Source organism: Gossypium hirsutum, chromosome A02, assembly GCF_007990345.1.
Source record: "Gossypium hirsutum isolate 1008001.06 chromosome A02, Gossypium_hirsutum_v2.1, whole genome shotgun sequence".
Lineage (NCBI taxonomy): Eukaryota > Viridiplantae > Streptophyta > Magnoliopsida > Malvales > Malvaceae > Gossypium > Gossypium hirsutum.
Window position 1 is genome coordinate 99,099,272 of NC_053425.1, and position 72,089 is coordinate 99,171,360.

The 72,089-nt window shown below is 32.7% G+C and overlaps 3 protein-coding genes, 1 long non-coding RNA gene and 1 other non-coding gene across 5 annotated transcripts; 3 read left to right on the forward strand and 2 right to left on the reverse strand.

The window, feature by feature from the left end:
• The first annotated feature begins 5,560 nt into the window (after nt 1-5,560).
• Nucleotides 5,561-5,667, forward strand: LOC121217501 (small nucleolar RNA R71). Its single transcript, XR_005913584.1, has one exon. It is a non-coding gene; the product is annotated as a small nucleolar RNA R71 (small nucleolar RNA).
• A 15,692-nt stretch (nt 5,668-21,359) lies between these two features.
• On the reverse strand, nt 21,360-23,443 carry LOC107952594 (protein NEN4). The gene is made up of 4 exons (XM_041082120.1): nt 22,163-23,443; nt 21,972-22,082; nt 21,724-21,888; nt 21,360-21,639 (listed from the first exon to the last, which is right to left on the reverse strand). The coding sequence occupies exons 1-4, from the start codon at nt 22,610-22,612 to the stop codon at nt 21,547-21,549; spliced, it is 819 nt and encodes a 272-aa protein (XP_040938054.1). The 5' UTR covers nt 22,613-23,443; the 3' UTR covers nt 21,360-21,546.
• A 123-nt stretch (nt 23,444-23,566) lies between these two features.
• LOC107952593 (uncharacterized) lies at nt 23,567-25,801 on the forward strand. The gene has a single exon (XM_016887801.2). It carries the CDS (start codon nt 24,531-24,533, stop codon nt 25,587-25,589), a length of 1,059 nt encoding a protein of 352 aa, XP_016743290.1. The 5' UTR covers nt 23,567-24,530; the 3' UTR covers nt 25,590-25,801.
• A 13,482-nt stretch (nt 25,802-39,283) lies between these two features.
• On the forward strand, nt 39,284-41,484 carry LOC107951678 (L-ascorbate oxidase). Its single transcript, XM_016886802.2, has 3 exons — nt 39,284-39,718; nt 39,813-40,214; nt 40,291-41,484. The coding sequence occupies exons 1-3, from the start codon at nt 39,323-39,325 to the stop codon at nt 41,248-41,250; spliced, it is 1,758 nt and encodes a 585-aa protein (XP_016742291.1). The 5' UTR covers nt 39,284-39,322; the 3' UTR covers nt 41,251-41,484.
• Nucleotides 41,485-57,871: 16,387 nt separating this feature from the next.
• LOC121210046 (uncharacterized) lies at nt 57,872-58,898 on the reverse strand. Its single transcript, XR_005905228.1, has 2 exons — nt 58,498-58,898; nt 57,872-58,325 (listed from the first exon to the last, which is right to left on the reverse strand). It is a non-coding gene; the product is annotated as an uncharacterized lncRNA (long non-coding RNA).
• Between the last annotated feature and the right edge of the window lie 13,191 nt (nt 58,899-72,089).

Genomic DNA, 72,089 nt, shown 5'->3' on the forward strand with positions numbered 1-72,089 from the left:
CATGAAGAAAAATTCAGTGAACATGACATTCAAAGCAAAATATGTATTTGGTCCCTCTTTTTTTTTGAAAGGGCTTGCACTACAACACTTATAAAAACGGCATATAAACATGTTTTTCCACATTTTCAAAATTTAGATTCATAAAACAAAACTATTAGGCTAGTTTGCTCTCTACATTTATCCGCGTATAAAGAAAGGTGGCAGTTTTTAATCGTAAAGAGTCTATTTTCTTAGCACATAAAGAAAAACACAAAGCTACTAATAAATCGTAGGCCAACCTTATCCCTGAAGTGTAAAAAGAGTCAACGATAGAAAGCTTCATTGAAGGTACGTTAGATACTACTCTCCTATCAATAACAATAGAAAATTTCTTCAAAGCTTTTTATTAAGAAATAAAGTAAGATTCACTTAACAACTTAAAAAATTAACCAGTATAAAACCATGTGATCCATTCTCCTTTACATTATTTATAGGGTTTGTTGTCTCACTGTTGATATTATTCATAGCCAAATGATTAAACTATCACTACATATCAAAATGTGAGAAAGCAATAGACATTGAATATTGCATTAATTATTTTTTAATGAGAACTTGACACACATCTCATATCCTTCTTCAATTAATTTATAATTTATCTTTGTGTGAACCCTAAGCTATAAGCACTTAGAACATTCTAGATGGTATATGCTTGAAATTTCTTACTTCTATTATACATCCTTAATTATGGTGCTCTTTATTTACCTTCTAGATTTGTATATTGGGAACCCAATGTTTCTCTGTTTTTTGCTCCTCATTTTGTTTTGTAGGCTGTAATGGAACATAATAAAATCTCATCTTCTTACATTTCTCTAATAGGTTCAACTTTAGGATGAAAATATACCTTTTGATTCTGGTCTATCAACAATTCTATTAGGAAAGGAATCTCCTGTAGGACATCTTCTTTTAAACCTTCCAAGTACTGTAAATAGAGGAGTCAGAGTAATGAACTGAGGTTTTATTGCTTACTTTTACCCCCAAACTTTAAATATCACTTAGCTAAAACGTTTTCTTTAATAGCTTTAGGTACCATGTGGATGATTTCCTCTAAAAATTTACTTTCACTTATAGGTCACATCTTAAATCCCTTTGCTTATGTAATCTTTCCCCCTGATATTGTAAACCTGATTATAAACTGCCTATACATGGAGAGAGATGAAGTTTACAAACCTTCATGAAGTTAGCAATAATAATCTTTCCATCTTCACTCTATGCTTGAATCATTTGTTTGAAATGGTGATGACTTATCTGAACAACCTGGGAGAGCCTCTTCATTCTCACTGTAAAAGGTTGGGGAATATTGAAAATTACCCCAATTTCTCCTGCCATATCTGTAGCTCCTAGTTTAATTCATCATGTGCATTTTTTAGGCTATTAGTAAAAGATGCCGATAATTAACTTGCTTCATTTCTAGTTTCAGGTTGATATTAAAACAAAGCATCCTTCACTTTGTTCATCTTTCAACAATATCTTTGTTACATGTTGAAAATCATACTATGATAAAGCCTACCCCACTTCCGTAATGATGGTCGCTAAACTAACTAAAAATTTGACCAAGGCAAGCGCACCTATCGAACAGTAGTATAGTTATGGTGAGACCAGAAATATCGTATCCAAAAGGAGTAAAAGTACTAGTAATTACTATCTTTTTATTATCTAGCCTAATAATTAAAGGAATGTTTTAACTAAAACTAATTATCTAATTAACTAAGATTACAACAGAGATAAAAGTTGAAAAATACTGTTTAGAAAATCGATGGAGAAGACAATACCCAAGGAAGAATCCACCTAGACATCACTTATTATTTCTGAATTAGACGATTTATTCACTTGATTTAATCCGTAGAAATCCCTGATTTATGTTAATATCTCTCTCTAGACTAAAAACAACTGACTCTAGATTGATTAATCGAAATCTCTTTCTAATTAAAACCCTTATTGTCGCATTAACTCAATCTATGGATTCCCTTATTAGATTTGACTCTAATCTGGCAGATTTTTGTCCTCCTATCTCTAGGATTGCATGCAACTCTGCTTAATTATGGGAGATCTACTCTTAAATACGGAATTTTGCTCCAATGAATAAGCACATCAAAACCTGAATTAATATCCTGGAATATTAAAGCAAGGATTAAAAATCACAATTAAGAATAAGAACAAGTATTTATCATATAATGCAAACAGTAATAAGATCCGTCTTAAGTTTCATCTCCCTTAGGTGTTTAGGGAGTTTAGTTCATAATAAGGGAAAACATCTCAAAATTGGAAAAACAACAAAACATAAAGAAACCCAAAGAACTTCTAAGGAAATTGAATGGAGATCTTCAGTCTTGAAGTAGATCCTGCTTCCAAGCTACTTCCAATGGCTATCTTTGAGTATTTTCTATCTTCTACCCTCTATGTCCCTTTTAATCCTCTTCTAGGGTGTTTATATAGACTTTGGAATGCTTCAAAACCCTCCAAATTAGCCTTTTTTGAGTAAAATTAGACTTGGTTTCATAACAAATCTGCAAGAAAGCAATTGACGAAATTAAAATAGATATGAGCCCATAAGGAATCAAAATCTTAATTAAACCAAACAAGAGAAATATTAATGACATTGACCTATAAAAGAATCTAAAAAGTAAGTGATGCATAATAATGCACATAATGAAACCACTATCAAGAAATATTCAATAGCATCAAGATCCTAATATATATATAATAATAATAAGCTATGTGAATACATCTAAAAATAAATGCTAACTAATCTAGTTGTACCAAATTAATGTCCTCTAAAATAATAAGAGAAATTTAAACTAAAACTAAAATAGAAAAATAAAAAATAAGAAATAAATAAATAAACGAAACTGAAATAACATAAAAGTGCGGGTAAAAGGAGGAACCACGGACGGAGGTGGGGACGAGGTGGGTCAAGGAGGCTTGCGGTGGTGCGTGGAGGTTGGCGCGAAGGGTGGATGGCGAGGAAAGCGGCTGGTGGTCGTACAAGAAAGGGGGAAAGAAAAAAAAGTAGGGAGAAAGGAAAAAGTGAGGGGAAGAAGGGAAGAAAGGGAAAGGGGAGGTTGTGGCAGGTCTACGGCCGGGGAGAGGGAGGAAGGAGGTGGTTGGTAGTGAGGGGAAAGGGGGACTGCGGCGGTGGCGGTTGAGAGGGTTTAAGGAAGAAGACAAAATAAAAATTATGTTTTGGGGGGTTAAAATAGGGGCACGGTAGTGTTAAGGCCCCGTGTTAGCCGTGTTAATCTCAAATATTGAATGCCCATTCATCACACTGCTTGGGTCACGTCTGTGTGTCCAGGCCGTGTGGTTCCCACGGTCGTATCGCACGGTTGTGTGCTACGTTGTTCGCTTCTCCCACACCTGTGTATCTCTTTTAGCCCGTGTTTGTCGAGTTTGGGTAATTTTAAGCCCTATTTCTACACGGCCAAGGACGCACAAAAAATAGATAAAATAAACGGGTTAGTGGTGTTAATGCTCGGGTTACCTCTCGAGAAGCGCTTATTTATAGTCTAAGCTCGGCTCACCTCATATTTGCACGGTCATGGTGGTTCAAGGAGTTGAAACTCCTCATCCCTGCTATCAATTTTATCAAAATAAGGTTTTAAACGAGTACTATTTACCTTAAAAGTGTCGAATTTGGAATAAGTTACCTCGACTGTACCGTATGGGAAAACGTTGAGTACCATAAAATGGATTTCTCTATTAGGTTCAGAAGTGGCAACACGAGGGTCTGCTTCATCTAATAGTACTTTATCTCCAACCGTAAGTTGATTCTATTCACCTTTAAGTTTGTCATGGCACTACCTTGATTCATCGTGTATTCCCGGTTTCTCCTTAACCTGTGTTCGCCATTCATCTAGTTCCTCGATCTGTAGCCTTCGCTCTTTATGGATAGTCTTGTTATTACATGGATTGGAACGTGGCTCATTTGTACTTCTCAAAAGTTTTTCCTATAAAGAGGGTTGAACAACAAGGTTACTCACATTAAAAGAACTTGTGTAATCATCTCAATCACTAGTCTTTTTTACAGAATCACGAGCTTGGATTTTAATCATGTCGTCGCCTACCCGAAGTATTAACTCACCTGTACTGACATTCATAATAGTCCTAACAGTTGCTAATAAGGGTCGTCCTAAAATTAAAGGAATGTCACTATCCTCATCCATGTCTAAAACAACAAAGTCTACTGGAAATATAAATTTGTCGATTTTAACGAGCACATCCTTAATTATACCCCTAGGAAATCTAATGGTTTTATCAGCCAATTGAACACCAATCCTAGTTTGTTTGGATTTCCCAAGACCTAGTTGTTTAAACATTTTATAAGACATAACATTAATACTTGCCCCTAAATCAGCTAAAGCATTGTTAACATTCAAACTACCAATTAAACAAGGAATTGTAAAACTCCTTAGATCTTTCAGTTTGTTGGGTAGCTTATTTTGTAGAATAATTGAGCAGACTGCATTTAACTCCACATGTGATGACTCATCTAACTTTTGTTTTTGATAAGAGCTCCTTTAAAAATTTAACCAAGTTGGGCATTTGAGAAAGAGCTTCAATAAACGGTAAGTTAATATGTAACTTTTTAAGTAGTTTAAGAAATTTACCGAATTGTTAGTCTGTGCGGTCTTTCCTTTTTGCATTGGGATATGGTATACGAGGTTTATACTCTTTGCTTATCGGCTTCTGTGTACCATGATTCATCTCATCCTTACCATTACTTACCACAGCTTCGTGCCTTGTTTCAAATTTAGATTCAACTACCTCTTCTTCGTCGTGTACAGTGATGGCATGAAGTTGCTGCCTTGGGTTAGTTTCTGTGTTACTGGGCAAGCTACCTTGTGGTCTTTCAAAGATCAACTTATCCAACTGTCCTATTTGATTCTCGAGTCCTTGAATCGATGCTTGTTGATTTTTAATTACAGTTTCAGTGTTTTGAAAATGGGTTTCCTCCACTGAAATTAACTTCGTCATCATCTCTTCAAGGTTCAAATTTTTCTCTTGCTGGTAAGGTTGTTGTTGGAATCCTGGAGGTGGTGGTGGTCTCTGATTTCCTTGACCACCCTAAGAGAAGTTGGGATGGTTTCTCCAACCTGCATTGTAAGTATTACTATATGGATTATTCTGTGGTCTAGAATTGTTACCCACATAGTTGGCTTGTTCGTTAGTAGTACTATGGTTGTAGGCTAGCCATTCTGGCTTTTTTATCCCTCCTCCATTTGTATCACACTACATCACCGGATGTACCTGAGTAGAAATACATAAGCCATCAATCTTTTTATTTAAGAGCTCTACCTGGTTTGATAACATGGTGACTGCGTTGAGGTTGAAAACACCGGCTTCTATATTAGGCTTTGTCCTCATGAGTTGCCACTGATAATTATTCAGTGACATCTCTTCAATAAACTCATAAGCTTCCTCAGGTGTTTTATTATTTAAGGTTCCACCGGTCGCTGCATCGACCATCTGTCTCGTTGAGGGGTTCAAACCATTGTGGAAAGTTTGAACCTGTAGCCATAAAGGTAATCCATAGTGAGGGCGCATTATCAATAAATCATTGTATCTCTCCTATGCATCATATAGTGTTTCTAAATCCATTTGCACAAAAGAAGAGATATCATTCTTCAATTTAGTCGTTTTAGCCGGCAGAAAATATTTGAGTAAAAAGTTTTCGATTATTTGCTCCCAAGTAGTGATTGATCTCCATGGTAACGAGTTCAACCACTGTTTAGCCTTATTCCTTAATGAAAAGGGAAACAACCGAAGGGGAATGGCATCATCCGAAATGTCATTGATCTTAAAGGTGTCACAGAATTCTAGAAAATTTGCTAAATGAGTGTTTGGATCCTCGTCCTGCAAACCATCAAACTGAACAAACTGTTGTATCATTTGAATAGTGTTAGGTTTCAGTTCAAAATTATTTGTAGCAACAGCAGGTCTAACTATACTTGATTCAGTTCCTATTAAAGTAGGTTTAGCATAATCATACATAGTACGAGGAGTAGGATTCTGATTTACTGGATTTTCAGCAACCACAGGAGGTAACGGATTATTCTGATTATCAGCCATCTCCTCGGTTGTAGTATGGATATCGTTCTATCACTCTTCCTCTATGTATTGTAGACTTCGCCTAATTTCTCTTCGGTTTCTACGAGATGTGCTCTCGATATCACTGTCAAAAGGCAAAAGTCCTAACGGGTTCCTCTTAGTCATAAACTAAAGAAACCTTCCAGAAGCATTTAAAAAGAAAAATTTAGAAAAGAAAAATTAAACTAAAAACAAAGAGTAAATTGCAATAAAAGTAAAAATGGCTAAAGTAATAAAAATCAAGCGTTCCTAATATCTTAGTCCTCGTCAACGGCGCCAAAAAATTTGATGGTCGTTAAACTAACTAAAAATTCGACTAAGTCAAGTGCATCTATCGAACAGTAGTATAGTTATGGTGAGACCGGAAATATCGTATCCACAAGGATTAAAAGTACTAGTAATTACTATCTTTTTATTATCTAGCCTAACAATTAAAGGAATGTTTTAACTAAGACTAATTATCTAATTAACTAAGATTACAACAGAGATAAAAGTTGAAAAATACTGTTTAGAAAACTGATGGAGAAGGCAATACCCAAGGAAGAATCCACCTAGACTTCACTTATTATTTCTGAATTAGACGATTTATTCACTTGACTTAATTTGTAGAAATCCATGATTTATGTTAATATCTCTCTCGAGACTAAAAACAACTGACTCTAAGTTGATTAATTGAAATCTCTTTCTAATTAAAACCCCTATTGCCGCATTAATTCGATCTATATATTCCCTTATTAGATTTGACTCTAATCCGGCAAATTTATGTTGTCCTATATCTAGGATTGCATGTAACTCCACTTAATTATGGGAGATCTACTCTTAAACAGAGTCTTTCGCTCCACTGAATAAGCACATCAAAACCTTAATTAATATCCTGGAATATTAAAACAAGAATTAAAACTCACAATTAAGAATAAGAACAAGTATTTATCATATAATGCAAAAAATAATAAGATCCGTCTTAGGTTTCATCTCCCTTAGGTATTTAGGGAGTTTGATTCATAATAAGGGAAAACATCTCAAAATTGGGAAAACAACAAAACATAAAGAAACCCAAAGAACTTCTAAGGAAATTGAATGGAGATCTTCAGTCTTGAAGTAGATCCTGCTTCCAAGCTGCTTCCAATGGCTATACTTGAGTATTTTCTGCCTTCTACTCTCTGTGTCCCTTTTAATCCTCTTCTAGGGTGTTTAAATAGACTTTCGAATGCTTTAAAACACTCCAAATTAGCCTTTTTCGAGTAGAATTAGACTTGCGCTCGATAGGGACACGGCCGTATGCCACGCCCGTGTGAAGGTGCTCAAATCGTGTATAATTCTGAGTTGGTTTTTAGTTGACACGGCCATGACACACAGGCGTGTGGCCTGCCCGTGTGCCTTACACGGGCTTGTGGCTTACTCGTGTAGAAGTGCCTACGCCGTGTGAAATACTGAGATAAGCCCATTTTGTCTGTTTTTGGTCCGTTTCTTGCTCTTTTCACCTTCCTATGCTCACCTAAGTATAACACATGAATTTAAATGATTAAGAGCATCAAATTCACTAAATCTTATGACAAATCATCCAAAAATATGCCAAGCATGGGACAAAAATATGTATATATTATGGTTTACCAAGAAACATTATGAACACCAAAAGTAAAAAGAAAATCTGTAATAGAGTTCCTTTCACATTTTTTCTAAGTCAATAGGAATGTTATTTATTTTTCTGACTCTCCTCTTTTTGGAAGTATTCATGTTTTACATCTTAAACATAATACAGGAATATAACTATTAACCCTCCAATGACCTTCTAAATGTACGGAAAAACTTCAAAAAGAATTGAACATACTCGCATTAGTAACATTCTTGTATTATCATTTATACTCGAGTATGAGTAATATAGAGAATATTATGCTCCAAGTCTATAAATGCAATCCTTCTGAATTTATACACTTAGTAGAAGACATACTTGTTCCGTTCCATTCTTGTATGTGAGCAAATCCTGCAGTTTCAAAAAGTTTAGGTTTTGCATCTTAGGTTAAATAGTAGGCATAAACATTCAAAAAATAATGATAACATACCACTGCTCCTGAGACTAGAATGTAGAAATCTGTAGGTATTTCATTTTGTAATATAATTTCCACCTTTGGAGGAAAGTATTCTACTTTCATGTCAGACAACTGAAAGAAGAAAATGCCACGAAAACATTCAGCACACCCCTTGCAATTGCCTATTCCTAGAAATAAAACAGTGTGTAAGAATGGTACAGGAACTAAGTTCTTTAATATATGTAAGACTGCACCTATCCCTACCTCAAAAAATGAATTAAAATTCATTCGCAAAAGGAAAGTCTAAGAAATGGAGCTCGCTGACTCCCAACAATCCTGCTACTGCGCAATATAGTATATAAGGAGTTTGATTTCTTGTTAAATTTCTAGAAAAAATGGTTCGGATCAATATCCTTTAAATACACAACCATGCAAATAGTAACTTGAATAATAAATTCCTAACAACAAGTTAATCAAACAACTTATATCTGTCATTTCCTTTATAGAAATTTGATCTATCTCAAACGTTAAAAAATTAGGCAAATTGTCAAAACCACCTAATGCCAAGTTGTAAATGATGTTAGAAATTCAAGGCACATGTCCATAATATTCACTAAGTCAAAATACTTATTTTTGCCATGTCAACTACATAAGCAAAAAAAAAGATTCCAGATATGGGTACCTTAGTTATATGTTTTAGTTCAGATGTATTTTGACTACTTTCTGGGTTCTCAATGTTCCAGCAAAACTGTAGGCAAAGATTCACTCTCCTGTCCCTAACAGTTTATTTTTGTTATACTTTGGTCCGGTGGTGCCCAACGTTCATTGTTATCAACCCTCCTTGGTAAGTTATTTTTTACAACTAACCATTCCTCTAAATTTTTCCTTAAAAAACAAACAGTTTTTGTGGTTGATTGTTGTATATTTTCATGCAACTCTATTTTGTCCCATCCACATTGCCCATATGGTGGCAAACAATAGTTGTTTCTGTTGGTCGCTACTTCTGGTAAGATGTTCCCTTATCCATTCCTGTATAGTATCATTTGATATTGTTCCCTGTTTCCCAAAGTTGAGTTCTGACCATACCTCTTGTATTGCAGGACAGTCCCTAATTTTGCATGCTCCAAAGTCTCTAAACCCTCATTGCATCTTGGGCACGTCGCTGAGTTACTAATTCTTTTGTTGCATAAATTTCTAAATGTTGGGATATAGTTGTTGTATACCCGCCAGTTTGTAATTCTAATTTTATTTGGGAGATATATATGCCAAAGGTTATTGTAAAATTCTTTACCTGTAATGTTATTGTTAGCCATTTCTGGGTTTGAAGTTTTCATCAATAAGTTTCTATAGCTGCTCCTTATAGTAGATTCCCCCTGTAAGTTCGCCACTCCAAACACTTTTGTCCTTCTGCAGGTGTTTCACCAACGGAATCTCCATGATAGCCTCTGCCTTTTTTATTACTAAAAAGTCTAGTAATTAATTCCTGTTTACACTGTCTTAAATTTAAATCAATCAAGTTTGCCACTTTTGTTACACTATAATCACTAGCTAACTTTTGAATTCTTTGGTTTTCTAGTTCAGGAACCCAGGCATCTTGCCAAACTGAGATGTTATCACCATTACCAACTCTCCAAGCCATACCTTATTGCAAGACTTTCCTTTTGCCCAAATGTTTCGCCAGGTATAAAAAAGGAAGTTTCCTAACTCTACTTACATAAAGTCTGTTTGAGGATAATATTTAACCTTTAATGTCAGTGCAAGTAACGAATCAGGATACTCTAATAATTGCCAGCCATGTTTTGCGAGAAGGACCATATTAAACTCAAGCAAACTATGAAAACCCATCCCACCATCTAATTTTAACGCACATAACTTCAATTGCACCAATGCATTCACCGCTTCCCCTTCTATTTTTGCCATCAAAACTTGTAAATAATCTGCTCCATTTCATGGCATAAAGAATTTGGTAAAAGAAAACACAACATAGCATAGGTTGGGTTTGCTTGTAACACACTTTTAATAAAAACCTCTTTCCCACCTTGTGATAATGCCTTAATGCACCAATTATTAACACATTCTGCCATTCAATCCCTTAAGCCCTGAAAACTCCTCCTCTTCTATTTTTCAACCATATTCGACAAACCTAGATACTTTTCTAGTTCCTCCAAAAATCTTACTTGCAAAGTTCACGAAATCAAATCTCTATCTTATATCGGACTATTAGCACTAAAAAATAAAGCTTTTTTGTTGACTCCAGATCTTGCAGATCATCAATCTTCTCTTGCAACTCATCATTCATCTCTTCCATCTTCTTCTGTACAGCTGTATCATCTTGTCGTCCTGCAGGTGTTTCACCAACAGAATCTTCATGATCGCCTCTGCCTTTTCATTACTAAAAAGTCAAGTAATTACTTCCTCCTTATACTGTCTTGAATTTAAATCAATCAAGTTTGCCACTTTTGTTACATTGTAATCACTAGCTGACTCTTGAATTATTTGGTTTTCTAGTTCAGGAACCCAGGCATCTTGCCAAACTGAGATGTTATCACCATTACCAACTCTCCAAGCCATACCATATTGCAAGACTTTCCTTTTGCCCAAATGTTTCGCCAGGTATAAAAAGGGAAGTTTCCTAACTCTGCTTACATAAAGTCTGTTTGAGGATAATATTTAACCTTTAATGTCAGTGCAAGTAATGAATCGGGATACTCTAATAATTTCCAGCCATGTTTTGCGAGAAGGGCCATATTAAACTCAGGCAAACTATGAAAACCCATCCCACCATCTAATTTTAACGCACATAACTTCAATTGCACCAATGCATTCACCGCTTCCCCTTCTATTTTTGCCATCAAAACTTGTAAATAATCTGCTCCATTTCATGGCAAAAAGAATTTGGTAAAAGAAAACACAACATAGCATAGGTTGGGTTTGCTTGTAACACACTTTTAATAAAAACCTCTTTCCCACCTTGTGATAATACCTTAATGCACCAATTATTAACACATTCTGCCATTCAATCCCTTAAGCCCTGAAAACTCCTCCTCTTCTATTTTTCAACCATATTCGGCAAACCTAGATACTTTTCTAATTCCTCCAAAAATCTTACTTGCAAAGTTCACGAAATCAAATCTCTGTCTTATATCGGACTATTAGCACTAAAAAATAAAGCTTTTTTGTTGACTCCAGATCTTGCAGATCATCAATCTTCTCTTGCAACTCATCATTCATCTCTTCCATCTTCTTCTGTACAGCTGTATCATCTTGTCGTCCTGCAGGTGTTTCACCAACAGAATCTTCATGATCGCCTCTGCCTTTTTATTACTAAAAAGTCAAGTAATTACTTCGTCCTTATACTGTCTTGAATTTAAATCAATCAAGATTGCCACTTTTGTTACACTGTAATCACTAGCTGACTCTTGAATTCTTTGGTTTTCTAGTTCAGGAACACAAGCATCTTGCCAAACTGAGATGTTATTACCATTACCAACTCTCCAAGCCATACCATATTGCAAGACTTTCCTTTTGCCCAAATGTTTCACCAAGTATAAAAAGGGAAGTTTCCTAACTCTGCTTACATAAAGTCTGTTTGAGGATAATATTTAACCTTTAATGTCAGTGCAAGTAACGAATCGGGATACTCTAATAATTGCTAGCCATGTTTTACGAGAAGGGCCATATTAAACTCAGGCAAACTATGAAAACCCATCCCACCATCTAATTTTAACGCACATAACTTCAATTGCACCAATGCATTCACCGCTTCCCCTTCTATTTTTGCCATCAAAACTTGTAAATAATCTGCTCCATTTCATGGCATAAAGAATTTGGTAACGGAAAACACAACATAGCATAAGTTTTGGATTGTTTGTAACACACTTTGAATAAAAACCTCTTTCCCACCTTGTGATAGTGCCTTAACACACCAATTATTAACACATTTTGTCATTCTATCCCTTAAGCCTTGAAAACTCCCCCTCTTCTGTTTTTTGACCACATTCGGCAAACCTAGATACTTTTCTAGTTCTTTCAAACATCTTCCCTGCAAAGTTCACGAAATCAAATCTCTGTCTTATCTCGGACTATTATAACTAAAAAATAAAGCTTTTTTTGTTGACTTCAGATCTTGCAGATCATCAATCTTCTATTGCAACTCAATATTCATCTCTTCCATCTTCTTCTGTACAGTTGCATCATCTTGTCCAAGATATTATTTAGATATCTACTGGATAAAGTATATTAATAAATATGAAGAATTACTATCTGATTAGAAGAAGAAATTATTTGGATCTCACACTTTCTTCTATGGATTAAGCTTTCAAAGCAAACAGCTTTTTCTTACAAGAAAAATTACAGGATCCCTCAACATGAAGAAAAATTCAATGAACACGACTCTCAAAGCAAAATATGTATTTGGTCCCTCTTTTGTTTTGAAAAGGCTTGCACTACAGCATTTATAAAAATGGCATATAAACATGTTTTTTCCATATTTTTAAAATTTAGATTCATAAAAAAACAAAACTATTAGGCTAGTTTGCTCTCTACATTTATTCGCGTATAAAGAAAGGTCGCAATTTTTAATCGTAAAGAGCCTATTTTCTTACCACATAAAGAAAAACACAAAGCTACTAATTAATCGTAGGCTAACCTTATCCCTGAAGCATAAAATTAATCGTAGGCTAACCTTATCCCTGAAGCGTAAAAAGAGTCAACGATAGAACACTTTGTTGAAGGCATGTTAGATACTACTCTCCTGTCAATAACAATAGAAAACTTCTTCAAAGCTTTCTATTAAGAAATAGAGTAAGATTCACTTAACAGCTTAAAAATTAACCAGTATTAAAACATATGATCCATTCTCTTTTACATTATTCATAGGGTTTGTTGTCTCACTGTTGATATTATTCATAGCCAAGTGATGAAACTATCACTACATAATAAAATGTGAGAAAGCAATAAACATTGGATATTGCATTAATTGTTTTTTAATGAGAACTTGACATGCGTCCCATATCCTTCTTCAATTAATTTATAATTTATCGTTGTGTGAACCCTAAGCTATAAGCACTTAGAACATTCTAGATGGTATATGCTTGAAATTTTTTATTTCTATTATACATCCTTAATGATGGTGCTCTTTATTTACCTTCTCGATTTGCATATTGGGAATCTAATATTTCTCTGTTTTGTTGCTCCTCATTTTGTTTGTAGGCTACAAAGGAACATAATAAAATCTGATATTCTAACATTTCTCTAATAGGTTCAACATTAGGATAAAAATATACCTTTTGATTCTGGTCTACCAGTAATTCTGTTAGGAAAGGAATCTCCTATAGGAAATCTTCTTTTAAACCTTGCAAGTACTATGAATAGAGAAGTCAGAGTAAAGAACTGACGTTTCAATGCTTACTTTTACCCCCAAACTAATCATAGAACCATTTATTCAAATTTAAATATCTCTTAGCTAAAACGTTTTCTTTAACAGCTTTAGGTACTATGTGGCTGATTTCCTCTAAAAATTTACTTTCACTTATAGGTCACATCTTAAATCCCTTTTGCTTTTATAGTTTTTTTCCCCTGATACTGTAAACCTGATTATAAACTACCTATATATGGAGAGAGATGAAGTTTACAAACCTTCATGAAGTTAGCAATAATAATCTTTCCATCTTTACTCTGTGCTTGAATCATTTGTTTGAAATGGTGATGACTTATCCGAACAACCAGGGAGAGCCTCTTCATTCTCTCTGTAAAAGGTTAGGGAATATTGAAAATTACCCCAATTTCTCCTGCCATATCTACAGCTCCTAGTTTAATTCATCATGTGCATTTTTTAGGCTATTAGTAAAAGGTGTCGATAATTAACTTGCTTCGTTTCTAATTTCAGGTTGATATTAAAACAAAGCACCGTTCACTTTGTTCAACTTTCAACAATATCTCTGTTACAAGCTGAAAATCATACATTGATAGAGCCTACCCCACTTCCGTCTCTAGAAACATTAGGAAGACCAAAAGCAAAAGGAAAATATGTAATTGTAGTTCATTTAACATTTTTCCTAAGTCAATAGGAATACTATTCGTTTTTCTGACTCTTCTTTTTTCTAGAAGTATTCATGTTTTACATCTTAAACAGGATAAAGGAATATAACCATTAACCCTCCAATGACCTTCCAAATGTATGGAAAAACTTCAAAAATAATTAAACATACTCGCATTAGTTACATTCTTGTATTATCATTTACACCCGAGTATGAGTAATATAGAGAATATTATGCTCCAAGTCTATAAATGCAATCCTTTTGAATTTATACACTTAGCAAAAGACATACTTGTTCCATTCCGTTTTTGTATGTCAGCAAATCCTACAATTTCAGAAAGTTTAGGTTTTGCATCTCAGGTTAAATAATACACATAAACATTCAAAAAATAATGATAACTTACCACTGCTCCTGAGACTAGAATGTGGAAATCTGTAGGTATTTCATTTTGTAATATAATTTCCACCTTTGGAGGAAAGTATTCTACTTTTATGTCAGACAGTTGAAAGAAGAAAATGCCAGAAAACATTCAGCACACCCCTTGCAGTTGCCTATTCATAGAAATAAAACTGCGTGTAAGAATGGTACATGAACTAAATTCTTTAATATATGTAAGACTGCATTTATCCCTACCTCAAAGAATGAATTAAAATTCATTCGCAAAAGGAAATGTCTAAGAAATGGAGCTTACTGACTCCCAACAATCCTGCTACTGCACAATATAGTGTATAAAGAGTTTGATTTCTTGTTAAATTTCTAGAAAAAAATGGTTCGGATCAATAACCTTTAAATACACAACCATGCAAATAGTAACATGAATAATAAAGTCCTAACAACAAGTTAATCAAACAACAGATATTTGTCATTTCCTTTGTGGAAATTTTATCTATCTCAAGCGTTAAAAAAATTAGGCAAATTGTCAGAACCAACTAATGCCAAGTTGTAAATGATGTTGGAAATTCAAGGCACATGCCCATAATATTCACTAACTCAAAATACTTATTCTTGCCATGTTAACTGCATAAGCAAAAAAAGATTCCAGATATGGGTACCTCAGTTATACGTTTTAGTTCAGATGTATTTTGACTACTTTTTTGGTTTTCAATGTTCCAGCTAAACTGTAGGCAAAAATTCAATCTCTTGTCCCTAACAGTTTATTTTTGTTATACTTTGGTCCGGTGGTGTCCAACGTTTATTGTTATCAACCCTCCTTGGTAAGTTGTTTTTTTACAACTAACCATTATTCTAAATATTTCCTTATAAAACAAACAGTTTTTGTGATTGATTGCTGTATTTTTTTCATGCAACTCTATTTTGTCCCATCCACATTGCCCATATGGTGGCAAACAATAGTTGTTTTTGTTAGCTGCTACTTCTCGTAAGATGTTCCCTTATCTGTTCTTGTAAAATATCATTTGATATTGTTCCAGGTTTCCCGAAGTTGAGTTCTGACCATACCTCTTGTATTGCAGGACAATCCCTAATTGCATGCTCCAAAGTCTTTAAACCCCACTTGCATCTTGGGCACATCGTTGAGTTACTAATTCTTTTGTTGTATAAATTTCTAAATGTAGAGATATAATTGTTTTAAATTCGCCAGTTTGTAATTCTAATTTTATTTGGGAGATTTATATGCCAAAGTTTGTTGTAAAATTCTCTACATGTGATGTTATTGTTAGTCATTTCTGGGTTTGAATTTTTCATCAATAAGTTTCTGTAGCTGCTCCTTACAGTGGATTCCCCTTGTAAGTTCGCCACTCCAAACACTTTTGTCCTCCTGTAGGTGTTTCACCAACGGAATCTCCATGATCGCCTCTGCCTTTTTATCACTAAAACGTCTAGTAATTACTTCCTCCTTACACTGTCTTGAATTTAAATCAATCAAGTTTGCCACTTTTGTTACACTGTAATCATTAGCTAACTCTGAAATTCTCTGGTTTTCTAGTTCAAGAACCCAGGTATCTTGCCAAACTGAGATGTTATCACCATTATCAACTCTCTAGGTCATACCATATTGCAAGACTTTCCTTTTGCCCAAATGTTTCGCCAGGTATAAGAAGGGAAGTTTCCTAACTCTGCTTGCATAAAGTCTGTATGAGGATCATATTTAGCCTTTAATGTCAGTACAAGTAACTAATCAGGCTACTCTAATAATTTCCAGCCATGTTTTGAGAGAAGGGCCACATTAGACTTAGGCAAACTACAAAAACCCATCCCACCATCTACTTTTAACGCACATAACTTCAATTGCACCAATATATTCCCCGCTTCCCCTTCTATGTTTGGCATCAAAACTTGTAAATAATCTTCTCCATTTCGTGGCATAAAGAATTTGGTAAAAGAAAACACAACATAGCATAGGTTGGGTTTGCTTGTAACACACTTTTAATAAAAACCTCTTTCCCACCTTGTGATAATGCCTTAACGCACCAATTATTAACACATCCTGCCATTCTATCCCTTAAGCCCTAAAAACTCCTCATCTTCTGTTTTTCGACCACACTCAACAAACCTAGATACTTTTCTAGTTCCTCTAAACATCTTACCTGCAAAGTTCACGAAATCAAATATCTGTCTTATCTCGGACTATTAGAACTAAAAACTAAAATGGATTTATCCAAATTAACTTTCTGCCCTGACATGCACTCATAGTTCTTCAAAATGTCTTTCAACTCGTTTACCCCTTGCGTTGTAGCCTCCCTAAACAAAACGCAATCATTTGTAAAAAACATATGGGTAATCTACAGGCCCCTTCTACTTACCTTCACTCCTTTTATTTTTCTTTCCTTTCTCGCCATTCCCATTAACGCTGCCGATCCACACATATTAAAATAAACAAGGGCTAAGAGGGTCGCCTTATCTTAGTCCTTTAGTCGGTTGAAATTTCTTTCCTCTTTCTCTATTTAAACGAACTGAATAAGAAACAAAATTTATACATCTCATTACGAAATTAATCCATCTTCTATCAAAGCCTATTTTACCATCATCTCTTGTAAAAATCCCCATACCATTATGTCATATGCTTTGCTTATATCGAGTTTATGCTTAAATGAGCCTATTTTTCCCACTCTCTTTTACTTTAGTATATGCAGAATCTCATAAGCAAAGAGTACATTATCGGTAATCATTCTACCTGGTACAAACGCACTTTTTGCTTTATCAATGCTAACATCAAGCATTTTTTGAAAACAATTAGCCATTATTTTTTAGATGATTTTGTATAAAACAGAACAAAGGCTAATTGGTCGAAAGTCTCTTAAATTACCTGGTTTGGAAGTTTTCGATATTAGCACAATGAGTGTAAAGTTAATCTCTTACAGAGGCTTTCCTGCGTTGAGAATGTTAAGACAAAACTCCCTCACTTTTTTACCTATGATATGCCAAAATTTCTAAAAAAAAATAGAGCAGGGAACCTATCCTTCCTTACTGCCTTCATCGGGTTCATCTCCTTTAATGCTAATATGATTTCGTCTGTAGAATGTCTGTTGTTAGCATCATATTCAAGTTCTTTGTTATGCACTTCTCAACTCCTTCAAGGCCCCACATCACTTCTCCTTTTCCCAACTAATATGAAAAGATCTGTGAAATATTCCTTCGTTATTCCAGCCATCTCCTCCATATTGGTTGCATGTATACCATTCTCTCTTTCAAGTTCCTTTAAATTATCTTTTCTTCGTTTCTGAGAGGCAAACCTGTGAAAAAAATTTGTATTTCAATCTTTATTTTTTAGCCAATTCACCTTTGCCCTTTGTTCCTAATATAATTCTGTCTTTTCAATTTCCATGTTAAAGTTCTAATTTTGTGTCAATAAGATCACCAAGAATAGTGTTCGTTCGTTCCTCTTCCCTAAGCTCCTCCATTCTTTCCTCAAGGTCCTTTATCTTTCCAACTTTCATCTTGCTGAATTTACCCACCCACTTCATTAAACCTTTTTCCTCCATCTCAAGACGCTTTGGAACATTCAAATTACACCCCTCTTATAGCTCTCTTATCTCCTTTTCACATGATTCCTCTAGTAACTATTATTGTTCAAATCGAAAATAATGCACTCAAGATCTCTGATTATCAAGCTCTATTTCCAATAACAAAGGACAGTGATCCGAAATAGAGTGTCCCAAATGTTTGACCCTGTACTTAGGAAATAACTCTCACCATTCCATATTTGCCACAAAGCGATTAAGCCTTTCCCTTATATTGTTGTTCTCGAAGTTACCCCTTTCCCAGGAATACCAAGGACCGATAAACCCTATATCCTCCCATTGACATTGATCTAACGCTTCCCTGAATACTCTCATTCGCTTCTCATCTCTTACCACGCATTCTTTCTTCTCAAAATAATATAATATTTCATTAAAATCCGCCTCAAATTTTGCGGTAATGACTTTAATAGATTCTAAGTTGATTCCTTAAATCAAGTATCAAGAGACCCATAAAAACCTGTAAATCTCCATTGCCTTTCAATGGTCTCATCTTCCACTTCCACATTAATGTGATTTTTCGAAAAACTTTTTAAACTAACTTTGCTTCCTTCCATCCATCCTAAACTCAACCCTCCTCTCGTACCCTCTGTCGGGACGTCAATCCCATTGTGATAATCACATCTTTGCCTAACTCGCTCTATTCTTTTGCTATCAAGTTTGGTCTCTATCAAATAGACCATGTGGGGACGCCAACAGTAACAATTTAAATTTGAATTCAATTGATTAATCCAAATGAATGTTACAAATAATAAATGAATAATCCATAAAAAAATGTGTCTTCCAAATTATTATATTAAATTATGAGATAAATTAATCAAGTCAATTCAATAAGCTAGGGAAAGACCCTTTTATTCTTCATGCTATATTCTCACCTTAAAGTTAGAAAGGATAATCGTCCTTTAATTTTTGTTCTTCCATATCAACAATAATGTAAATTTTGGCCTTTTGTCTTTTGATTCATCCAAGCACGAGAATGCTTGAGCAAGTTATTAATAAGCTAAATTCGACTAATGAATGTTTGATGTGCATGCTTTAATTAAGGAAAGTTCATGAATGTTTGATGTACTTAATTGGAACACAAAAAAGTTCATGAATCAAATTGATCATTAAAGTCAAACTCAATCACTTAATTGAGATAAAAAAAAACCTCAAGTATCAAATTAAAAAACCTTCAGGTACCAAAGTGAACATTAAAGCCAAACTTAGATACCAAATTGAGGAAAAAAATATTCAGGTATCAAATTGAATATTGAAAATAGACACAGGTATCAAATAATATATCAACCCTAAAAACTTTATCATTATTTTTCTTTGGCATAATAATAAATTTAGCTCTCAATGTTTATATTTTTTTTTGTAAATTTAGCTCTTATTATTTTTTAGCTAAATTTGACCCTTATCTTTCCAAAAAGAGTCAAATTACTTTTTTTTTAAAACGAAAATGCTATCTAAAACATTAATTTTTTTACAATGTTAGTGTGACAACCCACGTGACAATCTACATGTACTTTATATTGACATGTCATTATTTGTCTTATATGCCACGTAGATGATCGTTTTATGAACCACTAAACTAGACTACGATCACGACTAAGACAAGCGCACCTATCGAATGGTAATATAGTTATGGGGATTCCAGAATATCGTATTCACAAGGACTAAAAATACTAGTATTAACTTTCTTTCTATTATTCAGCCTAAAGTAAAAGGGGTTTGTTTTAATTTGAAATTAACTAACTAATTAACTACTACAAGCGATAGAGAGTGACGAAAATAATCGAATAAACCAATAATAAAGACAATACCTAAGGAAGAATCCACCTAGACTTCACTTACTATTCTGACTCTGAATCAAACGATTTATTCACTTGTCTTGATCCGTAGAAATCCCTAAATTATGTTAATATCTCTTTTGAGACTAAGAACAACTGACTCTAGGTTGATTAATCGAAATCTCTTTCTAATTAAAACATCTATCGTTGCATTAACTCAATCTATGGATTCCCTTATTAGTTTGACTCTAATCCGGCAGATTTATGTCACCCTATTTCTAGGGTTGCATGCAACTCCACTTAATTATATGAGATCTACTCTTAAATAAGGACTTTTGCTCCACTGAATAAACACATCAAACTTGGAATAATATCTTGAAAATATTAAAGCAAGAATTAATAACACATAATTAAGAATAATATCATTAAATTCAGAATATTAAATAATAAGATCCATTTTAGGTTTCATCCTCCCTGGGTATTTAAGAAGTTTAGTTCATAATGTAGTAGGAAAACATCTCAAAAATAGGAAAATAACTTCGAGAGAAATTGAAGGGAGATCTTCAGTCTTGAAGGAGATCCTACTTCCGAGCTGAATCCGCTGGTGTTCTTTGAGTAATTCCTGTGTTCTCCTCTACATCCCCCCTTAGGTCCTCTTCTAGTGTGTTTATATAGACTTTAGAATGCTCAAAAACCCTAAAATTTTGCTTTTTTCGCGTATTTGGGAAACAGGGAGCGATATCGACACGGGCCACCACATGCGCATGTGGCCAGCCCATGTGGATCACACGAGTGTGTGCTCAGCCCATGTGGAATTCGTCTTGGCCTTATGGACTTTCAATTAGCCCGTTTTGTCCGTTTTTGGCCCATTTTATGCTCCTTTTGTTCCCCTATGCTCTCTTGAGTGTAAAACATGAAATTAAGGTATTAGTAACATCTAATTCACTAAATTATATGATAAACTATCCAACAATATGCTAAGTATGGGATTAAAATGTGTTACTTTTATGGTTTATCACACATCAACAAATAAATTAAAAATTATAAAATCTTCAAAAAAATAAATAAATAATATATAAATAGTTCATAAAAATTCAAAAAATTAGCACGAAGTACACGTACATTACCATGCAAGCTAACATGTTTAAAAATTTAATGCTTTAGTTAGTATTTCCATTAGATAAACAACAATACGACTCTTTTTGAAAAATTGATAGTCAAAAAAGACTCTTTAAAATGATTGAAAGTGAAATTTAGTTCAAACAAGGAATAGAGGGATAGTTTATGATATATATGGCCTGGTTTAAACGTGTTAATTGAATTCAAAAAATTCATTTAATAAAACTCAACTTGATTTTAAAAATTAACAATTTAAATCTGAATTCAATTGATTAATTGAAATGAATGTTACAAATAATAAATGAATAACCCCCAAAAAAGGGTGTCCCCCAAATTCTCATATTGAATTATGAGATAAATTCATGAAATCAGTAAGCTAGGGAAAGACCCTTTTATGCTTCATGCTAATATTCCCTCATTGAAGATGGAAGGGATATCATCATTTAATCTTTGTTCTTCCAGATCAGCAATAATGTGAAATTTTGATTCATCTGAGCACTGAATGAGAATGCTTGAGCAAGTTGTTGATAGGCTGGCTTCCTTGTGCTTTACACAATAGATTCTTCACTCTTTCTGTCATCTGTTTCATTAAAATTCACTTCTCTTTGTCATTAATCAAAATTAAGAAACCATGTTACATAGCTAATTATTGACACATACAAACCTTTCCCAAACTTTCCCTTGTGTAGGGAACTGTTCTTTGATAAGTTGGTGATTTTCTGCTGGTTTCTTCCTTGCATGTCAATTTCCCTGCACTGCTTCTACTTCTTGTCGTTATTGTTGAGGGACTGTGCCAACTCCCATTCAATATGCTTGGGAGGCTTGACTCCTATACAAACTCAAAACCCTTTAAACATTTCTTCTTTCAAAACTGGGTGTTGAATTGAAATTCAGTAATGTTTGAGAACATACCAAAAATAGCACAGTTGCACAATGTTTTAGAACCTCTAAATTCATACGAACATCATCCAGGCTCCTGTGTTTTTGTTGCCCAAGCCCAAAGTAAGTAGCTAAGCTTGCCATCTGCATGAACATATGACAGGTTTATGATCATGTCTTAAAATTGCATGAATTTCAAGCTTGGATATATGAATGCTTTTTACCTTCATGTTACCAGCTCTTTTGCCAAACTTCTCAGTGAGGACACCTAAAGAATCAATGATCCCAACAGGTACAGGAGGTGGTCTACCAATGTCAGCAAAGGCCTCCCTAATACGAACACAATCGAATCTCTGAATGTTATGACCCCCCCAAACCCTACCATTCAAAAGGTTGAATATTTTGTCAGCAACTTCTTCAAATCCAGGTGCGTTTGCAACAGCATCTCTAGTTATCCCATCAGACCTGCCAGACCTCAATGCAACAACAGACAAGTCCTTGGGCTTTATCAAGGTACTATAACTCTCTAGCTCAACCAGGTTCCTTGGACATACTACAATGGCACCAAACTCCAATACACAGAACCTTTGTCCGGTTCTGTTGGGTACTGTAGTTTCTATGTCGAAAAACACAATTTCTGCTGACCCTTCTTGGCATGGAATAATACCCTCCATTTTTCTGCAAGTTTACTGGTTTTTGGTTTCAAGTTTTTTTTGGGTGATGTGGATTGAGATTGTGAATCCTGGTATAAATGGGGGATGGAAGATGGGAAAGAAAAGGAGATAATACAAGGGTGGAAGAAGAGAATTCTTGGCATTAGAGATTTGATTGTCTTGTAGTTCAAGTCTATAGTTTTTAGGCTTTGGAGGATTGCCTTATGCAAAGGGCTTTGGGTTGGTTTTCCTTCATTGTTATGTTACCATGTTGTTAGCCATTTCTGTTTGGAGCAGCAACCTTTTGGACAAGTTGACGCTTTTCTCTCCATTAAAATAATAAAGATGTAGAGAACATGATATTTACGTTGGAAGATATGAAGCAAGCTTGTTTGGAAAGGGAATTGATTCCTTAGAATTCTACATCTGCTTACCCTACAAACAAATATTCCTTCGGAACATTCACATCTCAGGGCTGGGAGAATTTTAGGATGAACATATACTATATTGACGTCATTGGAGGAAAATGGAAACTTTGGGATAAAGGCTCTCTTTTTCCATAATCCTAACCATACATGCATAAATGAAACAAAAATAAGGAAAATGAATATAAATTCTCTATTCTTTTGTATTGCAAGTTGCAGCACACCTATTATGTGTTTGGTTGAAGACAGGAGCGGCCCAAGAAGCCCAAGGCAATTATATCAATTGGGCCAAAAAGTTCTCACTTCTACTTTATTCTGTAGATTTGTCCATAGTTGGATTGAATCCAGTCATTATCTAATTTATTTGGTAAAATACCCTTCTTAATGAGGAAATTCACCACTTTTAACGGTGTTAATATTTTCTGTTAATTATACATAATTTTGATTAGTTTGAAAATAATTTTAGTCCTCAATCTTTACATATTTTATATAAATGTTGCGGGTTAAATTTGTTAAATCAAAATTAAATTAACAAAATATTTAGATATTGCAAAAAAAAATTATTAAAACAAGACCAAATTAATAAAATGAATAAACATTTGAGTTAAATTTATTTTAAAAAAAAAACTCAATAACAGTGAGCTAAAATGAACAAAAATGAAAAGGTAGCAAAGCAAATATTGTGGAGATAAAACTCTATTATTTAATCAACTTAACGAGGAAACTATAGCTCCTAGCCATTTATAGCAGACTGTAGCAGCATACACATCACCATAGTGACCGTGCAACTGATTAATAACAGTTGTAACAGCTACAACAACTCATAACAAACTTACAACAAACTCAACCAGTCTAACAGACTATTAACAGCTTAAAAGAGACATTTAACATGTGCAATTGGCAACAAATTATTAGATAGTGATTAATTGTTTTTAGTTATTTATTTTTAAAGTTGACAATAATTAAATTAGTATGATTTTTTAGAGATATCAATTTACTCAATATTAAATTAAGAGATACCAGAGAAATTTTTATTTATTTTTAAAAAACTTGTAGACTGTTGAAGGTAATATTGATGTTAATATATTTATTTTTAAAACTAAAATTAAATAAAATATTTATAATTATAATAAACATGATTCCAAGAGTCAATTTTAAACAATGAAAACAAACCGACTAAAGTGTTAACAAAAACCAAATGGTTTGATCTGTTTTAAAAATGATTTAAGATTGTGTAGTTTGAGAGAAAATGAACGTGCAAGCATTTAGAAGCACAAATAAATTTTTAATTATTTTTGTATTTTGACAAAGTTAACAAAGTGAGTGGTGTTAGAGTGGTTGTGGCACGCATCAACTGTTAATTATTGTAAAGATAAGTGAATTTTGTAATGATCAGCCTTTAATCATGCGACATGCAAATCACTTACAGAGCTGCTCTACCAATATATGGTCCTGGCTGTTAGACGATCTCATCGTTTCATTTCATCCTCACAGTTTTGTTTCTTTTCAATTCAATGGCACTTTCTACTTCGAAAATAGTTCCCACCACCAACAAAATTGCTCGAGAACTCGATGAAATTTACAAGGACCTTCATGAGCTTGACTTTGCTATTCAAGTGCCTAAGATCCTAGCCAAGAAGAATAGCCTGCAAAGGGAAAAACAAATATCCGTTGATCCAATTTCATTTCGAGAATCATCCATGGGAGAAATAAGTTTCAACATGATGTTACCACCTCAAGCTGAAACTGATTACCCTCTTCCACCCCCTTTGCTCCCCGCAAAGCACAAGTTCTTAAGTTGCAGCCTTCCAAACTCCGCGACTTCTTCCCCTCGATTCGGCTCCAGGAAGGACTTGAAAAACGAAAGCCAAGCGTTGCCTCAACAGGTTGACAAGTTGGTCAATAAGAACCCATCACTTCAAAACACGACGTTTTGGAGAAGCAAGTCATGTGGAGATGGAAGAACATATGGACCACCAGATGAACTTGATGATCTATGGATGTACAAGCATCATAGGCATGGAGGTTTAATCTCCAAACCCAATGTTAACAATGAGGAAATGGATGGTAGTAATGAAGTTGACTTCAAATGCGGTGCCCTTTGCCTGTTGCTACCAGGATTTACCAAGGCAAAGCAAGTAAGGCCAAGAAAAAGAGAACCTATGGTGAAGGAGAATAATGTGAACGTGATATCCAGAACAGTTTCCCTTGAAAAGTTTGAATGTGGATCATGGGCTTCATCAACAATAATACCAGACCATGATGTTGGTGATCTATACTTTGATCTTCCATTGGAGTTGATCAATAACCTTGGGAATGATGCACATTTACCGGTTTCAACTGCTTTTGTGTTCGATAATAAAGATGTAAAAGGGGTATTGAAGAATGGTTCAAATCAAACAAGATCAACAACAACAGGAGGCAGGAAATCCCATGAATCATCATCTCGGCATGTTAGGTTTTCGACGTCATCCCCAACATCGTACCCTGCTTCACCGGCTTCTTGCATTACGCCTCGTTTACGTAAAGCTAGGGACGATTTTAATGCTTTCTTAGAGGCACAAAGTGCATGAAATTTTTCTATACTCGAATTTTGTTCTTTGACACTGTGTATGAATTTTTTTTTTCGGTCCCTCTTTTGTTTGCCGTTGAGGCATTGCCCCCCAAGAAAATAAAACTTTATGCAATAGGAGCCCAATGATTTTAGAAGACGAGACCTACGCGATTGACGCAAATTTTTTTTCCTAGCTATAATATATACTGGTGTACTTTTCTTGCCTAATTAATATGTTGGATTTGCTTGATATAAAATGCAGAAAGCAAAATGGTGGAGTCCGTCAAGAAATCAAACACATTAGCACCTCCAAATAAATATCTAGCGTATTATGTGTCTAAAGAGCATTATTAATGGTATTAGAGTATCATTAGTCTCCCACGAGAATTCATCTTAATCTGCACATTTCTTTTTCTTTTTCTCTATTCTCGATCTACACAATCACATTCCATCTTTCTTACCACATCCACAATCAACACTCCCATTATCACAAATCTCAAATAATTTTATCGTCTCGAATTTGAATATTATGAATAAAAAATTAATATATCTTATTTTCAGCTCTGATTACAATTTTAATAAAGTCCCAATGTGCGCAATTTTAATAAAAATGCATTAAAAACAAAAAATAAAACATGTAACTAAGCCTATTCATAGGTTGGGTTAGTCATTTAAGTCCAAAAGCTTATTTAAACTTTAGGAGAGTTTGGGTAGAAATATTAAACTCTTTAAAATTTAGATCAAGCTCAAGTTCAAACATTCGAGACACAAGCCCGATCCATTTTATTGGTCTATAATATAATATATTATGTAATCTATAATGTAAACATTTAAAAAAAAGTTCATTGTTTATATTTTTTAATAAATGCAAAATATATATAATTTTTAAATAAAAATAATATAATATAAATATTTTTAAAAAAATAAAAATATAGTTGGACCTAAAATGAATTTAATTTAGTCATTTACAAATATGAACAAACTTAAGCTAAATTTTACACTCATATTTCAAATCAAGTCGAGTTTAGACAAGAATAAAATGTGTTAGTATCATGATTAAACTGAACCTGATCTATAAGTACACCTTATGTAACTGAAAATTACTTGCATTAGAAACAAACTCTTAAAATCGCCTATTATTTTTATAAATATTTTGGAAGTTAGTTTCAATAATTTTTTAGAATAATATCATAATAAATACAATAATTGATATTTTTGTGATTATATATAACATTGTAGAATGTTGTTAGAACATTTGGCAGCAAAACCGAAAAGGAATTTTGGTTAGAACAAGTCAAGAATTAGGGGCCATTGGCTCATTTTAAAGAGCAAAATAAAAAATCTTTTTGATATTAAAATTTGTTGTGGTTGTACCAATTATGCAAGTGTTCACACATAAAAGAAAACAGTGCTTTAATACCATCGAGATTTTTGCTTAAAAAAAAGTGTTTGGAAGGTGGGAAAAAGTTGTAAAGGTTTTGAATTCAATATGAGAAAATGGGAGCGAATTATGGAGGATGGTGTGCTACAAATGCCACCACAGTTTCTTTTTGGGGGGCCAAAGATAAAAACCAACAGTTGACTCCTTTTTTAAGGTGACTTTGCAGTCAACTTTTTTTAGGAAAAAAATTTGTATTTAAAGGATATTATTAGTGAGAAGATAGACAATTACGCACAATGATACCCAAGTGAAGTTGAATTAACATATATATATATATCCAATGATCCTATCAACCTATATTGCTCTCCAGGTCATTGTTACAAGAAATTAGCTAGCTACTTAACAACTAAAGGACGTGATCATTGAAAATATGACCATCTTTCTACGTAAGGTTGTTATTTTTGCTCCTTTTGATTTGGGTATTATGTAAAGACCCAAAACAAAAGGCCAGCATTGTTAATTCCCCCTCTCATTTTTCTAAAATTGTTGAAAAGGATCAAGTTTATGAAACTATAAAGTATGAGTTGATGGAAGAGAGGGACAAAAACTCAATCGCAACTTAATCAACATCTGCCAGACCTTCTCAGGCTACTCGACAAGTCACTGCCTTAGGCACTTCTTTGAATAGAAAAGGGGAGGAAGATGGTGCGGTGTAGGGTTGATTGACGATGAGGGTGAAGTTTTGTTTTGCTTTGCTTTCGATTTATTTTTAATATGATAAAGTTTATGCCTCGTATTTAATTGTTAATGTGTATATTTCTTCGTATTAATGGTTGAAATCATGGTTTAATTGTATGGATTTAGGGAGTATTGAGTTAACTAATTCTGAAGGTGTTACTTGTCAGCTTCAATGCTAATTGTAACTTGAAAGGAAAATTGATAAAATGCTTTTATCCAAATCTGCTTAGACCTTGAAATTGGTAGTAAATGTTGTAAGATTAATTTAAGCAAGGATGGAATTAAAATTTTTCAATACAATTAAAGTGGAGTTTGATGACTAGAAGATCTTTGCTATTATGTCTATTATTGAAGATCATTTTACATGACTATTTTAAATGAATATGTGGTTGTAATTCAATAAGCCGTTTAATTTTATGTGTATATTGACATCTTATTTAAGTTGAAAGGATAATTTATTGTTCAATTAATTAAGAACTATTTTATCTGAGTGCAAATATTGTAAGAAAATTAAATTTAGTCTACCCATTTTCATTTATGCTATTAATATAACAAAGATGTGTCTATTATTGTGCTTAGGATTTTGTAAGATTCTTAAGAAGAAAAGTCATTGTTGAAACATGAGTTAGTGAAGTGTTTAAAAGTATGGATTTGGCATTGGTATTGGTTAGGTTGGAATCTCTCTTTTTCTTTTACCCAAGACACAGAGTTTAATTAGTAAGTCCAAAATAGCAGAATTTAACTTGTTTCAAGAAACACGGTTTAAGCAACCACATACGTGGTCAAAAAAAAAAAAAAAAAAGAGAACAAATCATTGGGGGAAATTAAAATATCAAAAAGCAAAAGGAAACATATCAAGCCACGCGTTATTACAACCTGTTCTCACGTTTTTTGTCTTAAAAAAAAAAACTGCTTATTCCCTAAAACCAATTCTGCATGTTATTTATGTTTTAGATACAGCGTTACGTAGTTTTTAATAGAAAATGAGACTCCAATTACTTGTAATTTGCCATTACAAACAGATTCTTCATTTAGCTTAGAATTGGATTTTTATTAATCACAACATTTTTTTAATTTCTATTTCATTTAATTAAATTCAATTGTTTTATTTTGAGTATTATTGTCCTGTTTCACATTCAACAAAATCAAAATATTTATTTATTTTTTACTTCATGATTTTCCTTTTTTTTGCTTTACCAAGTTAATTTAAGACTAAAAAGCTTAATTTTCATAATAATTTATTTGGCTCTCTACTCTTTCATTTTATTTTTTGTTTTTTAGTCTTTAAATTCATGTTTTTTGTCAAATCATCTTAAAATAAATGAAAAAGTTAATATTTTTTAACTTTGTTAACATTGCATGCACGTGAATTGCTACATGAATGAAATGTCAACATTTAATTGATTTTTAAAATTTTAAAAAATTCAAAAAATATGAAACTATTTTTTTAAAAATTAAAAATCATTAAAATTATTAAAAATTAAAAAAATAGTTAAATGTTGACATGTCATTTAGATGACAAGTATATCATATCAGTAAAGCTAACAAATATTAATTTTTGTATCTATTTTAAGATAATTTGACAAAAAAATAAATTTAAAAGTTAAAAGAAGTAAAAATTAAATGAATAATTAAAATGATATTTTCTTTATAAAATTTGAAGGCAAAAAATTCATTATACTTTTTGAAAATATAACTTTTTTTTTCAAGGTATATAAATTTATTTATTTTTATCTTTTTTTATATGCCAATATATATTTTTTAATATAGTAAAAAAAATTAAAAAGAAAAGTAAAAGCACGTGGACCTCCAAATTGAAACAACTTGTAAAGATACTTGCTTTATGTGGACCGTTGTTTTGTGGAAAATAAAGTTTTGTTTTACTTTGCTTTAACATGGAAAAAAGGTTGACTGACAAATCAAAAATTAGACGCGGTTTTCTTAAAAAATTTCTCTTAATTTGCAAATTAGTATTTAAATAATGCTTTTTTTATTTTGGTATTTAAATTTTTTTTAGTGACAAAAGTATCTAAATTATTTTTCCGTAATTTGGTATATTGGTTAGTTAATCGTTAAATCTTTTTTTATAAAAATATTCAATCCATAAATTAGTATCTAAATTATACCCTTTTTTTCTCAAATTGGTACCTAAATTTTTTGGGGTTACAAGTGATACCTGAATTATTTTGTTACCCATTTTACACCAAAATGTTTAATCCATTAAAAGAATCCTAACCAATAATAAATTTTCACATCATATAAAATTTTAAAAATTAATTATTATATTTTATACATTATTTTTCTCTTTGTTTTTTTTATATTTTTTTCTTATTTTTATTTGTTCTTCTTTTATAATATCAGACAATGCCAACAATACTTAAAATTGGCTCTCCTAAGGTCGAGATACTAGCAATTAATTTATTTTTGAACCTTACCACGTTCTTTCATTGATTAAAACTAATGTTTTTAGAACTGGACCAAACTTTCGATAGGAACTGGAATTGGTCAGGGTACTGATCTTGAGTTAGGGGTTAAATCAATTGACCTGCTAACTAATACAAATCAAATGAACTGAGCTTAAAAAATCGGTTGAACCAATTGAATCGGTATTTTGTATTTTTAAATTTTTTATGTTTTATTTTTATGAATTTTAATAATTTTTTAAATATATAAAGAAAATATTTTTTTGTTTTTTTACTACACGGTTATTTTTAATTTAATATCATTTTTTTCAAAATAAATACAACATTTTGACTAACTATTAAACTAAGATGGATATAAGCTTACGGAAAAAAAATGTAGTTTAAGTACCACTTATGAAAAAAAAATATTTAGATACCAAAATGAGAAAAATGACATAATTTAGTTATCAATTTGTGGGATAAGACTTCTTTTAAAATAGACTTAATAATTTAACTAGCGGGAATACTTGAAAAAAAAAGACAATTTTACATGTTATAATTTAAAATTTTCATTTACCTTTTTTATTACTTACCTTGAGATTTAACAAAAAAATACACTAAGTGTTGTAAAGTCCAATTATTAAATGAATTTTAAATTAAAAAATAACTTTACCATTTATTAATTATTATTCTATTTATATTTCTTACTATATATCTATCTTTATATTAATGATTTTTAATTCAAAATCTAATTAATTATAGCTTTTTAATCGTTGTTAAATTAAACTATACATTGCTTTATATTCTAATATAATAACATGTATAATATGTTTTGTGATTAATATATAATTTTTTAAGTTACAAGTATGGTAATTGCAAAAATAAGCCCAAATAACTATAAATAAAAATAATTACTATGAAACATGACTGGATTAATAATTATAATATATTTAGACTTAGATCAAAATAAATCTATAAAAAAGTACACATGATAAGACAAAAATCATAATAAATATGAATTAAGAATTCAGGTATAGTTTACACAAAATGAGATCTAAAAGTTCTTGGGCCTTAAATTTGCAATTAAGCCAAGTCTAATTGGATGTATTTTTTAAAAAAATTATTATCAATAATAATTATATTTTATTTTTGTCTTGTCTTAGTTTTTTATTTTTTAGATAAATTTTATGCAAATACATGTTAAATATTTAAAAGACATAATGATAAATTTAGCTCTTAATGTTCACATCTTTTTTCAAGTCATTTTTTCTAATGAAAATGTTAATTAAAACATTTTTTTAACAATGTTAGTGTGGTAACCCCTATAATAGTTCACATATACTTCATGTTAACATAACATAAACCTAAATGTACTAAATGTATAAACCCAAACCCTAAAAATAAAACCTAACTCTCTTAAAGTTCTCTCAAAAGGGGTACAAAATTCTTCTCATAGTTACCACAAAAACTCTCACTAAAACTCATCTGCGACTACATTTTGTCGTCTCCAAAAGAAAAGCTCTATTGTACTGCATTTTTAATTGCCTTATTGAAACAAGGATACAAGGCCCCTTTAAATAGGTTAAGTTTAAAAGGCTAAAACGACTAAATATCCTTAAAGTAATTATAATTAGACTAGGAAAAGAGGTACGTCGAAAAAATTCTCCGATGAAGAGGATAAAAAATCACGAACAAAGAAAACTTCACTAAGCAGCAAACAAACATAAAATACAAGATGGAGAAAAATAAAAACAAACCCAAACCCCAAAAACAGAACCCTAACTCTCATAGAGTTATCTCAAAAGGGGTATAAAATTCTCTCTATAGATATAAAGAAAACTCTTACCAAAACTCATTTGTGACTACATCTTACCGCCCCCAAAAGAAAGGCCCTATAGTACTACATCTTTAATTGACTTATCGAAACAGGGATACAAGGCCCTTTAAATAAACTAAGTTTAAAGAGCTAAAATGACTAAAATATCTTTGAAGTAATCAGAGTTCAACTGAGAGAAGAAATCTTGTTTGACTGTCAAAATGTTGTATTACTTGAGGAATACATCGTGTCGTTGTGACGTCCCATGCATGCTCGTCACGACTTCACCCTCTCCGTCAATTGGAGAACTCGTTGCATTGTCATGATATCCCTCGTCGTGACGTCTCTCCTCGTCACGACGTTGGTGTCTTCCACGTCATGATGTCGTGCCTATTTCGCCTCTGTCTTTTTTAAGTGCCTGCAAACTGTTCGATAAATGTGAGGCACACCCCACAAATAGTCTTTTTTTTTTCAAATTCAGTTTATTTAAGTTTTTATAATTAAAGTTAAAGGCTATTTGGAATGTGAACCCATATATTATAAGGCTAATGCTAATAATATAAATAGAAAAGATTTTCTTAGATCATGTCGTAAGGTATGATACCATTAAGAGAATGGTGACCATACACAACTTGCAAACTTTTTAATCTGAAACATTTAAGGCTTCAAAATGTAGTTAAGAAGACATTTATTATTCTAAAAAAATATTTCTTATATTAACAAGATCATGTTAGTATAACATAAGAAAAATGTAAGATCGTACTAACATGTTGTTGAAAAAACGAGTTTGAAAAACACAATGGAAAATAAGTTTAAGGAAAAAGTCAAAGTTTTAATTTTTTTTCAAAAAATAAAAACTTGGTTGTGATATCTAAAGTAATAAACACTTAATCAAAATTGTACTTTTTCAATTCGTCTAGAATGAATGCTTCGACCAAGTAGTCTTTTTTGCTATCTCAAGCTCACGTTTGCCGAGTATGAGCTCACTTCAAATAAAAAAAAATTCACAAAATTACAAGTGGGGTAATTTCACAATTTCTCTAAATAGCTAGGTTAAATTATAAATAAAAAAATATCTCTAAAAATCTTCTAAAATAATTTCTTCAAATAATTTTCTCTCTATAACTTTCTCTTGAAATCAAATGTGTGAAAAATAAGTATTCATGGCTCTCTTTATATAGGGAGAGCTTAGAAAGTTCAATTATGATTAAACTTAATCACTTTAATATTAAATTAATATAATACTTATCAAGATAAATAGTAGATTAAATTTAATAATAAATCTATTAAATTAATAGAATATTTATCTATAAAATAAATATTAAATTTAATATTAATATAATAATTTTAATAATATATTATCAAGTATTAAATTAAATTTATTAAAATAATATTATTTTTGAAATATTTAATCCGAAATCAAATTATCCGATTGAGTCTCAGTGGGAGTGTAATTCTTCTACTGCTTAACTAGCGAAGAACCATTACTCACCACCGTAATGCTGCCATTTCCGCTGCTGACACCGTCGTGTCCAGTTGTGCCATCATAAGTATAACACCCTCACGGCACCCCAAGCTGGCTCAGTCCAGGCCAGTGACGGCTCGACCGGTCCAATCCAGCCACCGGTTGGACCGTCAACCCAGTTTTACATATATGGTTTGATTCAACCAATTTTTGAGTCTCAATCTCGGTTTTGGGTTCTCGGGCCCAATCTTCGATCTCAGGTCCAATTTTCAAGTTCAATTACCCATTGGGTCAATTTTCTAACTTGAAAATTAATTTCCAAAAAGTATCATATTTATTTTAATTAATTTAATTTTAGTTGATCAAAATTAATTTTCCCACAAATCACTAATATTTTCCAAAATTAATTTTTCAAGAAAATTCTTTAATCAAATTCTCTAGCTGAAAAATTCTTACGACAACCCAATTTAATTCCACATCGAATAAACCGACTTAATTAAATTATTTCTAAAGTCGTAGAATTTTCTTACTTATTCAAATGCAGTGCGATCGAGCTTTTGTTGAGCTAGTGGAGGGACCAAATTGGACATATACAATTAGGCTCGAGTAATTGTAATTATATCCAAAAGCATTGTTCCAATAATTTACAATTTACTTAATCATGGGGTCAATCCACAAGAAGTACTATGATTGAATGCTCCTTATTGTATACTCTTTACAAAAGTAATTCATCCAACTGCTTTGTCCAATGATCTCATCATGTGTGTGTTACCCTCATATGATATCCTTGATTCCTTTGAGTTAAATCTGCTCACTCAATATAATTCCATTTTATCTCATTTTCACCACTGTGTCTTTTTAATGATTAATACGATCATTGCCAACAAATGAATGTGATAAATTGGTTGCTCAAGAACGAGTAACTCGTTGCGACGTTCCATATTTATCAATCCACACAATGTCAATGAGAGGATATCATTAACTCTTTAATCGAGCTATGAATTCCATTATTGCTAGTAAAGCCATGTTATATACAAGTCATGTACCCAATATATCGGCTATGAGCTCGATCATCTTTAAAGTATAAGCCTCCACTTATATCAAAGCACACGAGTTACATACGCATGGTTAGTGACTAACTTAGGATTTAGATAAATCACGCCATGAATGTCACAAGTGAATTAGTTCATAAACAGATCCAGAATTAATTCAACTTGGGTCTCGTCCAATGTATCATTCTTCCAATGAATACATCTATACCTCTACCTATGGAGTCAACTACTCCGGTAGCCAAGACTAGCCATCTCCTCAATTTGAATTATAGACGACATAATAATCCTTTTAAGTATTTGAATCAAATGCTCACTTTGGTTCTTTTCCGGGATTACAGACTCGTTTAGATTATCTACCGAAGTAAGTTGGCTTTCTCGCAATGTAAATGTTCTTATAGTGCCATTTAACATCAGTTTGAACTTAGACAATCAAATGAACTAATATTTGTCTGTCACAATTTCTCTATGCATGCAAAACATGAAAAACGGAAACACAAAAGACACAATAGTGAAATGTGGAATTAACTTTATTTATTTATCATTCAAATGCATAGAAAACAATTACATGTTTACTGCAATATAGGCATGTAACACCCTAAAAATCATAGGATTAGAATTAATAAAACCATCAAGAAAGAAGCCCTAGTTTAGGTGGTAGAGAGCTTAATAAACTCCCTAAAGAGCTAACGTTCAAGTCCCCACTCTTTTCATTTTTCCTCTTTTATTTTTCAACATTTATGAAACAAACACAATCTAGTACATATATTAAATGTGGTAAAAAATGACTAAGTATGGTCAACAGACCAAGTGGTAAGGTTTCCAATCCCTTATTGTGTCCAAGTTTGATTCACGTCAAAACCACTCCCTTATTTCTTTTTCTTTTTTTCAATTTGGCAAAAAAAGGTCTTTTACCATTCAACTTTTTAAAATTTTGAAACCCTAACTATTTAATCATTTTCCTAATTACATGTGGATTTCTACTTCTTTTCAACCCTAATTAGAATTTATTTCTCTCTTCTTTAAATACATCTTTTTCTTTTATTCACTCATTTTCTTTTCATAAAAATCTTCATATTCTTTTGCAGGAAATTTTAATTTGATCCTGAGTTTGAAACCGAGTCCCATTCAATCTGTTCTTCGTATAAATTTAGAGTAACACTATCGACCTCGTTTCTAACATGCCAAGATCGATAAGCATTCTTGTTTCTAATTTCGTAGAACCTTAGAATATTTGAATAACACCATTCTTGATAATCTTTCAAACCGATTTTGAATCTTTTACAAGTTTTCCCGAAAATCTTGATAATTTCAATAAATCTTGAACATTGATATTAATTCTTGCGTATTTTTCAATTGAAAGTCCTATTGTAGGTGTCCTGAGCCAGACTTGGATGTGAGGATCATCATGCGAAACCCTAAAATTAAAGGGGTGTGTGTGTGTTCTTTTATGAAAAATTGAGTCAAAATCAAACCTAGCCCAGACCACACGGTTTACTGGACGGGTATGTGGACTATACGTCCTCATACAAGGTCATGTCACCCTTAAAACACTAGAATGTTCAACTTTCACACAGCCTGTCGCACGGTCGTGTTTCTCTTGTAGGTTGAATTTTTGAATTACCACACAGCTGTGTACCCTTTCCACACAGCCCAAGGCTTCCCACACAGTCTAGTCAAACAGCCATGTGTCCCCTGTAACTTAGAAACTACAGTTTTATTCTAGAATTTTATGTTTTGAGCAGACTAGTCCTTAAATAGGTTTCAAACTATTTTTAGTGAATTAAATTATACAAATAGGTCTCTGATGAGATGAGATATGCTAGAATTCATGATTGATCGATTTAATGTGATATTTATTTATATTTATGAATAATTGCATGAATTATGAATAGTATATGTTACTTTTGTATATATATACTTGTGATCTTATGAATGACATGTCTATATTATTATTCATATTGAATACATGAAAAGCTTGAATTGCTACTAATTGGCCATAAGTTAGATTATTTAATATGCTTTAATGCATTACATGGGTTGGGTTGATATGAACGGAGGAAGATCAATCAATATATTTGCAAGAAAAATGACAAGTGCAGAGCATAACCATGCGACTGTTCTTATTTGCAAATTTCTGTGTATTCACAGTTAAATGGAAAATTCCATCTGTAGGTACTGTTGTGAATCTACAGCCAAAGGCCGATTCCAACGACGAGTTTATGTTGTAGAATCTATAGCCAAAAAGTTGGTTTTATCTGTAGAACTTTTATTGTGAACCCACAACCAAAAACAGATTCCAATTGCGATGACTTGTTGTGTGTCCACAACCAATATGACATTGTTATCTGTGAACCAGTAGTGGTTTATCCACAATGTGGCACAAAAGTAAAGGAGTTCTAGGAAGAAATCCTACTGTGGTGTGTAACAGTGGGGTAGGAATTATTCTATTTAAAACCTGAAACTGTATGGCATCATTTAAATCATGTGCATACAAATCTAAAAATTATGTTATGATACATATGCGTAAAACTATGTACATATGTCTATACATGCATGGAATATGATTATTGTGGCAATTCTGATGATTTGATTATTTTGAAAACTATTATTTGATTTCTGATATATTAGTGATGGTTGCATTTGAAAACTGATATTATGAACTGAATTGCTATCTTGATTATTCTATGCAATGTTAACAAATGTGTCCTAATGAGTGTCGCATTGGTTTTGTTGTAAATGGATTCACACTCACTCCTCCTTTAATTTCATCATTACAGATAACCCACTAGGTTAGAATGTAGCCAAGGCATTCGGAAGGTCTTGGCACAATCCAACTTATTTTCAATTTATTAAGACATATTATTTTGATTTATTTTATTATTTGAGGTTTATAATATTTTATTTGAACTGTGGCATGGGATTTAGGACTTAGGATGTTTTTATTATCGCATGACATTTAATTGTGATTTTAATTAGAACATTAAATTTTTACTATTAATTGATGATGTATGAACCCCGATTTTTATTAAAAACTTAAGTAAAGACCGTCTTTTCCACTGCTAGAAGATAATTTAAACGTTAAGAAAATCATAATTGATATCATCCAAATTTCGAAGAGTATATGGAAGAATGAGATATAGATTATCTTAATGATGCAGATTCAAATGCAAATGATGATGAACTTGATTAAGGACCAACAGATGATGATAAGGAGAGTATGTTCAATATTAAAAAGAGAATATAACCCAATATATATGCACTAGATTAATTAGATAAAATTGCGTATGATATTTATTTTTTCTTATATTTATTACTAATACAATACATATGATGATTTGATTTTAAATTTTTTTATAGAAATTATTATTATACTAATATTTTTATAATTTTTAAAATTTTTTAAAATATAAATTATATAACTGTGTAATTACAGTTTGTACTACTAAACATGCACATGAAATTACAATATAATTACTCTATCAACCAAATACATTAAGGGAATTACAATTTTTTATAATGACAAGATTGTAATTACACTTTCATTCAATTAATCTGTATTGTCTAAACAAATCCTATTATAATTATAAAATAGTAATAATTATACTTTTATTTAATTAGTGTTGACGAAATTTATGATTAATTTTTTAAATTACCTTTTTTAACATAATCTATTTATTCTTTTGGCATGCTAACATGTGCACTTGTCAACAAACTTGGAAGAAAATCCACGTTAATACTCGGCTTCTTCGTTTGAGGATACATATGCTTCTGTTCAACTTGTCTGACTGGTTTATTCCGCTGCCAAAAGTGGACTTTCTTAATTTCTTTATCTACTGGCATATATTTTGCCTTCATTTTTATTAAAATTTAAAATTTTTTATTTTTTAAAATTTAAAATTTAAAATTTAAGTCTAATTATTAACACTTTAAATTTTTTTGGTGACATTTTCAAATAATTATGTAACTAAAAAATTAATGTCGTAATGAATCTAAATTAAACAAAATAAATTTTAAAAATTTTAATAATGAAACTAAAATTTGAAATCTAAAAAGGTAGAAGGACTAAATTCTTAAAAATAAAAGTATAAGGACTAAATTTTAAATCTAAGAAGAATACATAAACTTATAATATATCTGAACCTTATATTTATTAAAAATAATTTATAAGTAATTAATTAAATTTAAATAAATTCAACTCAAATTAATTAACTAAAATAAATATAGAAAAGAAATCATATATTTATGCTTGATGAAACTTAAATATGAACTCTTAGTTTTCAAAATTTCAAACATGCTATTAAGCCAAAAATTCATTTGCCATAATCATACTTTTCTAATTTACTAAATATAAAAATATATTTCAGTTTTCACGCATTTATTATAATGATATTGTTGTTTTGACTAATAAATAAATAATTTATTATTTAATTTCTAAAAAATCTTAGAAAAGGCAAGAAAATTCTAAAAGGGAAAGAAAAAGACGTGTTGATCTTCCCAACTAATTGACCACGTATGAAAGGCATAGATGCTAGTAAAATTATTATTGAAACTTTTATTAAAATAATAAGTATACATTAAAGTGTAAGTTAATTCTTTCTTTTAACAGTTTCATTTTTTTTTATATTTTTAAAAATTAGTATGATTGATAGAATAATCTAACGATGACATGTAACATATTATATGTACTACGTAATTGATGAATTTTTAATAAAATAATTAATTATATAATTGACTAATTTATCTAATTTTTAATTATAAAAAATACAATACAATTTAACTGTTAATACAAAATTCCATTATACTTTTACCCTCTATCCCTCGACATACTATATATACTTTGCACGCCAAGGGTGTAACCACTCAAAATTTTTTTGTTGACTGAGTGGAAAGCTGAAAGCATGATCTTTAGCAATATGGTTTTGATACCAAAATGCAAAAGCAGAGTAATCTTATTTCTATGGTTATTAGGGATTATAGCTTTGTTAAATGGTTCGGCCGTTGAAGCTCGGATTCGTCGGTATAAATGGGAAGTGAAGTACGAATACAAGTCCCCTGATTGTTTAAAGAAACTGGTAATAACCATCAATGGCCGAACACCTGGTCCTACAATCACCGCACAGCAAAATGATACTATCATCGTTGAGCTCACCAACAGTTTGTTAACAGAGAATGTTGCAATTCACTGGCATGGAATTCGACAGATCGGAACACCCTGGTTCGATGGAACTGAAGGAGTGACTCAATGTCCGATTTTACCCGGAACCACTTTCAAGTATCAGTTTGTTGTCGACAGAGTAAGTTTGTGTTTCAAGTTTCAAGGCTTTTTTTTCTTTCTTCTAATTTGAGATTTATAAACTGAAATTCCAAAAAAATTTGTATTGGATTTAGGCTGGAACATACTTGTATCATGCACATTATGGGATGCAAAGAGAAGCTGGGTTATATGGATCAATCATTGTTGGACTTCCTGATGGAAAATCCGAACCTTTTACCTACGATTATGATCGGAATATTATACTCAATGATTGGTACCATAAAAGCACTTATGAACAAGCTGCTGGCTTGTCTGCTATTCCCTTCCAATGGGTTGGAGAGCCTGAGTCACTTTTGATCCATGGAAGAGGAAAGTTCAACTGCTCTACTTTAATTACTCCAAGTTTAGACGCTGGTATTTGCAATGCTACAAATCCAGATTGTGAGCCTTTCAGATTAATAGCAGTCCCTGGAAAAACTTATCGATTGAGAATCTCTAGTTTAACTGCTCTATCAGCCCTCAGCTTCCAAATTGAGGTATTTCTTAAGACTGTAAAATGGGTTCAAATTTTGCCTGTTTTTAAATCTGGAAGCTAATTTGTTTCTGTTTCAGGGTCATAATATGACAGTGGTTGAAGCTGATGGGCATTACGTTGAGCCATTTGTAGTACAAAACTTGTTCCTTTACTCGGGAGAGACATATTCGGTCCTAGTAAAAGCCGACCAAGATCCCACAAGGAATTATTGGATAACATCCAATATTGTTGGTCGATCAGCACCCAAAACTCCTCCTGGTCTCGGCGTTTTCGTTTACTATCCAAATCATCCAAGGAGATCTCCTCCCACAACTCCTCCACCTCCTCCTCTATGGAATAACACTGACCCTCGATTAGCTCAGAGTCACGCCATTAAAGCTCGCCAAGGTTACATTCACACTCCACCTTCACGTTCAGACAGGGTCATTGTGTTCCTCAACACACAAAACACGATCAATGGGAATGTTCGGTGGTCGGTCAACAATGTCTCTTTCGCACTTCCTCATACACCTTACTTGATCGCACTCAAGGAAAATCTAACCCATGTGTTCGATCAAAACCCACCTCCCGATGGGTACGATTTCCAGAATTATGATATCCGTATAGTACAAGAGAACAAAAATGCTACTTCGAGCAATGGGGTTTACAGGTTGAACTTCAACTCAACTGTGGATATTATACTTCAAAATGCCAACTCCATGATTCTTAATACCAGTGAGACGCATCCTTGGCATTTACATGGACATGATTTCTGGGTATTGGGGTATGGGGAAGGGAAGTTCGATATGTTCAATGATCCAATGAAGTATAATTTGGTGAACCCGATTATGAAGAACACAGTGCCGGTACATCCTTATGGATGGACTGCTTTGAGGTTTAGGGCTGATAACCCAGGAGCTTGGGCATTCCATTGCCATATAGAATCCCATTTCTATATGGGTATGGGCGTGGTATTTGCAGAAGGGATTGATAAGGTTGGCAAGTTACCATCTTCTATTATGGGCTGTGGTGAAACTCAAGGTCTTTACAGGCCCTAGTACATATCCTTACATCTTAATTCTTTCTTTCTTTTTTCTGTATTTTGGATTGTATAAAAAGATTATATTCGTATTTATTTAAAAAAAATTAAAAATCATTTGTTTTATAAATTGAGTTATATTATTACGATTTTTTATAAATTAATAAAAAAATCGATTAAAGCTCAAATTAGGATAATTTTTAGGAGTTGTTTGTATAAATGTCAAATCTTTAAAATGGTAATAAAAAATAATATTTACAAAAATATTCAAATAAAAGCTTTTATCCCACTTAACTCTAGTTTGTAGTGAAAATTAGGTGAATTCCTACATGACTAAAATAGAACAAATGATATTATTTTGAAGCTTGATATATAACATTTGAAAAATTCTTATTTGAAGACTTTGAAAAAGGCGGTTATTTGATCATTTTGAATGATTTGACCTTCATTTAGGTCCCGTTTAGCAGTGCTTTTGAGATGAGTTTTTCCTTAAACAAGTACTTCTCACTTAAAAGTATTGCCAAACAAGTATCAATTGAGTAAAAATTTTAAATTAAAAGAAGTGCGTTTTAACAGATGAAAAAGTTGAAAATTTTAATTTTTTTTCTCAGTCAAAAGTGCTTTTGCTGCTATTTACATTTTTAACCTCAATTTATCTTCTCCAAAAGACACATTAGAATACCCATTTTTTCTTTCAAAGTTCTTTTAATTCCTCCACTGATGAGTTTCTTTTCTTCTTCTTCTCTTCAAGTTATTCATTTTTTCTTCTCTTTCAGTTTAGTTATTTTCTGATTGTTTAAATTTAATAAATAATTAATATTAATTACTTAAAAATATTTAAAATTAATATTATATATTAAAATATTAACAATAAGTTATAATAAATTATTATTTATATTTTTGCTAAAATACCATAATATTAACTAATTTGAACATTATTTAAATGCATATTTGTTACTTTATAATATAACGTCTAAAATAGACATTTTATTTCTCAAAAGTACTTTTTGAGAGCAATACTAAACACTTAAATTTTAAACAAAACTTCCCAAAAGTACTTTTCAATAGTAATACTAAAGCACATTAGAAAATGTTTAACCCTTATGTCAACAACTCATAAAAGTTTAAACTCCAATTTAAACATTTAAAAAATTACATGGAATGAAATTTTAAACTTATAATATTATACAATTTAACTTTATCAATTTAATAAAAAAATATTATATTTATTATATATAAAATTTTCAGTAATGTAATTTATTATAATAATTTGAAATTCAAGGGTAAGCTGGTTTCTTCTATAGCTTATTGTGTTTAGGGTTCAGAACATTTGACACTTACAGTATGTTACAAGACAAACCCTACCGACGGATTTATTTAATTTATACGTCAAGAGCAAACTTTCTGCCATGTGTTTTAGATTCCATTTTGTCAATTAATTCATGTTGAAATTTTGAATAAAAGGTGTGTATTTTCTAGGGAACAAAAGCCTTGTATTAATACAACTGTTTAATTGTAGATAAAAGTACGATGTCTGAGGCACGCTCTCTGTCTTCTCTACAGTCTAGCAATGATGTTGACGGAGATTCTCATTCAAGTGAGGATCGAACCACCAAGAAAGTGAGATTCAAGGATGGTTTCGATAATCTTTCCGATGATATGGCCGTAGATCACAATCTGCCTCCAAATCCTTCGTGGAAGGATAAGCTTTTGGGTGGCGCTCCCTCCGTGTCGGTGGTGAATCATAACGACACTTCCATTGAAAGTGACAGGGGAAGCGATGGAGAATTCGATCTATTAGATGAAGATGTGCAAGCTACTATTATCAACGGGATTCCGGCCATTAATTTCTCTGATCGGATTAAAGAGATGCTTTTCAAAGAAATGGAACTAACAGTTGTCATTAAACTGTTAGGGAGGAATATTGGCTACAATACTTTGCACAATCGTTTAATAAATCTCTGGAAACCTATTTTTCATTTCACTCTCATGGACATTGAAAATGGATATTACCTGGTTCGTTTTTCTAACAAAACTGATTATGATTGTATTCTATCGCAGGGTCCATGGATTATTTTTGGGCAATCTTGGACCAAAGAATTTAACCCAGCACAAACCTTATCCCAGTGTAGTGTTGGCGTGGATTCCATTGCCAGGTCTGCCGAGTTTTTTGTTTCGACAAAAAATTGTGGAGGCGATTGGAGGTCTCATAGGGAAGGTGGTTAAACTTGACCTTCAGACGGACAACCGAACTAGATGCCGATTTGCTCACCTTTCTGTTTTCCTTAACCTCGATAAGCCCTTAGTTTCCAAAGTGCTAGTTAATGGCGAAGTTCAAAGAGTAGAGTCTTTGGTTGCGGAAAATATGGGCACGTCAAAGACCTTTTCCCGATGGTGGTAGAAGATCGGGCCCCTGAGCGCCCTATGGAAGAGATGAATGTTGAATCGGCACCGGTCGCCGGTGAAAATGTTAAAGAAATGGGGTCGGATTTTAGTTCCTGGATGCTGGTCGAGAGACGATCTCAGCGTGGCCAAAGGAGTTTGCGAGGAGACACCGGCGCAACTAACAGCGTGTAGGTTCTCGATACTCGACGTTGAATGAGGAAGGTGATTCGGCGTTGAATGAAGCTATTAATGGGGATCTGTCGGTGGATAGAGTTGATAAATATGCTGGGGGAAATGATGATAATATTAGGATTGTTGAAAAGCCTCCGAATGATATGAGGCCTCTTACTGATGCGGGTCTTAAGCCCAACTGGATGAAATTGTATGCTATAGGGGCTGTTGTGGTTGGAAAGGATTTAGCAAATTTGGGCTAGGAGGTTGGCGGGCCTGGTGTGGATATCAATATGGTAACACCAGTGGGTGCTAAGGAAGGCGCTCCTTCTGGCCAGCAAATCAAGGCCTAGAAAATGATGGAAAAACAACCTTTGATAGGCAGTGGAGTCAATCCAAGCTGCAACGAGAAGTTCAATACTGGAATTTTTATTACTAATTCTAGTTCAAAATTTAATGTTGCAGGATCTTCCAATTTTCATTCTTCGGGTAACGAAGCAAATTTGGAAGTTGAAAGTCTCAATGATTCTTCTACAGAAATTCGTGAGGGTTTAAATGCTGGAAATTTTACAAATATTACAGCCCATTTTAATCCTGCCTTTGAAAAATCTGGGGGTGTTAATATACCCATAACAAATAGTATGTTGGATCCCGGGAAACACTCGGCAATAAGTTTCAAAGGTATCACGCATAAAAAAGAGAAAGGTATTTTAGCTAATCCTGTTCGGGGAAGGCTTGGAGAAGGAATTCCTGTTTTAAAAGAAAAGCATGGAGGAATGGATTCCAATGGGCGTAGTAGTCGTAAATCGTCTAATCCGTTGCGTGGTCGAGGGAGTCGATTCAAATCTTCTGGAAACTCCAAAGTTCCGTTAGCCGAGTCCATGGAGGAAATGGCTAAACTCATTTCCAATTCGAAGCTTAGTAGTAAGCTTAATGCTGAAATAGAATGTGTAGCCATGAGCAAAAATGAGGATATTGTCTCTCGACAGTAATGTATGTTTTTTTATATTGTGTTTATTATTATGAATTTTACTATTTTCTCTTGGAATTGTCAAGGCTGTGCTAGTGATAAATTCCCACATATTTTTCGAGAATATAATCGGGAATTTAGTCTGGATATTATTAGTCTTCTTGAGACTAGAGTTAGTGGGGCTAAAGCAAATAGTATCATAGTAAAATTGGGTTTCCCACACTCACATCGTGTTGAAGCGATTGGTTTTTCGGAAGGTATTTGGGTGTGCTGAAAGAACATTGTTAGTGTTAAGATCATTTTTAATCATCCTCAATTCATTCTGGCTCGTGTTGGTTCTGCATCCTCTTCCATGTCGGTTTTTATCTCTTTCGTTTATGGCAGTCCGAACAAGCAGAAACGCAAAGATTTATGGGAAAAGTTGAATCTGTCAATCCCTCTTGGAAGCTCTCCATGGGTTGTAATAGGTGATTTCAATGCGATTCTCTCTTCCTCTGAGAAAGATGGGGGCATGTATACTGGCAGAAGATGCCCTAACTTTGGAAATTTTGTAGAGCAAGCAGAGCTACATGACTTAGGTTACAGAGGCCCCCCGTTCACTTGGCATAGGGGGTCGCTTTTTGAAAGACTTGATTGAGCATTGGGAAATAAAACCTGGGTTCAGTATTTCCCCAATTGTTCTGTTTCTCATCTTCCTAAAATAAAGTCTGACCATAGACCCATTCTCCTTACTTTAAATCCAGATTCTACTCTTCCCAAAGGAAGGCCCTTTTGTTTTCTGGCGGGATGGGTCGAGCACCCAAATTTTAGTGATTTTGTGAAAGATAAGTGAAGCTTTTCTGGCACACTATGACGGACACCTTAACTACGTTCACCCATGATCTTAAGGAGTGGAATAAATCAGTCTATGGTCACATCTCTGCCCCCAAAAAGATTCTTCTTAAAGAGCTCACTAAAATTCAGAGGATTATGGATTGTTCGGGTTTTAATAGTCTTGCTAAAGTAGAGTTAAAAATTTGGAAGGAGATGGAGAATGTCCTTCGACATAAAGAACTTCTTTGGAAACAAAAAGCCCAATGTGATTGGCTTCATTTTGGTGACCGTAATACAAAGTTTTTCCACGCTCGTACGTTGTGACAAAGGAAGCACAACCGGATCACTACTATTCAAAATGGGTTTGGAGATTGGTTGTATGATTCAGAAGCTGTTGAAGCTAAGGCCAATCATCCAAAAATTGTATGGGGAAAACCCTGGCCCTATACAGAGTTTACCTCCGAGTAGTTTTCTTCGTCTTGAACATGATGACATATCCTTCTTGGAAAAGCAGATCACTAATGAGGAAATCAAAGCAACTCTCTTTGATATGGCGCCACTCAAAGCTCCTGGTAGTGATGGGTTCCATGCTCTCTTTTTCCAAAACGAGTGGAATGTTGTTGGAGATGTGGTGTGCAATTGGGTTAGAAGTATTTTCAATGGTGGTGCTATTGATTCTGAGCTTAACAATACACTTCTTATGCTAATCCTCAAGGTGACTAGTCCCGAAGATTTTACCTAGTATCGTCCAATTAGTCTTTGTCCTGTCTTATACAAGCTGGTGATGAAGATTATATCCAATCGCTTCAAGACCATTTTCCCGAACATTATTGGCCCAGAGCAAGCTGGATTCATTGCAGGAAGAAACATCATTGATAATGTTATTATTGTTCAAGAGGTTATCCATTCAATGCGAAGCTAACCTAAAAGAATGTGGATGACCATTAAGATTGATCTGGAGAAAGCTTATGACAGAGTGCGCTGGGATTTCATCAAGGCTTCTCTCCAAGCGACTGGTATCCCTACTTTCTCATTAATGTTATTATATCTGCTATCTCTAACTCCACAATACAGGTTCTGTGGAATGGAGTTCCTCTGACTAAATTCAGGCTAGCTAGGGAGATACGCCAAGGTTGCCCACTCTCCCCTTATCTTTTCGTTCTATGCATGGACTGGCTTGGTCAAATGATTCATTCGAATATTTCAGAAGGTACTTGGAATCCTATTCGACTTTCTCGGTATGGTCCTTCTATTTCTCACATTTTCTTTACAGATGATCTTGTCATTTTTAGCAAGGCTGATCTGAAGCATTGTAGGATTATAAAAGACATTTTGAGCAGGTTTTGTGATTTTTCTGGGCATAAAATTAATGCTAGGAAAACGAACATCTTCTTCTCTAAAGGAGTTGATACGACGATGGCGGATTCAATTAGCTCTCTGTTTGGATTCCAAAAGGTCTAAAATCTTGGGCATTATCTTGGAGTCCCACTCTTTCATCAGAGGGTTACCAATAGCACTTTGCAGTTCTTGGTTGAAAAGGTCAGGAATAAATTTCATAGTTGGGATGCAAAAAGTCTTTCTATTGCTGGCCGTATCACTTTGGCCCAGTCCGTTCTCTTGTCTATTCCGAGCTATTTTATGCAATCCGTAATAATTCCTAGAAGAGTCTGCGAAGAAATTGAGAGTTTGGTAAAGCAGTTTATTTGGGGTTCTTCAAAAGTGAAGAAGAAGATGTCTCTTGTTCGGTGGGATTCGATTTGTCAACCTAAATGCTGTGGAGGTCTTGGCTTACGGAAATTAAGAGACCAGAATATCTCGTTTTTACTAAAGCTAGGATATAAAATTGTTGCTAACAAAGAGGTTCTTTGGGTTCGAGTTATCTGTGCTAAATACTATCTGACAGAAATATTTCCTGAGTCTCTTAAGTGAACAAGGAGTTCTTTTCTTTGGGGCGCTCTTTCTAAAATTTGGCCACTGCTTCGTGAGAATTTATACTGGTCGGTTGCAAATGGGGGCCAAATTCGATGCTGGGAAGATGTGTGGATTCCTAATGTGGGGCAATTGATCAAGTTCATCTCCCGAATGTCACCTTAGTGATATGGTTAATGAAGATGGCTCGTGGAATCTTGAGTTGTTCAGACTTTGGCTCCCGAAAGCGGTGATCGAGACGATTATGGGTATCCCTCCTCCTATTCCTTCTGAGGGACCGGATAAAATTATTTGGAGACATACTTCTTCTGGAAATTTTTCGGTTAAAAGTGCTTATAGGATTTGCAAGGGTGATACTTGGAATGAGATGAATGAAAAGTGGAAAAGTGTCTGGAAACTCCTAGGACCACAACGAGTCCGTTTCTTTATCTGGCTGGTCCTTAAAGTACGTCTCCTTAGTAATGTCGAAAGGGTTAAAAGGGGTGTAGCTGTGGATTCTTCTTGTTCGATATGTAGATACAATTCGGAAGATATTCTTCATATTCTCAGAAATTGTACTACTGCCAAGGATGTGTGGGACCAGGTTTTAATAGGTAATCGCTTAACAAATTTTTTTTCTCTTAACTTACAAGATTGATTCTTCGTAATGTGCAGGATGTCTCTGTGGTTTCGGAGAATGTAACGAGCTGGGCTTGCCTTTTTGGAATTCTTATTTGGTGTCTCTAGAAGAACTGTAACCTCTTTATTTTTCAAGGCCGAGCTTGGAGTGCGAGAGAAATCATCAATAACTCCCTTTGCTGGGCTAACTTGTGTCTTTCACCACCTAGAGCGACTACAGATGAAGACATGAGATCTCTTTTGACAGCGTAAGTTTCGGAGTCTAAGATTCTGCTCAATACTAATGGAACAGTTTGTTTGGATACAGGATATGCTTCAGCTAGGGGGTTGCGAGAGATGAACACGGGCAATGGCTATTTGGTTTTAATCGTTATCTTAGGAAATACTCGATATTTGATGCTGAACTTTAGGCAATTTTTGAAGGAATTAAGATTGCTCAACGAAGAGGACATGATACTGTAATAATTCTCTCGGATTGCCTGGACGCTGTTCGGGCCTACAATGAAGTACTTTAGGAACATCAAACTCTGCGTTGATTCGACGAATCCAGAATATTTTGGCCCAGGAGAATTCATGGGTTCTGCGGTTCATTCCAAGAGAGCAAAATAAAGTAGCTGATTGTTTGGCAAAAGCGACTGCTTATGATAATGTTGAGTTACAATTTTTTGAGTCTCCTCCTACCATGATCCAGAATTCCCTGGATTTGGATCAATCTAGGGGGCTTTTCTCAAATTACTAGTTTGTAATCATTTAGTTATGTGCTTATGTTCTTATTCACCAAAAAAAAAAAGCCTTGTATTAATCACTCAACATCTGACTCTTGATATTTACATTATTTTCGTAAGTTTTGATTGTAATAAAAGAATTTGAATGAAAGAAAAAAGTAAATTACAGATTCCCACCCAGAATTGAACAAATAAAATAATTATAATAAAATATATGAATTAAATTTAGAACAATTTAATTTAAATAATTATGTTAATTTGTGATTAAAACAAGTCTGCATTTGAGCGTGGATTTGAGGGAAAAATGTCTGCATTTAACCAAATTTTATTTTGATTTTAGCTTTCGTTTTTTCCATAAACATAAAATGTTTTAATAAATAGAAAAATAAAAAAATATATATGTTAAAAGAGATAGAGAAGGGAGACTATTTTATCTATAAAGGCCATTTTCCAAGTTTATTTATGGAAATGGGCCAATTTTTGTATTATTTACCAGAAATGGCCGAAAATGACAAAACGCGTCCACATAGAAGGCTTTTTGGGTGAAATTTCAGCAAAATGTGCCCCTTGGGAAGCGATTTTGCCATGTCAGCACAAAATACGTTGACGTGGACGCGTTTTGCTGACATGGCAAAATCGCTCCCCTAGTGGCGCGTTTTGCTCCGTGTTTTTTTTCCCAACGGCTACTTAATTTTTTGATCATTGGGGGGCCCAACAGTTAAAAAAATCTGTAAAAACCCCTCCTATTTTTTTCACACTTTATTTCTTCAAAATTTGACAAAAAACTCTAAAATTTCTCCCTAAATTTCTCAAAGCTTTCTTTAATTAATTTTTTTATTTTAATTTTTTTCTAAATTAGTATTATTTTTTTTACAATTTCAAAAATATTTGATCATGTTAGTAATGACCAGGGAATTAATTTGTCTCAATTATAAACATATCTCCGTCGAACAAATGAAAATGGTAAGGGTTAATTTTAATTTTTGAATATTATTTAATAAAATTTTACTTTTATGTAATTTTAATTAATTTTTATTTTATAATTTTTTATAATAGTCTGTAGATAGGGTGTTACAATGTTATATTTGTAATATATCTGGTCCTCTACCACAGTTGATAGAAAATTACTTGAAGGAAACCAGTTTTTGGCACGTGGCCACTATAGGTCGGGGGTGCAAGTTGGACCCGAAACTCATCAGCGTGTTAATAGAGAGGTAAAGACTTAAGACGCACACATTCTATCTTCCATGCGGTGAGTGTACCATTACTTTGGAGGACGTGCAGTTACAATTGAGATTGCCGGTGGATGGGTTCGCACTCACTGGGTTTGTTCAATCTGCTAATTAGGGAGTCGTATGCTATGATCTTTTGGATGTGATTTCGGATAATATTTACGGAGGTCAGATCGAGATGGGTTGGTTACGAGACACATTTCCAGAGCCGGGGAATGATTCGATTGAAATAGAAAGAGTATGATATGTTCGAGCATACATCCTTGAGATGATTGGAGGTTATTTGATGCCGGACTTGTCACAAAACCTTGTACATCTGAGGTGGCTACTGAAACTCGTTGGTTTTAGAGTAGCTGGCGAATTTAGTTGGGGGTCTGCCATGTTCGCAACATTGTACAGGGAGATGTGCGGAGCGACGCCACCAAATAAAGCTAAAATTAGAGGTTGCCTATCACTACTACAATTATAGGCTTGGTTTTACTTTCCATTTTTATGTTCTCGAGTGAACCACCCATATACATTCCCACTCATAACGAGGTAAAATTTATATTTTATTTTACAATTATTACATAAATTTAAAATATATTGTATGCTAAAAATTTATTTAATTAGGTGGAACCATTCAGCGAGTTATATTAGAATACCTACCGTTTTTGAAAATATACGGCTTCTATTAGACCAACGGTCGGAAGCATAAGTAAGTATTAAATAAAATATATATACATAAAATAGTTGTTTCATATTTAGTATTTAGTATTATATATATAACTAATATTTTTATCACGTTCATATAGTTTCAATGGACACCATACGAGGATCCGGCAATTTGGGTAGTAATTCTAAATGAATTTTTTCAAAATCCGAACATTTGGCATGTTAAGGTCCCATTGGTCAACTATGCTATCGTCGAGATGCACTAGACGTATAAAGTGTTGCGACAATTTAGATTCTGACAACCGATTACCGAGGCACCTAAGGTGTTGGATGATGAGCACAAAATCGACTTACGACAAACGAATACGAACTGGCCAGTATTCTTCTCGGAATATATTAAAATTTGGGAAAATCAATATGATTATATACCTACTCACGAATCGATCATCATTTCAGAGTTAGAGTGTGTGTCGGATTACATGCCATGGTTTAGAATTCATGGCAAACTATATTTACTTTCGGAAGAGCAGAGGCGTCGGCAAATTCATGTCAAAAGGAAATGACGAAGCCCTTTAAATCCAATGAGAAGGGATGATGGAATGGGCCCATCAACAACGCCCACATAATCACTAAGCCCAATGCTTCAATCGACGACACCCACACCATAGCCCCTTCAGATTATGCCAGGTGCATATCCTAGCCCTTATATGTATCTAAACCCTTATATGTTTCCTTTTTCCAATCTTACACCAGGTTGGAATGCATGGCCTGGTGCATCTTCTTTCCTGATGACTCTGACTCAACCTCCGATATATAGGCCATCGTCGCCGGAGAGATCGCACGAGGCACCATCTAGGAGCTCATCTCATTACCAATCCCCATCGTCTTATAGGATTCAAACACCTCCGCCGTAGGTGATGCAAATACATCTACATTTTTTATTCTATCAAGGTGGGTCATCCTCCCAACACATAGTACCGGAGCAACCACAACCCCCGCCGAAAGCTGAACCAAGGAGAAATTCAGCACGTAATCGTCGACCAACCCCATGTGGCACCGATTCCGACTGGCACATACATTGATTTTTTAAATATATTTGTATAAACTTTTTTATATTATTTCATTTAATAAAATAAAATTTGTTTTTAATATTTTAATAGTAAATTATTTTTATATTTTTATTTAATAAAATAGTATTTTTTTAATAAGGCAATAAAAATAATGCAACATAGTTTCATTACAGCAATTATCAACTATTTCAGTTTGGATATGATCGAATTGTATGACCCGGGTTCCTACACCATCCGCATAAGTTCTGTTGCTTCGTTCTTTTCCGGATATCTATATTATTACTTATTCTACTCAAGCAAGGTCGATCTTTTGGTTTGTGATGCAATTCTCTATTCGGTAACAACTTAAATAGAGCAAGTGATACAGATGGCCACTTACGTTTATCTAGGATCGGTGGGAATACGTGTTTCTACACATTCTACATGTATTCTATTTTGTACACTTCGTCAACATATCTCATGGGATCCAAATGGAGATTCTAACAAGTTGTAATTGCATGAGCGCATGGATAACGAAGTGCGTTAAATGTCCCACAGTCGCAAGTCTTATTTCCCAAGTGTACACGATATTGCCCGCCAGTAATACCTTGGTTCGGTCTGTCAAACTCAGTCACATGAAACTATAGGTTGTCGCAATCATGACACAATATGTGCATGGTGTTGGCTCGTGCCTTCGCGTTGTTAATTTCTTGCAATACCTTCCAGAACCATACATGAACTCACTGCATTTGGCCTTTATAACTAGTTGCTCATTTTGGAAATAGTGCCGCCAAATGAAAATATGTCTCTCGCACAACCGAGGTTATCGAAAAATGACGTGTTCCTTTTAAAACATAATTTATGCATTTAGCCAGGTTTGAGGTCATATAACCATATCATAGGCTGCCGTCGTATGCTTGTGTCCAATGTTTGAAAGGTATGTTATAGAGGTAGTTTGCGCCTTATTCGTTAACTGAACGCAAAATCACCAACATCTCATAAAAACGGTCCTTATTACGCTCGTAACTTGCCAATATAAGTTGATAATGAAAATTACATACCACTATTCCATTCAGAATAAATTGAATATTACAAATGAAATTATATTAATAGAGATTAAATACCCATGTTGGTCACTTGTCATTGTTCAGTGGTAGACCGATATTGTTCGTAATAGTTGGACGTAACGTACCTTAGACAATACCGATGGAGTGTGTGATCCCATAGGCTTCTTTGTTACTCAATTACGGCTAGTATTCCAGTGCCCTGATCCAATATAATGTAGATATCATGTTGGGGGCATACATGTCTCCTTAACTTAGAAAGAAAGAAATCCCAGTCATCACCTGATGCTCCCAGTTTTATTACAAATGCAATTGGAAGAATTCTCCTACCGCCATCCCACGTCACAACTAGCAATAGCCGGTAGGTATATCTACCATACATAAATGTACCGTCAATTTGTACCAATGGCTTGTAGTATACAAATGTGTCCCGGTATTGCTTAAAGCTTCAAAACAGATGCTTGAACACTTGATATCCACGGAGTAATTGATCGTTGTAGTACACAGGGCACTTTTCAAGCTCTATTATGCAACCTGGGACGTATGTCTCTAGCACCTGACTCCACTGCCACACCTCATTATATGAAGCGTCCCACCCACTATACATATTTTCCAATGCCTTCTACTTAGCTATCCAAACTTCACGGTAAGAGGGTGTACACCTTAATTGGCTACAAATATTGGCAATTAAGACCAATACAAAAGTCTTGGGATCTGACTTCACCATCGGTAGTATTAAGCTAGCTATCATACTTGAATCCATCTTGGGATGATCTTGGGAAACACCTGTCAACTAAGTACATTAAATAATGCAACATTAAGTAATAATGTTATTATTCAAAAACCCTAAACACTCAGTGATGCTGTACTAGCAACACAGGTATGTGGACCTTTGTAGTTTTTTATCTCCTACAAGCTTATCTTTTTCTTAACTGAAGCCATGATTTTCCATGAACATGTACTGTCTTTCACTACACACTTGGCCTCGAACTTTTCAGATTTGGATTTAACCACGTTGTAGTTAACCCCGTGCTTGATGCTATGTTGTTTCAATGCATCAAGAAAACTATCCTTACTGGAAAACTCCTTACCAACTTCCAATTCACCCGAATTTAATGACGAACTTATATGGTCACGCCTTCTGTGTGGTAGATCTAAAAGCTCCAACGCATCATCTACCGATATATCAACATTATGCATGTAAGCTGGAGGCGAGTACGCCCTAAATTACAGATCTTTTTATTCTTCATCTGAACCCCCTTCAACGTCTTCAGGTTCAGATAGAACAAGCTCCAATTCAGAAAATAATGCAACTTCTACATTATCGAGGCCGAGCTCTCGAGGTGGATCCACATCAAACTCATCATCCAACCCTCCATTATCTGCAACATATGAGGTCCCCTTGCTGGTGGACGTCGTAGGGAGTATATTATCCCTTCTTGTGGACGTTTTATAACGTCCCCAATCAGATGTGGATTGCCAACCACTAGAAGTTGATGTCATTCCCTAATACGTATTTCCAGCAACGTACATCGACCCACCGATGTGCATGTCCCATCCACTAACCAAGTGTCGTAAAGGAGTTGTGTATTCTACATTACCACCAAATATGAGCGCTTCCATGTTCTGCCTCCCACTAACAAAGTGTCGGGTAAGGGTCGTGTATTCCTCTCGAACAGTAGTAGATGTTGAAGTCGCAAATGCTTCATTTGGTTATGAAAATTGTACATATAACTCAAGATAGGGTGATCCACTAGCGAGATGAGTCTGCACCATCACATTTAAGCTACGACCAACTTTGATATCAAATGAGTCATATGTCACGGGATCAATCAAGCAAAAAATCTATACTTAATAGAAGAAACCCTCATTGGCGTCGTTCCGAAGATTTTTGTGCCTAATTCTTTTACGAAGTTCTGTCAAATCTATGTTCTGGATAAAAACCAGTCGCGTTATGTTCTTTGATAAAAAACAACGCCGTTCTCGGTGTCACAGACCTCACCATAATAGTAATTAATAACACTAATATATTCACTCATCTTTAATTTCTATTCTGCTTAGCCTCTCTAATTTTTCTTGTTGTAACTTATGCAACCTGATAATGAAATTTGGCTCATTTATAGCGTAAGGCCAAACAGGAACTACTGTAGAAAAAGAGCGTCCATGTGGAAACTTTTTTTTTATCAATTTTGCTAACAATGCATCTTGCTTGAAGCTTTTTTGACACTATTTGTCAGAACCGTCTTCTTAAAATTATTTTTTCAGGAACTACTGTAGAAAAAAAGTGTCCACGTGGGAGCTTTTTTCATCAATTTTGTTGACAGTGCATCCTGCTTGAAGCGTTTTTCACACTATTTGTTCAGAACCGTCTTCTCAAAATTATTTTTTCAAGAACTACTGCAGAAAAAAAAATCCTTATTGTCAATACAAATTTCCCTAAACCCTTAACCTAAACACAAAGTTATTTTGAAAAAAAACTAAATCCTAATTTAATTAATTTTCTTAAAAACTCTAAACCCTAATTTAATTAATTTTAAAAAACACTAAACCCTAATTTATTTTTTGAAATCCTTAAACCTTAAACCTAAATAATTTTAACCCTAAACCTTATAACCACAACCTTAAATTAGTTTAACAAAATTCTAACCATAAAAACCCTAAACCAAAAAACTCTAGGGACTAAACATGCAAAAAGCCCTAATCTAGAAAAACACAGAACAAATTGCGCCCTTGGGGGAACGATTTTGCCATGTCATCAAAACGCGTCCACATCAACACGTTTTGTGCTGACATGGCAAAATCGCTCCCTTAGGGGCACGTTTTGCTAAAATTTCACAAAAAAATGCTCCTACATGGACGTGTTTTGTCATTTTCGGCCCTTTTCGGTAAATAATGCAAAAATTGGCCAATTTCCGTAAATAAACTTGAAAAAGGGCCTTTGTAGGTAAAATAGTCGAGAATGGAGGAAAACAAAAGGAGAAACAAAAGATAATGAACAAAATTAAGAAAAAGGAAAAGAAAAAAAAACATAAAAGAAAAAATTAAATTTCTCAAAAAGAAAAAATATGGGGGCCAATTATATAATTTAACCTAAAATTTTTGTTTGAAATGATGATTTAACGTGCCACGTCAGCTTACTGTTACACCGTTAATGAAAATTAACAACTCAATGACTAAAATGTTACAACACGTTAATGTAAGTGACTAAAATGTAATATTTCAAAGATAAGTGACTAAAATATAACCTGAGGTAAACAAAAGTGACTATTTTGACAATTTATTTAAAATTATTTTGAATTATTTTTATTTAAAATTTTAATGATATATCTATAATTTAATTTTATTAAAAAAACAAATTTAATGAATAATTAAAAGCTAAAAAATAAAAATATAAAAAAAGGAAACGCTACTTGTTGTAAATTTAATATTAAATATATATCATCATACAAAATCAAAATTTACTTACAGCAGAACTTTATATAGGGTTAACGTTGAATAATAATTTTATGCTTTATTCCTAAAAACTATTATTAATCAAAATATATGAATTGACCTTTTTATCCTATTTTTTCAGCCATACATGAGCCGAGCGTTACACCGAAACTAGTACAATAGCGGTTTCAAAAGCACAATTGAGGAGTTTCTTTTCCTGCATTATTCTCTAATAAGGGCACTTGTATTTTTTATTTAGAAAAAAAGGTACTAGTAATTTTATTTAACAAAATAGGAAACTTTTTTTAAGTCTATTACCATTTTCTTACATCAAATTTGTATATCTTTCGATTCTTTTTTGTTTCTAATTTCCAAAAAAATATCATAAATAGTCGTCTTGGAAAAAACTTCTAATCAAACGTAGTAAGAAACCATGAACATGGAAAGAAGAGAAATTCATCGCTTAAGGTTTTTCATTGCTTTCGTGCATAATCTAAGCAAGAGAGTTTCAAATTTAACTCATAGGTCATTAATATGGAAAATTCATTGATGTTTACGTGGCATATAAAATTCGTAAGAGGATTCAGAGTCTTTCCACTTTTGCTTTTGTTAAGTTCAAATTTGAATTAGACCTTAGGAAGATAGTGGTGGAAGGGTTGATGGTTTTGTTATCTATGTCTCTAAAGGTAGATATGAGAGAGATGTTGCGAATGTCGAGCTCGAGAAGAGTGACAGGGCAAGGGAGGTTTTGAGACCATTTTATTAGAGTTTTGGTAGAGATTCAAGATTGTATAAGTGTCATGGGGCTAGAACTTAAGTCTCATGAACAGTGTAGCCTCAAACATAAACTTAGCTTCAAATACGCTAAGTCAACTGGACTCTCAAAATATGTGAGTTCGAAAAGGAAATACTCTAAGGCACCAGAATAAAGTAGAAACAAACTCTAAACGAAGAAGCAAAAAGCAAACAGAAAAACCAGAAGGAAGCTAGCCACATCAAGCATTTGAGTAAATGCTCTCAAATGTACTGTATTACTCAAGAATGAGCTGATTACAAATGAAGGGAGAAGACTCTATTTATAGTCCCCATGATCCAATGATCTAGTTTAAAATACATTAATGGCCAAGATTGAAGGCAATCTACCCATATTCCCTCCTTTCTCCTAGGGAGAAATTATTTTATGGACCCTTCCCACCACATCCTCCATGATCCCTTTTACATTATTTAATGGCATTTCAACAATTTTTTCTATATCATTGACACATAATTTTGGTAATTTTTTTCCCTAGACCCAAACCTCGAAATTAAACCCTAAATCTTAAACCCCAAACTTAGATTCAAGCTTTATGATTTAAGTTTAGGGTTCAAGTTTAGGGTTCAAGCTTCAAATTTAAGGTTCAAGGTTTAAGGTTCGGGGTTCAAGGAAAAAATAATTACCAAAATTATGTGTTAAATACATGGAGAAATTTGTTGAAAAGTCATTAAATAATTGGAAAAGGACCATGGATGATGTGGTGGGAAGGATCCATACAATAATTTATCCCTCCTAAGAATTGGAAAGAGTAATTGGGTGCTCCAATAAAATCCAATTCAATATGTGAGATCCACTAAATACAGTGGTTACCTGAATATGCTATAGATATGTAATTACAAGTACATACATTCAAATTTAATTATAATGTAACTTTTCAAATGTGCCCTAAGTGAATAATAATATAGCAAAATGAAAACATGAGGAACAAGATAAATTCCTAGGAAAACATATACCAAGTAATCATTGGTTTCCTAAAGTGATGCTATTTATGAAATCAAACCCTAAGCATCGCTTGAGCCTTTTCTGCTTTTAATTAGCTTTTGATGACCAACCACCTATCATCGGTGGTTGGCTGTCCCTCATCCCTTCTCTTCCCTATCTTGTTTCTTTTATTCCCTCATCTCGGAATAGTAACCCCATGCGGGCCTTGCTGAGCCTTTGTGGTTGTTATCCTCTCTCTTCTAAATGGGCTTTTGTTCCAGAGGGCTTAGTGCGATGCTTCTGACGCTAGTGATATCCTGTTTTCAGGATGAGAGATTTCATTACGACTATGGATGGTGGATGCTTGGGTAGCGCCAAAGCCTTCGAATGTTGCTCTTTGGTTTTGTTTCCAATAGGCTCTAATATTGCCATCGTATGATTAATCAATGTAAGTTTGCTAATCTATGTTCAATGCCACTGGTGGCTTACCTCTAATTGTCGAGGCGGTTTCAAGTTTTTGGACTCAATTCGACATCTTTCAACTTGTTGTTGGTGATATTTGATTGCTTTTGAGATGTGCTTCATTGTTTTCTCCATTTCTTGTAAGCAAGGTTCACAGTGGAAATAGAGGTTGTTTAGTAATGGGGATCGTAGGCACTAATGGTTTATATTAATGGTTAATGCCTAAGTGAATAGTGATGATCCCTCCTCTATTTCTCCTTTTAGAAGGGTTGACCTCTTCTTTTGGGGACTTGGTTGTTTGGAACCATTTTACCTTGGCTAAATGCCATTGTTTATATAACCTATTTGACTAAATTTTTCTATGAAATGAACCTTTTTTTTTCATAAAAAAAGTAAAGATTGGTGTCGAGTTAATAAAAAAACAAATTGTTCTCTAAAAATTAGAGCAATAATTATATAATTTATATGAAAATCAAATTAAACTTTAGTTGAAATGATTAAATTGAAGTTTCGAAAATTATAGTATTCTAAATTTAAATCCAACCAAAATAATATATTTATGTGAAAATACGCAATTCCGGAAAAAGCATAACAAAGATAGTAACTTACCTAAAATTCCGTATGACTACTAGTCCGAGTTTTGTTGCAAGAAGGTCAGGGTTCAAGGACGATTAAAATTTATAAATGATCTATATCAACAGAACATATAAAATGATTTACTGGTATAAGGTATTTATAGAAAAATAAAATTTAAATTAAAAATAAAAAATTATATTTTTTTAATAAGTGATGGGATTTGGATTACACTACTCTAACAAATCTAAACATGAATTAGAAATTGATTAACAAATGGAGAAAGTGAAATCCTATGAAGGAAATAAGTATATGTTTCCTTTTTTTATTGTTTCTTCAATCTTTTTCGTTTTTCATAATAAATAATATATGTTACAACTAATTTTTTTTATACTTATAATTAATTATAATATAGTAAAAGCAACTCTCTTATCTCTCTTAATTTCAATATTGAGCAAATTATTCTCTCTAAAAAAACCAGAATAATTTAGTCCCTATCAATTTTGAAAGTCAGCAACTATAGGCAATTTAGTCCCCATCAATCTTGAAAGTCAACAACTATAGACAATTGATCATAATGTTAATGTTGGCCGTCAATCATACATAATTTTTGTTCATATAATAACAAATTTAGCAATATGTCAATTTAGTCATTAATTTAAAATTTTTAATAAATTTAGCCTCAATATTTATGCAATTTGGTCCTAGTTCTAAAAAAAATCTTTTGAAAAATTAAAAATGAATATATTTTTAAAAAAATTATATAAAAATCATATTAACGTTTCATGGTGCTAGCAACCTGAGTAATATACTATGTAGGCTCTAAGCATGAGTTTAGAAAGTACGAAGATCTAACATGAACTGTAATGAATTTACTACTTTTGCAATAAATGAAATAAATATCATTTGAGAGTCCATCACAATAAACAAATTGAATATTTTCATTTGAATTTTGAAGAATCAAACTTACACAAGGATGGTAGAATTATCTTTTCCTGACTTTTTTTTAATGAATTTGTATTCAATGTATGAGTTATATAATCTTTTAGAGATTCTCCAAATACACTACACATTCTTGAAAAAATTTATCATATTTGTGTTCAGTACTCACCTCCAAAATTGAATAAACATTATTAGATATTTTCTTAAATTTGTTGATTTTCACAAACCAACCTTAAATATGATTTTATTGATGATTACAAGGAAGAAAACAAGAATATTAAAAGTTAAAAAAAACAATTTACCTTTCAAGTTAAAGTTTGTTCTAAAAGCTAAAAAAATTATTGAAAGAAATTGCAAAACTCAAACTATTAATACCACATCCTGAAATGAGGTTAGTAGAATCAGAGATTTGTGAACCTAGTGGTCATTGATAGACTTTTAAATTCATCCTTGTGTTTTAGAGACAAGAATGAGTCTTGCTAGTTTAGTGGTAAGATTTTAATTTACCCTTAGGTCTTAAGTTCGAATGGTGCAAAGTGGAAATATAGTGCCATTTAGTGGAATTTTTGACTCGTTTATTTTTTTTTTAATTTTGAAGCATCATCTCCTAAAATCACTCTTAGTGCCCTTCCCCTCTCCTTCACTCTCCCGTTTTCAGTTTGTCCCATTTTGGCCATTATATCCTTTCTTCCCCCTTCCCCCACCCACCATTTCACGACTCGTTTAACCATAGTCTCCAAAGGATACTAAAAAAAAAAGAGAGAATGTAATAGAATCTATAGTTGCATTTTCAAGACATAGAAGAATTCTCATTAGAAAAGCCAATGAACTTCCTATTTTCTGCAATGTTGATGTTGCACTAGTCACCTTTTCTCCTACTGGTCATGTTGTTACTAAAAATTTCACTAGGAAAAGGTAATTAAAATTTTAACATCTTTCACTTTTTTTCACACATGATAATTTTAAAGCGTTTAATTTTATCTCTATTTTTTTGTGGTCATTTTTACTAGAATCAAAGCAGTGCTTGATCGTTATATTAGGTTACTGCCAGAGAAAAGATATCAATATGAAATTTAATTGCATTTTAACATTTTTTTTCACTATCATGCTGCTAATTGGTTTGAATTATGGGTAATTTTCAAAATTAATGGTGAAAACAAGCATGTAAGGTGCTTAGAGGTAATATTTTCTAATTATTTTATATAATTTTGTTTTATTTTTAGTTGATTTTGTGAATTTTTTTTTGTTTTTTTCTTGAATTAATTATTTTGATTACATGCAGTGGAAGTTAAAAAAGATGAAGCAATTGGACTACACGAGTGGAGATACAAAGAAGTTGTTTCATCTTGATAATCAGTTTGTCTATTTTCTATCTATTTTCTCTTTCCTTTTCCTTATTTTTTTCACACTTTTGCATTTCCTTTATATATATAACTATAAATTAGATAAAAAATTCCTTTGCAGTCGAAATACTTATCCAAATCTAGATTGTTTCAGTTTTTATTCAAAACTTTAAACTGTTAAATCTGAGTATACTTATTTTTCAAAAATTTTAGAAAGGCAAGGGTCATTTTTCTTATCTATTTGCTAATTCGATTAAATTGGATGTCATTTTAGGTTGTAAATTTGTTGATGTTGGCATTGGAAAACGACTAGGTGTGTGACGAAAATCCCAAAAAACTGTGAACGACGCTAAGTCGAAAAGTTCATTGTCAATGTAACATTACAGTGTGGGCACCACGAGCTAGGTTAAATGGGTCGTGTGGGTCACACGGGCGTGTGATAGGCCGTGTGGGCCCAATTTTTGTAAATTTTGGTTAGGGCCATAGTTGAAGTGCGATTCCAGGTTAGCTACTGTTGTGTGTTTTGTTTGACTTCTGTATGTGATATCTGTGGTATGAATAATCTATGTGTAATTACTTCAAGCATCCCAATAATGTGAAATTCATAAGTGATCAGTAATCTGATAATTCTGTTAGCATGTTCTGATTATTAAAAGCATGACTCATCTGTATGCATTTGAGTATGTATTATGTTCCGCATATGCATTGGGGTGAGATAATGATGTGACGGAGGAAGTGTTGGCATTTTAATGATCTGCCTTATATGGTGGTTTAAACTACATATCTATTTTGGTGACTAGACCACACCTATCTGGTTTTGACGGATTGCCGCACTATTTCTAGCAGCTTGCCTACACTATTCTAAAAAGTGACATACACTCACTTATAGATGTATGGGGTTGGTTGGGTATTTATTACCATAATTGGTATGTAGGGAGAGATGGAGATGGTATGTAGTAGATGGAGGTAGGATCTGAATCTGTATCTGTATCTGTATCTGCATCTGCATCTGTAGGCGAATCTGAATCTGTATCTGCATCTATAATTAATATGTCTGTTATATTGATATATGTTCTGTTTATTTGGGCCAAGTTACACATTAAGCTCGTTAGCTCACCCTTTTATTTTTATCCTCGCAGGTAATCAACAAAGTTAGGATCGGACGACACGCGAGAGCTCAGGTTGGATTCTCAGTAATAAAACGATTTTAAAAGGGACTAAATGTTTAATATGGACTTTTTTGGACTTTTTAGACTGTAAACTATTTTGGACATTATTTTTTGTTTTTGATTTGTTTTTGCTAGATTTAGTAGTTAATATCTTTAAACTGCAAAATTATATATTTTACAAATTGAGTCACAGTTTTCAAAATTTAATAATTTAGAAACTTCCGTTGCAAAATGAAGTAATCACGAAAGTGTTTTTCTGTAAAAAATAAATAGTTTTTATTGAGTATTTTTCTTAAAATTGGAAAGTGATATGCCAAAATGATTCTGTCAAAACTTACGATTTCGAATTCAATTTCTGAGTTAAATACAAGTTATGTAATTCCTCAAGATTCGACCAAAACATCTAGACTGGGTTTGGAGTGCTACATGAATTTTATATTGTTTTAGGTTTATATTTAAAATAAATTTAATTGTTTATGAAATTATAATCTAAATATGAATTGGAAATTGATAAACAAATGGAGAAAGTAAAATTGTATGATGGAAATAAGTTGAATATTGTTGAGTCTAATTGAATTGCAAGTATCTTTGTTTTATGATTAAGTTTAAAAGAACTTCATTAAAGTAATTAAATTTAAAAAAGTACCTTAATTTGTTATAATAAAAAAAAAATCTGCATTTGAGCGTGGAAGAAATTTGAGGCAAAACTAAAAAAAATTATCTTAATTTAAAGGGAAAAAAGAGAAAGAAAGAGAGAATTTTGAATTGAGCGTTAAAAAAAAATTATCCAAATATATCACATGAATGTAATTACAAGTAAATATAGTGAAATTTAATTATAAATGACTTTTAAAACATGCCCTTAGTGAATAACAATATAGCAAAATGAAAATACGAGAAACAATATAAATTCCTAGGAAGACATCTACCAAATAATCATTGGTTTTCTAAAGTGATGCTATTTATGAAACTGGTCCTGCTCTCAAACCTTTTTCTTAATTTGAGGGGAGAAAAAAGAAAATCTGCAATTGAGGGTTAAAGAAATTTCAGGCGTTACTGTTACAGAAATAAGATTAAACAAAATGTTGAGCTTTGACGTTAAAGCTTATCACCAACAATAGGGGAATCTGCCCTGGACTATTTTTTTTGCCTCAGCATTACTTACCAAAAGTAGTTTGGATTCCCTTATTTTTACTTCCAAACCCATTTGTAACACCTTTTGGATTAATTGCATTTATGTCCTTAGATTATGTCATATTCTCCAAAACATTTATCTACTTTCCATACTTCATTTTTCCTATTGTTTCTTTAATGTTTTTCGTTTTTCAATAATAAATCATCTATGTTACAACTAAATTCTTTTTAGATTTATAATTAATTATAATATAGTAAAAGCACCTCTCACGTCCCTCTTAATTTCAATTTTGAGCAAACTGTTATCTCTCAAAAATTTGGAGCAATTTAGTCCTCATCAATTTTGGAAGTCAACAACTATAGGCAATTAATCACAAAGTTAATGTTGCCCATCAATTGTATATAATTTTGATTCATATAATAACAAATTTAGTCATCAATATTTATACAATTTAGTCCTAAATCTAAAAGAATCTTTTGAAAACTAAAAAGGCATATTTTTAAAATGAATTATATAAAAATCATACTAACATTTCATGGAACTAGCAACCTAAGTAATATACTATATAGGCTTTAAGCATGAATATAGAAAGAACGAAGATCTAACATGAACTTTAATGAATTTACTGCTTTTGCAATAAATGAAATAAATATCATTTGAGAGTCCATCACAATAAACAAATTCAATATTTTCAATTGAATTTTTAAGAATCAAACTTAAACCCAAAGAGGGTAGAATTGTCTTTTCCCTATTTTTTTTTATTTAAGAATTTGTATTCAAGGTATGAGATACATAATCTCTTAGAGATCTTCAAAATACGTTACATTCTTGAAAATTTTCATCATATTTATGTTTAATGCTCACATCCGATTTCGAATAAATATAATTAGATGCATTCTTAAATTTGTTTATCTTCACAAAAGAAACTTAAATATGAGTTTATTGATGATTGCAAGAAACAAAACATGAATATTAAAAGGTAAAAACAAATTTAGCTTGCAAGTTAAAGTTTATTCTAAAAGCTGAAAATTTTATTGATAGAAACTGCAAAACTCAAACAATTAATGTCACATCTTGCAAATGAGGTTAGTAAAATTAGGGATTTGCGAAACAAGTTATTGATCACTATTAGACTTTTTAAGTTTATCCTCACACTTTAAAGTCAAGAACGAATTTGCTAGTTCAGTGATAAAGCTTCAATTTTATAACACCCCAAACTTAGTCTAGACATTACAATCAAATCAAGAAGTGTTACATAATTGTTTGAAAATTCAGTTCTCATATGATTTTGAAATTAGTGTTGAATTATTAAAATTTCAAATTATTTGAAAACATTCCTTGTGTAACTATTTTATTGAAAATATTATTTACTTATATTATAATACTCATAATTTTGCAGCGAAAAATTCTTACAACATTTTTTAAACGCTCTCCTTATTACTTGAAATTCATCACTTTTGCAAGAAAAAAAAGGATTTTTATTGATTAAACATTTTAACAAAATTTTATGCAAAGCGAAAATAAAAACCTCAAAAACAAACCAAAACAGTCAAAAAGTGCAAAATTTGCAAAACACCAAAATTTCCAAAATTTAAATAATTAGAATAAATGCAAGATCTTTTATAACTGAGCTCCCGTCACACCAACCCACCTAAGTCTGAGGATTACTTGAAAATATTAGTTAAACAAAAAGTGAGTTTTTGAAACTCAGTGTATAACGATTAACTTAAAATAGATAAAACATATCAAACATATTTAACAGTAACAAAGTCTTAATAGAATAGTACAGATACAAATATATTTTCTTACCCCGATCTGCTACACACTATCTCCGACCATCCCAACATACCATATGGGGTATAAAACACTCATCCAACCCTACACACCACTTAGTGTCGTTTAAGACACTTACAGAAGAATTGCAGCTGCGCTGCCAAATGAATAGGCAAATTATCACCTTTTCAAATATACTTTCTCCACATAGTAAAACCCATCCCAATAGCAGATACAGTACATATCAATAATCAGTCATAAGCATAGTACATACATATAGCATAACTGATGCAGAACGTATATCGTACTTTTATCGGTTTTCCTATAGCCCATTGCATATTTTACTCATCATATGATGTTTCAGATACAAAACAAATATTAGAATTCATGCAAACAATTGACTATATATATTTTTATATTTTTAGTCTATTTAAGCAATAATGACCCTATGGAAGGCCCACGGTCGATCGGAACGACGTGAACAACTCTAGAGAAAATTTCAAAATTTTGGGCCCAATCACTTGTGTTGCCCACATGACCTTACAAGCACTCGTGTGGTCTACACAATCTGTCACAAGGCCGTGTGTCACACATGGTTGTGTGGCATCGACAGTGAACTTTTTTGGCTTTTGTCGATTTTTATTTTTCGGGTTTCTTATTACATACCTGATCCGATTATGATGTAAAAACCCCCACAAAACTCCCAGAATCTAAATTCTGTCATTTAACATGCTTAAATCAGTAACAAATCAATAACGATTATACAAACTAAATCAAATATTCTACAAAATTTTCCAAAAATGCTAAAACACTTACATAACAATGAATGATAATAACTAGTCGTTTAAGTGGCTGAAGGAACACAAATTCCCTCTTGATCCTCTCCTGGCAGCGTGTAAAATAAACAATTAGAATTTCAACTTCATAACATAAATCCTAAACAAATCTCGAATCTATGAGTAATCATCATATTACTTGATAATATAATTGTGAAAAATGCAACCTCGAATACAAACCCAATACCACAAGAACAAAAAGGGAAGAATGTTGATAGGACTTAAGATAATAATGAATCTAAATATAATACCAAGGAAAGAACGAATACAATGGCAACCCACTTTGACGACAACCAATAAAGAACCAAAGCAAAGAAAATAATAAAAGGGAAAATAAATAGGAAAAAGAAAGAAAAAGAACAAGATGCAATAGCATAAATTAGAAGTGGGGGCATGAACTTGGGGAATTAGGGAACAATCGTGAGAAATGGAAAAGAAACCCTTCTTCCTTTTAAAAAAATTAAAAGATAAAGCAAAATAATAATAATAATAACAGTTGAACAAATGAGAAACGTGAAGCAGAAAAAAAGGGGTATGGAGAGATATTTTAGGGATTTAATTCCCTAGAGATAAAACAAATTATACCAACCTTATCCCTATATCACTGGTCAAAGTGCAAAGCCCGTGACCATGACACAAGATGCGCTCCATAGAGGTCTTTCGATAAGATGTGGATCATTTCGCCCACAAGAACTGGCCCAATTCAAGGAACTATTGGAGAAGCCTGTCAGATTGAAGCCTGGTTAGCCCGATAATGAAAATATGACAACTTAGGCTATTGTGGTAACTAATGTTAGAAGATTGATAGGAATCATATCTTGTAAAGATTAGATTAGATTTGATTTGATATGACATATCTTGTAAATCCCTAAAATCAAGGGACATGGTTAATCTCGTCCGTCAATGTAACTTAATTTTATCCATCAGTTTTGGGGGAGCTCAACTTTAAATAGAAAGCCTCCCCCTCACTTGTAAATTATTCCATTGTATGTGAATTCTTAAGAGTAATAGAATTTTGAGAGCATTTACTCAAACACCTCGTATACGTTCTTTTCTGTGGCTTTCTATTGTTCTTTGTTGCTTCTTTTGGCATAAGTTTGCTTCCGTTCTACAAATTGGTGCCTTGGAGGAGTTCTTAAGGAATCCTCACTTAAGCTAAGGCTGACTTAGGCGAGTTTGGAGGAACGAATCCCCTAAGGCTGCACGAATCGCAAGACAAAATATCTATCCCCATGACACCTACATAAATACCAATCTAATTAAAACCCCAACTACATCTCAACTACTCTCATGCATAACACACGTAGAGAATAACAAAAGAAAATAAATACACCCAATTGCTCGCACAGGGGTTCAAACTCCAGACCTCGAACACCCATCAAAAAACATAATCACTGGAGCAATTCAGATTACTTGACAAAATGTAGCAAAACATATTCTTAAACCTTGGGGTGTTACAAATTTACCCTGAGGTCCCAAGTTTGAATCCTTTTGGGTGTAAAGTGGAAATCTTTTTCTACTTCCTATCTGTGCCATTAGCTGAAATTTTTTGCTCTTTTATTTTTTATTTTTAATTTTGAAGCACCAACTCCTAAAATCACTTTTAATGTCGTTCCCCTTTTCTCCACTCTCTTATTTTCAATTTTGTTCCATTTTGGCCACTGTATCTTTTCTCCCCCCTCCTCTAGTTCACAACTCTTTTAACTATAGTTTCGACCCTTCCCCTACCCTCCAAAATGAAAAAACACTTTTTTGGTTTTTCAATTTCAGAAATCTTCTATCCATAGTTTCACCCTCCCCCTAAAAAAATAGGTCTTTAGCTTTCAAGTTTCACAAATCTTCTTTCTTTTTCTTGTTTAATCCCTATCATGTCAGAAACTGAAAAAAATAGAATGTAACAAAATCTAAAATTAAATTTCAAAACATAGAAGAATTCTCGTTAGAAAAGCTAACGAACTCTCAATTTTCTGCGATGTTGATGTTGCACTAGTCAACTTTTCTCCTACCGATCATTTTGTTACTAAAAATTTCACTAGGAAAAGGTAATTAAAATTTTAACATCTTTCACTTTTTTTCATACATGACAATTTTAAAGCACTTAATTTTATCTCTCTTTTTTTGTGGTCATTTTTACTAGAATCGGAGCAGTGCTTGATCGTTATATCAGGTTAATGCTAGAGAAAAGAATATCAGTATGAAATTTAATTATATTTTAACATTTTTTTGGTTTTTCACTATCATGTTGTTAATTAGTTTGAATTATGGGTAATTTTCAAAATTAATGGTGAAAACAGGCATGTAAGGTGCTTAGAGGTAATGTTTTCTAATTCTTTTATATAATTTCGTTTTATTTTTTAGTTGATTTGTAATTTTGTTGTTGATATTTCTTGAATTTATGATTTTGATTATATGCAGTGGAAGTTAAAAAAGATGAAGCAATTGGACTACATCAGTAGAGATGAAAAGTACTTGTTTCAATACTTATCCAGATCTAGATTGTTTAATTTTTTATTCAAAACTTTAAACTGTTAAGTCTTAATATACTTATTTTTTATTAATGGAATAACATCCAACTAAATCAATTCACTCAACTTATAAATTTACCATTTAAAACTTGATGTAAATTTTCATTGCTTAAGGTTTTTCATTACTTTTATGGATACTCTAAGCAAGAGAGTTTCAAATTTAACTCATAGGCCATCAATATGGAAGATTCATTGATGTTTTGTTATCCATGTCTCTAAAGGTAGATGCTAGAGAGATGTAGCGAATGTCGAGATGAAGAAGAGTGGCAGTGCAAGGGAGGTTTGGAGGCCTTTTTATAGGAGTTTTGGTAGAGATCAAGACTGTATAAGTGTCACAGGGCTAGAACTTAAGTATCGCAAACTATGTGGCTTTAAACATAAACTTAATGTTGCTCAACAACTATAGGCAATTAATCACATTGTTAAGGTTGGTCATCAATTGTACATAATTTTGATTCATATAATAACAAATTCAGCTTTCAATGTTCACATATTATTTCAATTTAGTCATTATTCTAAAAATTTTAAGAAATTTAACCTCAACATGTATGCAATTTGGCCCTAATTCTAAAAAATTCTTTTGAAAATTAAAATTTATATTAAAAAAACTTTAAGAATCAAACATACACCAACTATCTTATCCTGACTTGTTTTTAAAGAATTTGTATTCAAGGCATGAGATATATAATTTTTAAAGATCTTCTAAATACATGAAATTCTTGAAATTTTTTTATCATATTTATGTTAACTGTTCACGTCCTAATTCGAATAAATATAATGAGATGTTTTCTTAAATTTGTTGATCTTAACAAACGAATCTTGAATATAATTTTATTGATGATTGCAAGAATCAAAACAACAATATTAAAAGTTAAAAAAAAATAGCTTCCAAGTTAAAGTTTGTTTTAAATGCTAAAAAAATAATTGAAAGAAATTGAAAAACTCAAACGAATAATGAATAGCCTTTTCACTTAAAAAAAGGTTTAAAATCTTGAAGCCAAAATTGACATCAATTGAAACACGAACATCACTATTCTTTCAAACCCATGTGTTTTTTTTCTTGCATAAGTAATTAATTGCCACCCTCGTCTCTTTCTTTCAAACCCATAGTCTCAAACCCTCCCCCTCAAAAAAAAAAAACTTTAACTTCTCAATTTCACAAATTTTCTACCATAGTTCTAAACAAAATATAGTTGTTTAGTTTTTCAGTTTAACAATACTTCTGATCATAGTTTCACCCTCTACCCCTTTCTCCCCCCCCCCAAAAAAAACACACACACATGCCTTTAGCTTTTCAATTTCACAAATCTTCTTCCATTTTCTTGTTTAATCCTTATCATGTCTAAAAAGCCAACGAACTCTCTATTTTCTACGATGATGTTGCACTAGTCACATTTTCTCCTACTGGTCGTGTTGTTACTAAAAATTTCACCAAGAAAAGGTAATTAAAATCTTAACATCTTTCCTTTTTTTTTCACACATGATAATGTTAAAAAGCTTAATTTTATATCTCTTTTTTTGTGGTCATTTTTACTAGAATGGGAGTAGTGTTTGATCATTATATCAGGTTACTGCCAGAGAAAATATATCAGTATGAAATTTAAGTACATTTTAACATATTTTTTTTGTTTTTCACTATCATGTTGCTAATTAGTTTGAATTATGGGTATTTTTCAAAATTAATGGTGAAAACAAGCATGTAAGGTGCTTAGAGGTAATGTTTTCTAATTCCTTTATATAATTTTGTTATATTTCTTAGTTGATTTTGTGAATTAGTTGTTGATTTTTCTTGAATTTATGATTTTGATTACATGCCGTGGAGGTTAAAAAAATGAAGTAATTGGACTACATCAAAGGAGATGAAAACAAGTCTTTTCACCTTGATAATCAGTTCGTTTATTTTCTATCTATTTTCTCTTTCCTTCTCCATATTTTTTTCACACTTTTCCATTTCTTTTATATATATAACCAGAAATTAGATAAAAATAATTCCTTTACAGTGGAAATACGTATCCAAATCTAGAGTGTTTAAATTTTTATTCAAAACTTTAAACTGTTAAGTCTGAATATACTTATTTTTTTATTAATTGAATAACATCCAACTAAATCAGTTCACTCAACTTATAAATTTACCATTTAAAACTTGATGTAGTTTAAACAATATTTGATAATAAATTTTCTGACAGTTTTAGTTTTGGTAAAAATAGATTCTTGGAAGCTTTGAGATATATTCTCGATTAGTAAAGGTAGAGATTTGAATTATGAAATTATGGTCCTATATTCTATCCCATAAGACCTTTATAATGGTTTATCATATGCTCAAAATAGTTGAGTGATGAATGAGAAATTGATGCTCAAAGTAAGCCACTTGTGAATTATGATGAGAAAAACGAAAAGCTTAATCCCACATTGGTTAGATATTAAGTGTGGAATATGTTTATATATATGAACCAACATAATAGTTATTTGAGGACTAAGCTAATACTCTCCCTCATGTGCAAGGGGTGCAAATCCAAACTCGCACGTCGTGGGCGACGCAAAATGTTCGGTTTGGTCGGGCCTTTAGGCCTACGAATATTTTAGCCCAATATATGGTTAATCCATTAGTCAAAATTTCCAAAATTTCGAGAGATCGACCAATGTTTCTCCAGCAATAAAGGAGCGGCCGAATCTGTCTTAAGGAAACTGTGAAAACATGTCTCAACTACCAATCTGTTTTTCTTGCCTACCTACTAGTATAATATTTCAATCCAATCTTTATTTTCTATTTTTCAGATTTTATATATATATATAAATTTATATTGTTCTTGTTAGATTTTGTGATTTAAATAAATATTTTATATTAATGTTTATTTCATTAACGTGTGCAACATTTACTTCCACAATTATATTATTGCATGTTCATCAATTTGATTACCATATTTCTTATAAAAGAAATTTGATTACTATATTAAGACATTTAACATATTTTGTTCTATATTTAGTTTATGTATTATTACCATATTAAAAGACAGCATCATAATTAACTATGAATAATAATTATAAAATTAATGGATGTTCACTTTTTTTTTTTACAATAATAGTTTACTATCGTACAAATACTGAAAAAATTATCTATCTGGAAAAGGAAGATGAGAAAATCAATATTTTTATAACTAGTTCATGTACTTTTTAATTTCAATACTAAGCAAATTGTTCTCTCTAAAAAAATTGGAGCAGTTTAGTCTCCATCAATTTTGAAAGTTAACAACTATAGGCAATTTAGTCCCTTTCAATTTTCAAAGTCAACAATTATAGGCAATTAATCACAATGTTAATGTTGC

Excerpts from the sequence above, each read along its gene's own strand:
- LOC107952594 (XM_041082120.1), bottom strand. The coding sequence starts at position 22,612 with ATGGAGGGTATTATTCCATGCCAAGAAGGGTCAGCAGAAATTGTGTTT. Across the intron at positions 21,889-21,971 it reads GTGCAACTGTGCTATTTTTG|GAGTCAAGCCTCCCAAGCAT; the intron begins GTATGTTCTCAA and ends GAGTTTGTATAG. Across the intron at positions 21,640-21,723 it reads CAAGGGAAAGTTTGGGAAAG|ATGACAGAAAGAGTGAAGAA; the intron begins GTTTGTATGTGT and ends TTAATGAAACAG.
- LOC107952593 (XM_016887801.2), top strand. The coding sequence starts at position 24,531 with ATGGCACTTTCTACTTCGAAAATAGTTCCCACCACCAACAAAATTGCT.
- LOC107951678 (XM_016886802.2), top strand. The coding sequence starts at position 39,323 with ATGATCTTTAGCAATATGGTTTTGATACCAAAATGCAAAAGCAGAGTA. Across the intron at positions 39,719-39,812 it reads ATCAGTTTGTTGTCGACAGA|GCTGGAACATACTTGTATCA; the intron begins GTAAGTTTGTGT and ends TATTGGATTTAG. Across the intron at positions 40,215-40,290 it reads CCCTCAGCTTCCAAATTGAG|GGTCATAATATGACAGTGGT; the intron begins GTATTTCTTAAG and ends TTTCTGTTTCAG.